Source organism: Sander vitreus, chromosome 2, assembly GCF_031162955.1.
Source record: "Sander vitreus isolate 19-12246 chromosome 2, sanVit1, whole genome shotgun sequence".
Lineage (NCBI taxonomy): Eukaryota > Metazoa > Chordata > Actinopteri > Perciformes > Percidae > Sander > Sander vitreus.
This window is the reverse complement of record NC_135856.1, coordinates 4,673,554-4,734,123: the sequence shown is the minus strand read 5'-3', so window position 1 is coordinate 4,734,123 and position 60,570 is coordinate 4,673,554. Positions and strand designations below refer to the sequence as shown.

Genomic DNA, 60,570 nt, shown 5'->3' with positions numbered 1-60,570 from the left:
TGTGATGACACCTGTTAGCCACATAACCACACTCCCTTTATGTGGTGTTATTTGTAATGACACTGTAGTATGTGTGCTCATACTGAAAAACATTATAAACCACAATAACCCAAATCTTTGCTTTCTGCCTGTTTTTTTTCTCCCCCAAAAACCCCTCCCTAGGCTGTATACTTTCTAAAATATCTATGTGTAGAAGGTTATGGTCACAAAACACTTTAATGGGCAGCAAAAACCATCAAATCATGAATTCAGTAACTTATTCATTGCATCTTTGTTCCCTTAAATAGCCATTGTAACCTCCATAGAGCTGCATAGATTAATTGATTAGTTGTCAACTACTGAGTTAGCAACTATTTTCTTAATCGAGTCATTTTTAAAATTCTCTGATTGCAGCTTCTTAAATGTGAATATTTTCTAGTCTCTCCTCTGTGACAGGAAACTGCATATCTTTGAGTTGGGGACAATACAAGACATTTGAGGACGTCATCTTGGGCTTTTTGGGGAAACACTGATCCACATTATTTTTTTACCATTTTCTGACATTTTATAGACCAAACAACTAATTGATTAATCAAATAGGAAAATAATTGGTAGTTGCAGCCGTATAACCTCATTACATTATACTAATACTACACTACATGTAGGACAATGCAAAGTGTGTAACATAAGACAAAGCTGCAGTGAAAAGCAGACACGGGAGAAGACACAAATAGTCGATGGCTTATTCATACGTTTTTGATTGGGGTGGTCCATTGACACCTGTCAGAGTAGAATTAATTTACCATTTCTGTCTCCACTACTCATATCTACTTTAATTACTAACTTTACAGTCTCCAGTTTGTTATATCCCTGTGTTTATAGGGACTGTATTCAGCATTAAAGCTGCAAACAGACATTAGCTTTAAATGATATAGTGGAGGATTGGCGTCTTGAGCAGAGAATGAGTTCAGGCTCCCATCTGAGGTTCTCTGTTCTTTGTTTTGATTGCCGGTCCGGCGTGCATGCATCGTAGTGCATGTGGCCGTGAAAAAAACAAACATTAAAGTGCTCATATTATGCTCCTTTTCAGGTTCATGATTGTATTAGAGGTTGTACCTAGAGGTCCTAGGTAAGGACTACTAGCCAGTCAGAAGCAGAGTATGAGGGTGTGCCACGCTAGTGCAGCCAGGCGAGCATTATAACGTATGTGTACATATATATATATATATATATATATATATATATATATATATATATATATATATATATATATATATATATATATGTATATATATATATATATATATATATATATATATATATATATATATATATATATATATATGTGTGTGTGTGTGTGTGTGTGTGTGTGTGTGTGTGTGTGTGTGTGTGTGTGTGTGTGTGTGTGTGTGTGTGTGTGTGTGTGTGTGTATGTGTGTGTGTGTGTGTGTGTGTGTGTGTGTGTGTGTGTGTGTGTGTGTGTGTGTGTATGTGTGTGTGTGTGTGTGTGTGTGTGTGTGTGTGTGTGTGTGTGTGTGTGTGTGTGTGTGTGTGTGTGTGTGTGTATGTGTGTGTGTGTGTGTATACACACACACACAAAATAAAGGAAAGGGGGAAAAGCGCAATATGAGCACTTTCAAATGAAATTGTACCTTCGAAAGAAGGCTACATACAAAACAATGTACATTCAGAAATAAAAGTCACAGCATAAGAGTATCAATGAAAAAAGAAACAAGCTGGATAATGAGGTTGCACTGGCTGTGGCCAATCAGATTATTTCTGGAAAACTGGTGAATTTTCATACACTTCAAGAGTCCTCTGCGGTGAAGAGGAAGGCATGGAGTTCATCCTCGTTAGGAGCGTTGTCCTCATCGCTGACTTTGACCTTCTGCCCCAGAGGGATGCATCTGGGCATGAGCCTTCTTCCAGTCTAAGAGATAAAAAGATGAGGTTTTAGCATCCTCCGGGGTTTATTTCTCTGACTGCTTCGACTACACGTTTGAGTCAAAAATAATCTGATCAGAGAGTGGACATTCTGCGAGTGAGCTAGGGCTGCACCATATGAGCAAAATGTGCGATATGCGATATACGTCTTTCGAATATCGTATATATACGTATATATGTGTGTATATGCATAGTATATATGTGTCTATGTGTGCGCATCTCAAACACTGTGTCTATATAGCTATGTGTGTGTGTATACACACACACGAAATGCAGCAAAGGCGCTGAGCACAAATCAAACAAATGTTACATTTCGAAGAACTACAAAAACACATATGCACATGCAGAAATAAAAGTCACAGCATAAGAGTATCAATGAAAAAGAAACAAGCTGGATAATGAGGTTGCACTGGCTGTGGCCAATCAGATTATTTCTGGAAAACTGGTGAATTTTCATACACTTCAAGAGTCCTCTGCGGTGAAGAGGAAGGCATGGAGTTCATCTCGTTAGGAGCGTTGTCCTCATCGCTGACTTTGACCTTCTGCCCCAGAGGGATGCATCTGGGCATGAGCCTTCTTCCAGTCTAAGAGATAAAAAAGATGAGGTTTTAGCATCCTCCGGGGTTTATTTCTCTGACTGCTTCGACTACACGTTTGAGTCAAAAATAATCTGATCAGAGAGTGGACATTCTGAAACAAATCTCGTAGTGCCTTTCGCGATATGTCGCAGTCTTTTGCGATGTGTTTATTGCGCCAGTTGATTTCCCGATGGCGATTAAAAAAAAAATCAATGTATTGTGCAGCCCAAGCGCGAGCCACGCGCCGAATTTCAGGCTTTACTCTGGAAATGTACGTCCGTCGACACACTATTCAAATGAATGTGTTACTGATCTCTTAATAATATCATTGATTGTGTTGTGTGATTAGAAAACTTAATACAAAATTCACATAATACCGTTGTTCATTTTGAAGTGAAAGACTCACTGTTTTCTTGCTGTCACCATGGCATTTTTCAAAGCACTTCTTCATCATCTCTAGCTTTCTCTCCATCTCCTGCCTCAGCTGCTCTTCACGTTGCCTGGAACATGATATAGCAAGCAGGAAGAGAAGTGGGTTTTCATGTAACAACAACGCTCTTTGGGGAAACATCTCTATCCAGAGCTCCTTACATTAGTTTGCAAGGTACATTGTCTTTCTATCATTGCGTTTGAAGATAGAAAAGCCAGTCTGGAATTTACTATTCTGCTCACAATTAACGCCCCACACTATTATTTTTACACTCATACTGTACATGATATACACAATATATAGAGTAGTCCTCCACCCCTGAAACGCTTTGAGTGTCTATGATAAAGCGCTATATAAATGTAATGAATTGCTATTATTATTATAATATTCAATCAATTCTTCAAAGAGAGAGAACATTCAATGATAAAAATACTATTTGCAGATGCATAAATAATACTTTGAGTAGTCTCGCTTTGCCAGACCTTCCTCCACAGCGCTGTGGAGGAAGGTCTGGCTAGTCCACCCAGCATTCCGGGATGGGAGAAAAACATGCTCTGGTTAATTGGCATTTCTTTAAACCAATAGTCACAGATTACCCTGCAGAGATCTGAGGAGCAGTTAACCATAGTCCTCATAAGGCCCTGACACACCAACCCGATAATCGGCCGTCGGAGAGTCTGGCGAGGTCAGTGACTCGAGTCTGTTCGGTGCGTTCCGTGCCGTCGTCCGTCAGAGGGGCCGTCGACTTTCATTTTGGCCGATTTGACATGTTGGGTCGGAGGGCGGGCAGTCAGACTCAATGACCCATCTGATTGGTGGAGTGCTAACCCGGAAATGAGGAGCGGGATGAGCGACGAACGCCTCTCAAAATCTGACGAAAATCTTTTAAACTGACCTTTGTCGATCTGAAATGAAGACAGATTCAGCAACTGCACGGCCTATTTCTCGCTAAAAATGTTTTCAGAAACACGTTTCAGTGAACTTTTTTCGTAAAATACGAGCTCGTATTCCGAACGAGCCGCCATTATGGTCGGCTGGAGAAGCCAGACCCACGTGACGCGTTTGTCATTTCCGGTTTTCATTTTTTGGGCGACAATACAGATTAGCGCCGCCTGCTGTTATGGAGATGTATTACGTCTCACGCACCCGCAGAACGTACGCTCAAGTCGCCGTCGCTTCGGTGTGTTCCGAGGCACTTTTTGGACCTCGGGGAGCCGACTGATCAGTCACAGTTGGTGTGTCAGGGGCTTTAAATCCACCGGAATTAAAATTCCAACACAAAGAAAGCAGACGGTAACGGACATCGGCGAAAAAGACATGCATCCGGTGGAATTGAGAGGAGCAATCCCTGAAGTGGAACGTCGAGGATATAGACTGTACTTTGAGGGACTCACCAGCTGACCTGCTGCATAATAATAAGCTCATTTGCCCATTTTTTTCTGTATTTTTCTTTAGTGGAAAGAAGCATAATAATAAACTAAGTTTGTCAAAAGAGAATCCTGTAAACTGCAGTGAACAAACGTCTGTTTAAGCCAATCTACAACTTCTAGAAAAAATGTGAATTCTTTGGAGCTGCAAACATTAATCTAAAAAAACTATTTCAACCTATTGCGATAACGGAGTACTCGTTTTGAGTCATTTTTCTTTTATGCTTTTATGATTCCAGCTTCTTAAATGTGAATATGTTCTAGTTTCTTCTCTCCTCTGTGACAGGAAACTGAATATCTTTGAGTTGTGGACAAAACGAGACATTTGAGGACGTCATCTTGGGCTTTGGGAAACTCTGATCCACATTTTTCTAACTAATTGATTTAAAAAAAGTTAAAAGTTAAATGGAATTCTTTGGTTCAAATTGTAAAAAACTAAGAATTATGAACCTGATCGCATTGGATGAAATATACCAAATATTCACTAATATGCCATGTCCTCTAAGCCAGGGGTCTTCAATGTTTTTTTAAACCAAGGACCCCTTAACTTAAAGAGAGACAGATCAGGGACCCCCTACTGCATATACTGTATAAAATGAAGTTGCATATTAAACTGGACCTACAATAACGTGTAGGGCGGCCTGAAGCCTTCATACATACCTTTTTAATGCATTGAATACTAAGATATTAAAATAGCCTACTAATTGTTGGCATGATTTTATAAATCATGTTTTAATGTAACACATACGTGTGGCAGAGTGAATTGTTAGGATTACCTGTATCTGTGGATGGCCTTAGTGACTAGCTTACCTATAGGCCAGTAAGCCTATCATCAGTGGGGGTTTATATTTGCTAATAATATGTTGGATTCATGTTAGGACTTTTAAATTTTTTGTTAAATGTTCAAAAATTAACAATAATTTGAAGGCCCCCCTGCACTGACTCTGAGGACCCCCTAGGGGTCCCGGACCCCCTGTTGAAGACCTCTGCTCTAAGCTACGTACATACATTAATGAATAATATACGTATCTAAACCTGAATGACTTAAAGACTACAGGCCTACTGTCCGGCCGCTCAGGGAGACTAACCTAGCCTTCCTCTCGTTTTCTTTGATCATCCTCAGTGTCTCCAGGTCCTCCTCTGGGATGTTCTCGATGAGCTCCAGCACCACGGTCATACGGTACTCCACGCTGGACAGCTTCTCCAAGGTGCTGAGGTTGGTCAGGCGGCTGTCCACGCAGTGGCGATGCACTTCTGTCACCTTGGCACCCAGAGCATCCAACATAATGTCCTGTAGGCACGGAGAGGAGGTGGGACAGATAAAAAGGGGAGGAGGATACGGAATACAATGAATATGTAATGTAATGTAAACATAATATTAACTTTTATTCATAAAGCACCTTTAAAAACAGAGATTACAAAATGCTTTGACAGACAAAGCAAGGCAGAAGAGTTAAATAAAACAGGCAGCTAAAGAGTGGGGCCAAACATTTGCAAGACAAAATTGGGTAAAAAAAAAAAAAAGACCGTCGTGAGAAGACAAAATAAGCATATAAATATAAGCAATCAAACAAAATTAAAAAATCAATAGCAATAACGACATCACATGAAAGCAAGTTCATAAAAATGGATTTTGAGAAGAGATTTAAAAAAGTTCACTGATTCTGCGAGCCTTATCTCCTCGGGCAGGACGTTCCAAAATCGTGTGTGTAGTTTAATGATGCCACTTTACAGTAGATCAGAGCTCTTCAACAGGGGGTCCGGGACCCCTAGGGGGTCCTCAGAGTCACTGCAGGGGGGGGCCTCCAAATTATTGTCTTAACATGAATCCAACATATTATTAGCATATATAAATCCCCACTGATGATAGGCTTACTGGCCTATAGGTAGTCACTAAGGCCATCCACAGATACAGTTCATCCTAAGGATTCACTCTGCCACATTTATGTTAAACATTAAAACATGATTTATAAAATCATGCCAAAAATCATTTTTATAGCTTAGTATTCTATGCAAAACAAATGATGTATAAAGGCTTTAGGCCGCCCTATACATTATTGTAGGCCTAGTTTTTATATGCAACTAAATGTTATACAATATATGTAGTAGGGGGTCCCTGCTCTGTCTCTCTCTCTCTCAGTTAAGGGGTCCTTGGTTTAAAAAAACATTGAAGACCCCTGCAGTAAATTATTTCTGGGCGTTTTTCCCCCAATGAATCCATTTTAAGTTGCCAAGTGCAGCTTTTAGATTTGAAAGAGGGGGATGTTGTCGCTTATGGAGCCCGTAAGGGGACATGACATGACTCTTGTGCGCACGAGAAACTTTCTGGTGCGCATGCAAAAGTATCTCGTGCTCACAAGAAACCAATCTAAGGCTAGCAAAATGATACTAACAAAGTACTGCTAACGTTTTGTGGCTAAAGTTAATATTTCAAATTCACAGCATGAAATCAGTTAACAGTTACCTTATCATCTTTAAGTTTGTTGATGACACTATCAGGTACATTTCTTTGCGTTTTCAGGAAGATGAATACCTCCTCCTCGGCAGCCATTCTCACTGCTACTCAGATTGGTTTCTCGTGCAAATTAGAAAGTTTCTTGTGTGCATCAGAAAATAAATAAATCCCACGGCCCTTTAGGGGCTCCGTAGTCACTAAACGTACAGCACGTCCTGCTTCCTTACCTGGTCCTGTGTTTTCAGGGAGTCATGGAGCCGAACCTTCCTTTTGTGCAAAGTAGCTCTCGCCATTTCGTTTCTGATTCTGTCCTCCATGTCATTCACCTGCAACGTTAACTTCTCGTCATCCTTTTTCCTAAAGACAGAGAGGAGTTGGCATCGGATGAGATTGTTGTTGTCACAAGTTTTGCCTTTTTGGATGATATGATGCTTACATTTTCTTCCAGGTTGCCTCGATGGTCTGCTTGAGCTCCTGCAGCGTCTCGTCCACCCGGGTAGAGTGCGGAATCAGGCACAGGTTCTGTTCCGTCAACTCGGCCATCAGATCCAGAAGCTGCTGGGGATCAGAGAAGTACAGCTCCAGCTTCTCCTGCAGGAAAGACACTGTGAGGGCTGCACATAAACACTCAAGATTACAAAAATAAAAGGCATTGCTGCGGGTAAACTGACCTCACATTTTGAGCTGTTGCAATCCAGTTGAGAATTTTGTGACCCCGCAATGCCAAAGAAAGAGAGGTGTGTAATGATATGTGTCTGACATTTGGTAGATTTCTTATAGCTTTATGAAACAGCAGCAACAAAAAGCATAATGATAAAACAATTCAACAGGGAGAAATTAATACTTTTAATATAATATATAATACTTTTTCCCGTTGAGCTTTTTGAATTCTCCTTCAGAACACAAGACAAAATAAGAGTTTACTTTCAAAATGTAATGTGCAAATAATCATTTTTACGATAACATTGTTTTTGTGGTTAGGAGCCAAAATCAAAATTGCGATACAAATTTGATTAATTGCACAGCCCCATATATATATATATATATATTCCACATAAAAAAACTAAGTAAGACCTACATGGAGCGTTGGAAGTCTTTAGAGGGTAAATTTAGTTTTAAAAGTATGTTTTTCTGTATACTGTGATGATTTTTGCCTTATACCGATAACTAAATGAAAGTCATAGTCTAGATCATTGACCTTATTATTTACTACTCCATCCGAATTTACGAGACAAATACTGGATGTGCGTCATCGTCATGGATGTGTGAGTGCGTTGGTGTTTCCTTACAGAGTGTCGTCGCGGGCAGAGGACAGCGTGGGCTCCCTGCTGGAGGGCACAACTGGACCCGGACTGGACCCTGAACCTGTGTGCATGTTATAGTTCATGTCACCATAGGCATTCAATTTTTTTGATGTTTTTGTCGCTTGTTTTAACTCACTATCTCAGATTTACTGTATGTCTAAGTGGCTAATGGGAACAAAAATCTTTGAAACTGGTCCAGTATTGATCGAGAACGCTGAGAGCGGCAGCCGCAAGCCGGGCTGCAATGTAATCCTATAGGATAAATGTTCACGGTCAATTTGCGTCCATTAAAAGTGCTGTTTTTGCCACCGACAGGTTCAGATTATTATTCTAAGTGTCTGACAACATTATGGAAAGGATCCCTACAGAGATAGACCTTTTTGTTAAAGAGTAAGATCCTTTTTGTTTAACCAGAAACAGCTCAGAAATCGCCAAACTCACCAAATGCCATTTAAATAAACACTACTTTTAGCGTGTAAAGAGCCAGCACATTTCCACATGTAAATGAGTTAATTCAGGGTTAATATATCAGCCAAACCAGAGTGGTGATTGTTGGAACAGTGGAAAAGACAAACTAAACTAAAACAGCTTTTTTTTCCTTTCATCTTTGAATGAAGTGTGTTTTACGATGATAAAATGATTGTTTTGTAAATGAAGTCTGGGTTTGGCGATAGCAATTTCGGGGCTGTTTCATGATCTTTAACGATAAAGTAGACCTGTGTATGAATCCTTTCTATAATGTTGTCAGAATAATAATCTGAGCCCGTCAGTGGCAAAACAAGCACTTTTAGTGGACACTGAAATTGAAGGTGCGCAGTTGCCAATTAACATGACATTGCAGCAGTCCTACTTAGCCCTTGTGTTGTCTTCCTGTCAACCATGAAGAAAACACTTTTGTTGTTTTTGTTGCTTTTTTCAAAGTTTTTTATGTTTTTGTATATTTTTTCCCATTGTTTTGGTCACTTTTTCAACATTTGTATCGCTTTTTCTTACGTTTTGTTGCGTTTTTCTCACGATTTTGTCACTTTTTCAATGTTTTGGGTGCTTTTTTCAACGTTTTCTTCTGGTGTTTTTGACTTATTTTTTTTCATTGTTTGTTGCCCTTCCAAACATTTTGTCATTTTTTTTTACATTTTTCACGCTTATTTTGACATCATATATTTTCTGATATGAACAAAACTTTACAACAGGTCAAATCTGCTCGAGGACAACATGAGGGTTAATACTGGACTAATTTCAAACACTGTTGTTCCCATCGGTCACTTAGACACATAACATAACCAAAGTTAACATTTAAGACATGGGGATTACCAAACATCACCCTGGCAGTTATGATCTATGACATATTAATTCCCTGGGTTTCAACACTTACCCTCCTGCCATTCCGGAGGCGAGAGCTTGAACAAAATGTTCTTGTACCTCTTATATTTAGTCAGGATATCCTCAGTATTGGCGAGTTCACTATCAAGAAGAAAGACAGTATTTTATCCATGTTCACTGCAGATTAATACTTGCTCACTTTTTATTTATAGATCTTTTCCTAGCACACACAGTATTGGTAAATCACTTTATGCAGGGTTCTCCCTGTCATTATACGAGCCGTTTTGGGAACCACCTCAGCTGAATGAATGTCACTAAAAGACTTTTCTTAGATCTAATGCTCGTAGTTGGACTTCTTTAGCTATAAGTTTTGTCTTTAGGCTTTTTTGAGTGTTATTTATTTCTGATCTGATCCAGCTTTTCCAACGTTTTAGACACAGGTATGGTGAGAACGGTCCTAAGTGATGATGATGATGATACCTTTTTAAGGTCCCTATGTCTTTAGTTAACTTCGCAGTTGTAGAATTTGCCTCTTCTCTCTTCTGGCTCTCTTTTTCAAAACTGACAACAGAGACAACATTACAATTATTATAATAAAATTTAAAAAAGGAATTCAGTTTTAAGTCACAATGGCAAGGAATCCGCTACTGCTTACAGTGTTCTGGCATCCTCAGCTTTCTTCTCAATCCTCTTGAGGCACTGTTCAGAGATTTTGTTCTCTATCCCAAGGCTCTGTTCAAGCTGTTTCATATGTGCCGTCTTTGTGATAATGGCCTTCTTCAGCTTCTTAATGTCTTTCCTGCTCTTCATCAGAGATGCCTGAGGATGGAGGGAAGAACGTAAGAGCAGTATTGCAGATAAGTAAGGAGACGGAGGTTAAGCCAGATATAAATTAGCAGTGGGGGGAAAAAAATAGACATTTGTTCAACATACTAAGTCTTGCTTGGAATTAACTGACAGGGCAGCAATATATATTAGGCTGATGTTGGCAGATTGTTATAATAAAAAAGAACTAAATATGTGCAGTGTTTCCCACAGGTTTTTGTGAGACTTAGAAAATGTTGTATATTTAAAGTTAAAGTAAAATCTGGTGCCATTTGAGAGCAAAATTAAGAAGCTAGATCTATGAAGAATCTGTGCTTTTGTAAACAACACAAAATATGTTATTATGTAATATGTGTCTTTATGTTCAAAGATAGTTTGACATTTTGGGAAATACCCTAATTTTCTTGTTGGATGAGAGGATTGATACAACTCTTATATGTGTACGTTATATGTGTACGTTAGAGACACCAAAAAAAACCCGCTCCCATAGGTTGTTTGTTCAAGCAGCAATTACGACTCATATTTCATTTATAGTGGCCTTTTCCTTATTTACGGGAACAAAGCAGGAAGTACCCAAGAGACCGGGGTTTGTGTTCTGTTTGAAAATAAAAGTAAACATGAGTTGTTGTTTTTTTACTTGATGGAACAAACAGAACACACAGGCAGACAGCTAGCCTGGCTCTGCAGGCTAGCTGTCTGCCTGTGTGTTCTGTGTGTTCTGTTTGTTCCATCAAGTAAAAAAACAACAACTCATGTTTTTTTAAATGGCTCTTAACATGCAGTGGTGGAATGTAACTAAGTACTGTACTTAAGTACACTTGTACTTTTACCTGAGTCTTCTTTTTTCATGCCACTTTCTACTTCTACTCTGCTACATTTCAGAGAGAAATATTGTACTTTTTACTCCACTACATTCATATGACAGCTTCAGTTACTACTTACTTTACAGAATAAGATTTTTTGCAAACAACACACATGTAGTTTATAAATATACGTTTTATTATATATTTACAATATATAGGTCTACAAGTTGATTGACAGAACTGTTTTGATCGTTTCTAGTTTCTAAAATGTGAGGATTTTTCTGCATTGAGTACTTTTACTTTTAATACTTTAAAGCTATAGTGCGTAGTTTCTGTCTCCCCCATGAGGAATTCTAAGTAATGACAACAAAACTGTCGGCGTGTCCACATCATACAAGCCTTCCGTGATCACGTACCACCGCCACCCCTCCTCCACGTAGTTGCTAGTAGCCAAGGAGGACACGGACGACAATCGACAATCTTCTGAACATAGTCATACTGAGAAATACAGAGAGAGTTGTGTGGAGCTCATAGTCTTAATTAGCTTTGTAGAAACACATTTGGCAGTAGCTTGAATGTAACGGACGTTCATTAATCAGAAAGTTACCCACTAAAGCTTTAAGTACATTTTCCTGATGATACATACTTTTACCTTGTAACATTTTCAATGCAGGACTTTTACTGTATTTTTACAGTGTGTTTTAGGATCTGAATACTTCTTCCACCACTGCTAACATGACCTGACTCGGTTGGTTTGTGGTTGTGTATGGGACGTGAGAGTCACTGACATACTGATGCACAATTATGCCTTATTTGTCGCTGCCAGTTACCACTGTATTAATGTTGTTGTGAAATTCAAATAAAAAGAGTTGGGGGAAAAAGGGCCCTCTTAGTCATTTACCTCCAGCTGTGCTCTCTTCCGTTCAATGTCACATTGCCTGTCTCTCTTCATCTCTATAGAAGACAGATACATGTTAACACTAAAGTAAGGAATCCTTGTAAGCCAAACGTTGCAACATGCTTTGTGAGTCTCCACTCTTCCACCCACCTTGTTTCATCAGGATCATCTTCTGGTCAGGACTGTCTTGCTTTTGTTTAGGGAGAGCCAAGTTATTTTTGGGTTCAGTCTCGTCCTCGACACACATAGCCAATAAATTACGCAGCTCCTGACCATGGACAAGAACAGCACAGCAGTACAATCTCAAACACTATATACATATTTTTTTTTTTTTACTTGTTACAGACACTGTGTAGCCCTACTAATATGCAGTAGACATAAAACAATGTATGATGTGTACATGCACAGTCAAGGGCGTGGGTTTAGTTTCAACATTGGAGGGGACACATTATAACCATGGGTTCTGGGGGTCGTCCCCCAGGGAAGTTTGAGAGTGAAAAACTTAATTTTCTTGCACTCTAAGAAATAAATCTGTAAAATAACAGAAACAGTCCTGCTAGCTTATTACCCAGTTTGCTGATATTAAATATATAAAAAGATATATAAAAACTGATATTATGGGTGTAACTTAGCGACAGTAAAAAATACACAACCTTTTCTGTTATTTAAAATATCCCCCCTAATCTACACCTATGTGCACAGTTGTGCTTAAACACACACCAACCTTTTTTCTGCGCTCTGTAGACTGGCTATTACTGCCTGGCACTTTGACCTGGATCAGTCCTGTCTCCATTTCTCTCAAGTCTACTCAGAATCAATGAAGAAAATGTTTTGTTTTTTTTGTACAAAACAAACAAACTTTAAATTGATTGCACTAGTTGTCTATAGCTGTATAGTTTCCTCTCTGCTTTGTTTTCCAAATCTTATCAGTGGGATTTCTCAAAAACAAGACAGCCAGAAAAAACACATCTGGTCCTGCTGTTGAAATTTTAATGTTAATTGTTTATGAAGCATGCTGTGGTGATGAAATGTCTGAGATTGCTTGTGGCATCTGCTGCTGCTGCTGGCTCTGTACAAGCTGCACAAACAATTTAAACTTATTTGTGGCCGACAAAAAAATAGTTGTACTGTTTCTCTAGCTACATTCTCTCTATATAGTGACCCAATTCCCATAAAACAGAGAAATGGAGTGCCTTCAAAATCTCAACTAGAGATTTTCCGAGTTGACTGGTTAAAATCAAGGCAAAAGGGTCCACTATCGGTTCCCACATTAAGGTAGCTTCTCTAACATTATTATTAAAACACATGGCTGCATATTTCAAAACAGCTAAATGTTTAGTCTAACCAAATTGGCAAACTATTGACAAAAAAATAATTTAAGGTTGATAACGTTAACGTTAGTTCTGCGCTAACGTTTAACTTAGCTAGCTAGCTACCTAGCTACAGGTTTCTGATACAAGTAACGTTAGCTAACTTCACGTTAATGGTTGTTTTTATTTAATTTCAACATTCCTGTAGCGTAACAGCTAGCTAGCGTTATAGGTTAGACTAAATTAAACAGTTTTCATTTGATATTGATTAAGAACTCAACCTACTTACTAACTCTCAGAACTTTATCACAACCGGACCGAGACAAACTAGCTAGCTAGGACCTGAAAGTGGGCTGTTTACGTTTAACTTAGCTGCCGCTTGTCGACTTTAGTCATGGCAACTGCCTTAAGAAACAAGGGCACGTTCAACGTGTGCACCGTTTTGCTGCGGTTTCCTGGTTGAAGGACTTGTTTTCCTAGAGACGGTGTGAAACGGTGTGCAACCATGGATGTATTAAGGAACTGCTTTGATATATGTTTTCTCTAGTTTGGTGGGTATGTCTCTAGTTTATTAACTGTGTCACAGGTGATACCCAATCAGCAGAGACGTGTCTGTAAACAACTCGCGGTAGGCAGAGTGCTTGCGCACACAACAGGGTGTTTACAGCAGAGCCATCACTCTGGTTTACACTAACGCACCACCGTTTTCAGTAAAAAAAAATAGGTGTTGCTACGTTTTGTCGGGGATGAACGTGGTCCAGGTGCCAAGTAGAGGTATTCATGGGTCTACCCGAACCCCGAGACCCAACTGCGTATACGGTCAACTGGGTCCGGGTCGGGTCCACAGACTGTAACGTTATATAAAACTGGTCGGGTCTCGTTCTATTACCGCGGTTTCCCAAGACTGTATGGCTGCTGCCTGGAGCCTCCCGTCTCATGCCCTCCCGGAGGCAATGGACGGGAGGTCTCCAGGATGCAGCCATACCCTACTACGGTTTCCGGGTCTTTTCAGGGATGTTTTAAGTGACCACAAGGTGGTACCAAATAATTTCGGCTTTGGTGGTACCAAAGGACCAGTGCCGCTGCCATGGCCGCTGCTCAGGAGGGAAAGATAGAGAGCAGAGACCAGGCAGCAAATTAGCGATGCTAACGTTAGCAACGGTGGCAACGAGCAATCGTAATTTTAAATTAAAATGGCCAACAGCCGAAGTTATCTTTATTATGCTAGGTGCAACAAAACTGTAAAGCTGATTCTAAATAAGCCGTGTTTGTCATCCGTCACCGTGACAGTAAGTGGATTTTTAAACTGAAATAAGGAGTGGATTGTTTCAATCAGCAAAACAGAAAACCTGGATGTATTTTACCAACTTTCTTGGCTAGGAGGATGGATTATATCAACATGGTCAGGCACAGGGGAGAAGGCTACTAATGTTACGTCAGGTAAGACACAAAGTTTTGTTTTGACAAAATGTAAATTAAGGTTAACTTGTTAATAGTAATAATCAGCTGTCAAATCGCCGATTAGAGCTGGGCAATATCGGAGAAAATCTAATATCCCGATATTTTTGACCAAATACCTCAATATCGATATTGTGGCGATATTGTAGGGTTGACAATTGGTGCTTTCACAAAATATGCACACAATGAGATTTTTGATAAATAATCATCAATTATGTTGATATAATAACTATGTGGGTAAAGGCAAATAATAGAACAGTTACAACAGTCTGGTAAGTTCAGAAAAGTACATCACTTTACTGTAATGCAGCCTTTAAAACTAGGAAAAGACATATCAGGATATTACGATATCCAACATTTAAGACGATATCTAGCCTCATATATCGATATCGATATAATATCGATATATTGCCCAGCCCTAGTGCCGATCCAGTCTGTGTCTCCAGGGTTCGGTCCGGCTCGAGTCTGACATTTCTCGATTCTGCAAAGGTTTGGGGTCGGGGAACTACATTTTCGGATCGTTTTGGGTTCGGGCATGAACTTTTGGACCCGTGAAAACCTAGCTAATCAACTCAATATATACCATCGCAGTTTTAAACATTGTGTCCCAGTTTGTTTATTTCTGATTGAATCAGCTGACAGGAAGTAGCATGACCCAATCCGTTGCGTAGTCCATTAAATAAATAAATAAATATAAATGAGTCAATAGTTCAATAAACAAATTAAACAATATGAATACTGCTGCTTGCTCTGATGCCATTGCTATTGTTGTATTGTTAGCCTATATGATTTTATATTTACAGGGCTCAGCATAAGTGAATACACCCATGCTAAAGTTGACTAAAAAGAGGAATATAAAAATCACCTTTTGGAACTTGAACTTCATGCCTTAATTAAAAAAATGAGGAAAAATCCAACCTTTAAGGACACCAGTTTTCTTTGTGAATGAATAATGTATCGTAAATAAATAAATGTTCTTCCTTAAAATACAGGGGGCATAAGTCAGTACACCCCTATGTTAAATTCCCATAGAGGCAGGCAGACTTTTATTTTTAAAGGCCAGTTATTTCATGGATCCAGGATACTATGCATCATGATGAAGTTTTAAATTAAAAATACCCCCACATCATCACATCCCCTTCACCATACCTAGAGATTGGCATGGTTTTATTTCAGTTAGCCTAATAGCTGGTTTGATTTGCATTGAGAGATGATTTTTTGGAAAGTACCCCATGCCAATCTCTAGGTATGGTGAAGGGGATGTGATGATGTGGGGGTATGGTGAAGGGGATGTGATGATGTGGGGGTATGGTGAAGGGGATGTGATGATGTGGGGGTATGGTGAAGGGGATGTGATGATGTGGGGGGTATGGTGAAGGGGATGTGATGATGTGGGGCTATTTTAATTCCAAAGGCCAAGGGACTTCATCATGATGCATAGTATCCTGGATCATGAAATAACTGGCCTTTAAAAATAAAAAACCTGCCTGCCTCTATGGGAATTTAACATAGGGGTGTACTGACTTATGCCCCCTGTATTTTAAGGAAGAACATTTATTTATTCACAATACATTATTCATTCACAACGAAAACTGGTGTCCTTAAAGGTTGGATTTTAATTAAGGCATTGAGATCAATTTCCAAACGATGATTTTTTTTTATTCCTCTTTTTAGTCAAATTTAGCATGCTGAGCACTGTATATTTGTTGCCTACCTTCCTATACTTCTTGCCAATCCTTCTGCGGCCACTGTGGAGTTATACAACAGTACAGTACATATGTACTGCAGCAGTTTGTCCTTCTCTCTATCAATTTGATTATATCTGGAGTACCTTCAGTTAGCGGCTTTCGCAATTTGAAGTAAGTTTTTTCCTGGGAATTGACAGTAAGAAAAATACAGAATCATAGAATATCACCAGACTTATTTTCAAATGTAAACTGAAGACCAGAGACTGTTTTATATGTGTTGTGGATCTTTATATTTCTGTTGATTTTGATGCAAAATACCATCACATAGTTTCTTTCTACTTTACAACTTTCTAGTTGTCATACTCTTTCCCAAAAACACTTCATCCATACATGTCTTCCACACAGGTCTTTCCATTACAAATCACTGAAAAACAGAGCCGCAAACAATACACATTTCTACCAAGCATATTATATTGGCTCATAGCAGAAATGGTGAAAATACAAAACGGATCCCAGACTCTTTGAGAACAAATCCTCATGCCCAAAGCTCAAATGGATCTGCAGCAGGGAAAACGTATCCGTCAAACCTCCAATCTAATCAACAAAAACCCTGCAGCACAATCAGAATAATGTCTGTCGTTGACCTTAAAGGATGATGCTGATTGGCTGTGGTCGGCGATCCAATGCCGCAAAGTGACTCAGCAGGTTTGACACATTGCACCCAGGAGGGATGATTCCCCTCTCTAAACCCCCCCCCCCCACACCCCCTCCCTCCCTCCGCCTGTTACATTAGCCAGTGAGCTGAGTTAGAAAGCATCCCTCCATCTTTTTAATTCTCCCCACCGTGCGATGGATCTATCTAGTGTTTGAAAGCCAGTACTACTGCAATCATAGCAATACTTTTTGCCAATATTTAGGATCTTTAAAATGTGATTGTCCTTAAAAAAATGCATTCCAACTGTTTCCCAAGGAACCTTTTCTCTTTGTAAGATGAAAAAAACCACAAAAACTATTCAGAGATGTTGAGACCTTTTTGAAACCCCCAATAAAACAAACACTGTAGGTGACCCGCCAAAATATTTTTTTTTACAAGCAATGCAGCAAGTTATCTCGGGCAGGAACCAACATTGTATTGATTATTCTAAATGTGTTTTCATTGAAAGACCAATTACAGCTCCTGTATCGGTCAGACCTGAGACTTTAGACCTCTATCTGCTTTTCCCTTTTCTCCCATCCTTCCCAGCATTCACAGCATCCCCCCCCCCCCTTCCCTCCTCCTCTTCTGTGCTGCAGTGCCACAAATCTGATCCTGCGAACTCAGTCAGACGGAGCCACGCCCATCCGTCTTGTCCCGTCCCCAAGCAGAGGAACACAAAAAAAGTCCAAAGCACTGCAGGTTCAGGGACACAGTCAGAACGCTATGCACAGACAGGGAGAGAAGTGAAGGATTGTGGGTTGCAAGAAGCCAATGCTCAGAGGTCTCATTTCATTAACATCCAGTAATCCAACTGTAGCTGCAACCAGAACCTCCAAACCGTTAAAGGCTAACTACCGTTTTTTTTTCAACCTGGACCCTATTTTTGTGTGTAAGTAACTGTTAGGAACAACAATCTTTGACATTGGTCCAGTATTAAGCATGAACGCTGTAACCGGCAGCCACAGACCGGGCTCCAATGTAACCCTACGGGGCAAATGTGCATCGTCAATTTGGTCCACTAAAAGTGCTTTTTTTTTGCCACTGACAGGCTCAGATTAATATTCTAAGTGTTTGACAACATTATTTAACCAGAAACAGCTCTGAAGTCACTAGCTCTAAACCCACCAGACTCCATTTAAAAAAGCAATACTTTTAGCGTGTATAGAGCCAACATATTTTCACATGTAAATCGGTAAACTGTGTGTGTATTTCAACTAAAACTAGAGTTGTGATGGTTGGAAAAGTGGAAAGACGACCCAAAACGGTTTTTCATCGTTATATTTTGTTTCTGTCGACTTTGAATGAACTGTATTTTACGATGCTAAAGTTACTGTTTATTGACATGTAGTCTGGTGGCTTTAGCGAATGCAGTTTCGCGGATCTTACTCTTTAACAGAAAGTTCGACCTCCTTAGAAATCCTTTCCATAATGTTGTCAGACACTTTAATATTAATTAATATTAATCTGAGCCTGTCAGTGGCAAATCAAGCACTTTTGTGAAGGTAAATACAAGCTGGACAATCGCCCTATTAACTTAGATTGTAGCTTGTTTCTCCGCTGCCGACTGCAGCGATCTCACTTAATACTGGACCAATGTCAGAGATTGTTGTTCCCATCAGTCACGTAGACACAAACACATAGGAACATAGGGTCCAGGACTCCAGGTTTACTGTAGTTACCCTTTAAGTTTGAATAATTTTTTTGGGACAAGGAGCCTGAAATGATATCGTATCTGATCAGTGTGATAAATGATAACACATAAATAGGGTTGGGTATCTATGGGTTTTTTCCAATACCGGTGCAAAAACGATACTTTTAAAACGGTGCCGGTGCCTGAACCGAAATATATATATATATAATGCATATAATATAAACTATAAAAAAGGAGCACAAAATGACAGTTGGCGACATTAAAGAACGGCTTGTTTATTGCTAAGGCCATATGGTCAAAATTAAATGATTGATTAATAATGTAATAACAATAACTTATAACAATGACTCATTTCACCAGCAAATTGCTGGTAAACAACAAAAACAAGCACCAGATGGGAAAAGGGTATTTTACAATAACTTAAAATGCACCACAAGGCTGGCGAGTTTCAAGTGAACGCACCGTCTGTGTTTTCCGACAACAACAGCTGCAGACTGTGTTACGTCCCGGTGTTGGAATCCTCTACAGTGAAATACAGTCACACTTTACACCGCTTAACATAAACTGTCAGCATTTTAACCATTGTGTTTAATCCAGCTGCTAGCTAATGGTAATTTAGCGTCCCGTGCAGCGATGCACCGAAATATTCGTTCTTATTCGGTCTCGTTACTACCGTTTACACACATACACCGTTTACACATAAATCACCAAGCTAACATCTTACAGGGATTATCAAAGTTCCAAATACATTTCTTTAGATTGTTAGAATTTTAGCTCATGTAGACTGAGGCATTAAATCCACAAAACCAAGACTTGTATCAGCTTAAGGTTGCCATCTCCATGCAGTAAATCCTGTAAGAATTTAGAAAGCAACACATTTATTATGTTAATAACATAACAGCCACTAATATAAAATAATTCATTAAGAATATACATTTATAATAATAACTTATATGGATAACGTATCCATATAAGTTAATCCATTTGGATACAATAGATAATACACACAGAAACATTTCAACCAGTCTAAATATATATTGAGCTCAGTATGTTTCCTTTTTCCAACAGAAAATGAGAAATCTTCAGCCAAATGGAGCTTTTTCACAGCAGACATTTTGACTTGTCAAGTGTCCCAGTTACCTGGATTCTCCACTGGGCGCGTCTGTGCTGCGTTCCGGCCACACGGGGAGCGTCTCGACTACCAGATTACAGTCTCTGAACTTACCAGACTGTTGTAACTGTTCTATTATTTGCCTTTACCCACTTAGTCATTATATCCACATTATTGATGATTATTTATCACAAATCTCATTGTAAAATAATATAAATATTTTGTGAAAGCACCAATAGTCAACACTACAATATCGATGTGGTATCGATATCGAGGTATTTGGTCAAAAATATCGTGATATTTGATTTTCTTCATATCGCCCAGCCCTACCGGGCGCGTATCTTTAGCGGAGCGGAATATCAAGCGTTGACTTGAATGTCCACGATTGCTCGCGGGGGTTGCAGCGCCTCCGGAACGCATGCGCAGACGCGCCCGGTGGAAAATAGGGGTAAGCCCCGACAGTGAGTCAGCATTCACCGTACCAGGACCCTGAAATTGAAGCAGCTGAATGGAATTCAGCCATCATTCATTTTATTTACACCTGTGCTTTTTTTGCTGTGACGCGTCAGAAATGTCTTCGGTGAAAATGACCCCCGTCTGATGAATTACTCGAAATTTTAGTCCCGATTACGACTTTGGCTCCTAGTGATCATAAAAACAGATTCATAAAAAAAGAAAATGATTATTTTGCACATAACGTTTAGCAAGTAAACTCTTATTTGGCTTATGTTCTGAATGAGGGAAAAAAAATTCAAACAGCAAAAGTATGAAGGTACATTTCACACTTCTAGGTGTTTTCATTGTTGATTTGTTTTAGATCAGTAATTGCAACATCTTTCCAAAAGACAATGAGTAATCTATTAAATAATCGTGATTTCAATATTTATCAGATTATAATTTTTTTTCCATAGTTGAGCAGCCCTAATTTAAAGCACTACCACTCTCTACATGACTAATCATAGCATCAAATCATGCTAGAGAAGGCTCTGCAGTTAAGGCTTAGTTTGGATTCAGAATGTAAACCCATCAAATAACCATTAAATTCACATTAAAATCCATGCACCAGGGAGGCAAAGCAAATATGTATTTGAAAGAACATTCAGTGATTCTGGATACATTCTTCATCTCAAATATTGCGTTACGTTTCAGAAAACCCGTTTTTTGTTGCCAATGTAGAGATAAAAAAAAGCTGAAATTAAAGCTTTAGTGCGTAACTTTTGTATATTAATGAACGTCCGTTACATTCAAGCCGTTGCCAAATGAGTTGCTCCAAAGCTAATTAAGACTATCAGCTCCACACAACTCTCTCTGTATTTCTCAGTGTGACTATGTTCAGAAGATTGTGGCGTCCGGCGACTTTCACGCGCAGAAACTCGAGTGAAGATAACGACCTCTTCTGAAGAGTCCATCGTGTTTTGTTAATCCTCCGTGTCCTTCTCGGCTACTAGCAACTGCGTGGAGGAGGGGTGGGGCTGGTGCGCGATCACAGAAGGCTTGTATCATGTGGACGCGCGTTGTCATTACTTAGGATTCCTCATGGGGGCGACAGAAACTACGCACTATAGCTTTAAACATGATTTGACTGAAAACACACAGCAAAGAAAGGAATTATTTCTGAAAAAAAAATCCAATCCAGTGACATTTAAAGTAAAGATGAAAAGTCAAGTTGTGTCAAGCTAGTTGTTAATATTTACATGTTGATTGGTTGAGAATTGATTGAGACACTGATGAGTGAAGGCGTACATCTGAGTCTACAATAGAGCCTTATGGAGGTATGTGTTTCCAGTGTAGATAATATGGAAGGTGTTGACTTCTAAACCCAATAATATATTTAATCTTGGCATCCTATATGACACCAGGGGATACAACCATCATATGTTGTGGGGAACAACAGCAGTTTCAGCCATTTTGTAGACACTTTCATTTCCCCCTCCAATAAAGAAAAGCTAGAGAAGATTCATTTATAATTGAAATGGATCTAATGAAAAGGGCTCAGCACGAGCTGATTATTTAAAGAGGTTCAGTGGTCACACATCGTGTCATGAATACAACTGAACAGAAATGAAACATTTCCAAAAAAATCTATATGCAGATAGGCGGCTCCAATCTGTCTTTTATCCATGTCTGAGCCAGAGTCTAACAGCGCTCTAAGGTTCAGAAGAAAAAAAACCAAATTATTTTTTTATGAGCTATAAAAATGCGACTCACGTCACATATCTTCAAAGGGAAACTTTTGGCTCAGATAATGAAAAAGAAGAGCTCAAAACAAACAAGGATGAGGGTAATTTCTGGATAAGCGGGGGCGTTATAGCGATGAGTTTCACCACAAAGCAGAATAAGCAACATAACAATTGAACAACCATACAAATCCAATCTGACTATTGTTAACAAGGTGCACAATCAATCAGCTACTTCAGAGTCAGCCTGCTGTTTGAACATACAGCTGCGATGATGCAGAGCGGGTGTTTTTCAGCCATTTGTTTTTTTACCACCTGACACCAACATACAAAAACTATTGATGCAAAGTTACACTTATGTCTAAAATTCATTGTATGCTGTTGCATTAAGACTTCAGTTCATTGTAAGTAGGCGTCCCAAACCAGAAAAACAGGGGTGTCCACATACTTTTGGCCACATTATGTACTTGCTTAAGGCCTTTACACATTGGGAGCGTTACGAATAAACAACACGAAAATGCGAAACCCTCACCTGAAAATATTTATACTGGCAGGAAGGGTTCAAAATTAATTTTTTTGTCCACCAGCCAAATGGCTAGTTAATGTTACAATTTGACCAGACACTCAATAGATTACCATTGTTTTTTTGGCTGGCGAGTGACGCAAATCTACCAGCCACTACCAGCATATTTTACCAGCATTTGGCTGGTGGCTGGTGCTAATTTTGGACCCTGCCGGCAGGTAAACAGTTACGCCATCTACGACTTTTATTGTGAAGGGTAATTAAAAGAAGTGAATATGATATGCGCTGCCTTTGTCAAGGTTGAAAGCAATAAAAGTTTGTCTCCTCGGGCGGCTCTGTGTTCGGGCTACGTGCCCCCGCGTTGTTGTTTAATGCAACAGAAGCTCAGAAAAATCAACATTGTTTTGAAAAAAAGAGTGTCGCTTTGTCATTGCGTCATATTTTTGGTCTTTGTGAAAGAACTCGTGACAACAACAAAAAATATGCGCGGAAACATATATTGACATGCAAATTAATCACAAGAAGACAAAAAAAAAAACGCCCCCGGTTTGTAAAGACCTTATTAGACGTGTGTGCCAATCTGCATTTTGGAAAAGGGAAGGAAATGTTTTAAAACAGACACAATCTGGATATAAAATACTTGTTCGTACATAAATAGAAGACAAAAAGAATAATATTTGTTTGTTCGTTCGTGTTCGACTATAGATCTAATTAGCAGGTAAACAAGCAATATTAATCAAGCGACCTTTCAAACCAAAAGCCTGAGCACAAAGCAGCCAGTTGACTTCTGTTCTGTTGAGATGTCCCCCGCAATTCGTGGCAGTATAAAAACAGCAACATCTTTGGTGTCTTCCATCCAATTTCTGTGTACTGTTATTCCCTTCAGCTCCATTGGAGAAGTGATCATATATATATATATATATATATATACTGTATATATATCTATATATATAGATATATATATCTATATATCTATATATAGTATAAAACTATTATTTTCTACAAACCTTTAACATTCACAGTCATTCCTTTACAAGCATCAGCATGAAAAACCTGTGAAGTTCCAGTATAATGCATATTGCAAAGCTGCGACCCCCATTTATTTTTATTTTTATAAACTGGTGTCTTCCATCCAAGTGTTCAGTACATATCTGTGGATGGGTCCACTTCATAAACTCCTACAGTGGGGGGGGTGGTGTTGGAGTGTGTTGTTTTCAGATAAAACTCTGATAGCTGTAGTTCACCAACCACATCGTCTTCACAAACAACTTAAAGAACCATCAGATGATGGAATGTTCGGGTCCGTTGCACGCACGCACGCACGCACGCACGCACGCACGCACGCACGCACGCCCGCTAGGTTTTCACCAGCGGCTGTTCTGAAATGTCCTCTGGTGTTCTCTCTCCTTCGCGGGATTTTTTCCTCTTCTTGTGGCCTGTGGAGTCAACACATGTTGTCAGACAAGGAACAGTTCAATTCAAATGCTGTTATTTTTCAAATTGGAACTCAACCTCGTAATTGTGTCTCTTCTGGCTATGGGTCATGCTAACTTTCCACGTCCGTTGTAAAGATTCGGGAAACGGAGTCTGGCTACATTTCCATTGCAACGTTTCGATTTAAAAACGAGTACCTTTTGCTACGTTTACGCCTCTCATTCACGATGCTCTGGCGTGTCACAGCCTCTAAAACATCTGACCCCGTTTTGGTGTGGAATCTCCGGGGTTGTGTTGCCGTCTCAGTGGCCGCAAACGGAGACACCAATACTGACGCCAATGTTTCGCCGCCTGATTAGGTGATGACGTCTCGATCTCTGAGACTAAGCTACTAACGTTACCATGGCAACTACCAGCAACGAGCAGAGTATATATGCTGCCCGGTATCCAAGAATGTTGATTAGATATGCGATTTGGACGTGTTAGTTTAAACAGAGATTAGTTAGTTTAAACAGAGATTAGTTCTTCTACTGCTAACTAGCTAGCTAAAATAACTTGTGTGCACGGAGATCGCTTTTGGCTCAAAACTCCGCTTTAAAGTGTTCATATTCTGCTTTTTGGCTTTTCCTCTTTCCTTTATTGTGTTATATATCTTTTTTTGTGCATGATATAGGTTTACAAAGTGAAAAAGCCCAAAGTCCCCCCCAAAGGGACTTACCATCTCCAACAGAAAACTCTGTTCACAAACTGCTCCAAACAGCTCTGTTGTAGTCCAGCCTTTACTTCAGAGACAAACGTGGTCACTTTGGAACACACGTTATAATGCTCGCCTAGCTGCTAGCGTGGCACGCCCTCATACTCTGCTTCTGACTGGCTAGTAGTCCTTACCTAGGTACTGTCAGGGCACGCCCTCATACTCTGCTTCTGACTGGCTAGTAGTCCTTACCTAGCTACTGCGCATGTGCGACTCCAAACAAAGATGGAACAGAAGTGTGTTGCCTCACTCTGTAGCTAAAACAGAGAGCTCAACTTTTTTATTAAACCATGTACACCTATTCTGATATAACCTGAATACATTTATGAACCTGAAAATGAGCATAATATGAGCATGTTAAAACCAAAACGCAGCAATGTAAATGTAGCCTTTGGCATGTGCAGATATATGCAGCTAGCTTGGTTTGCTGGCTGCAGTTAGCTACAATAGCTAATCCAGGGGGCTAATTTCTGTTTACTTTCGGATGTTGAACCCCTCGACCATTGGTCTGACGCCTGTTTAGTCTCTGACAACAACGGCCAATATTTCAGGTGATTCTGGTGTAGCCAGCAGATATCTGTATAACAGATATCTGGGCCAAGACTTCCTCCTCCGTACGCCGGTCATTGTTCGGAGTCCAATTAGCAACTTGAGACCCGAGGATGGAGTTGGAGTAGAGAGACAACGTCTCTAAAAAGATATCTGCATTGGGTCTTGTTTATTGCTGTATGTAGTTTATCGCTTATAAGCTATAAGAAAAAGAAATAGAGCCCTGTACGAAACTTCATGAGAATACAAAGTAGGAAAGTCCAAATCACTAATGTATGTTTAAGAAAGAGGTGTGTGTGTGTGTGTGTTACTCAAAGCAGGGAGAGAGAGAGAGAGAGAGAAAGAAAGGCATAGAAAAGGTTTTGTAAGACTGACTGAGTTTGAGCAGGAGTTTCTTGCCCAGTGTGTCCTCTGAGCCGCTCAGGGACAGGCTGCTGATGAAAGGGGACGTGTCCGTTTCTATGGGAACAGAGGCCATGTCTGAGAGAGGGAAGAGAGACGTAGTCATGCCTCTTTCAATGATGAATAGTTTTTGGTCTCTGTCGGAGGACACATTTAAAGTCCTGTGTGACTCTTCAGATAAGTTTGTGTGTAAGTGTGAAACCAAAGACGACGTGTCAACTGACAGCTCTGGAAACTTTTAAAGCTGGCCAAGACAAGGTTTTCGCACGGCAGTAAACATGATCGGTCCACGTACTGTAAAGGCAATAAGTCTGTGTTACCATATTTGACAGAAATCTATGCATTTTCCTGTTATTTCTGACAATTTGATAAACAAAATGTGTATAAAATGTGTATATATGCTTGAGTAAATAAATCACCAAATCGCTATTTTCATTCTCAATACTTTACATTTTGGTGCTGGTGATTTTTCTTTGGGGCTGGCTAAAACCTCTAAAATTCCTCTATGCAGGAAAAACCCTTAAAATGGCGTTAGAGTCTTTCCGACCAATCAGATTGCACGTCTAAACATAGCAGTCAACAGTAAGAGCTCGTACCAGTGTGTGCGTCGGCCTCAGATCTGTCCTCCCTGATGTACGGGATCTCATCCATCCTGAGAAACACTGAATCGCTGGGACTCTTCTGGCCGTCAGACTTGCTGCCTGCAGCAGATACACATGAACACATGCACACATCAAAATACACATGAGGCCTTTCCAGTGGTGTAGTCTAATGTATTGTAGTGGGTATACTGTACCACTATTTTTTTTCCCTGGCTCAGAATGGGCCTTTTTGGGGGGGGGGGGCATATTAAAGTGTGGGGTCTGGGTGTCCTCCCCCAGGGTTATTTTGAGTGTCAAAGACTAATTTCCTGCATTCTGATACACTTTTTATGCACCAATTTATGGTGGGAATACCTTTATTTAGCCTATGAGAAGGAAAACACAGATGACATTCAAAATTATATAAAAAATATAATAGAATATAAAGCAGTAAGGGGGCTTTCACATCAGGGACCTAAGCCTGGATCCCAAAAGTTGACCCCAAAGAGGACAAAATAAAATAGGCTACTTATATTTGTCTTAAATGTGCGGTGAAGGGAGGATGCTGGCGTTAGTGTAGGCGGAGCATTTGGGCCCGGTCGCTACGCACACGCTACGCACATGCGCTCAGTGAGGAGCGGGTCGGTGAAAGATGAGAAAAGTCAAACTGCATGTTCAGCAGTGTTAGTTTAGTTTGCTGTCACATTACTCAACCACGTATTTGTGAATACAAAAATGATGTTGTTGCGTATCATTGCACATTTTCAAGTGGGTATATGGAAATCCTGGAGATTTCTTAGTGGGTCTACTGCGTATACCTGCGTATCACGTAGACTACACCACTGGGCCTTTCCCTTTCTGTAATTAAAAACCCAAGTTGACAGCCAACAAAAGTCTAATACTCCAACTGCTTCTCATAGGATCCACTAACGAGCACAAACAAAAAGACTGAGAATCTGCAGCCTCGTGTATTTTCTTTACTTTCATGTTTTCATCTCATTTATATTGAGTCATTTCTCTGTCTGTCAGCCTGTTTATCTCTCCTCAGACTCTGCCTTTTGAAAACATCTCTTTGCAATTTGGATGAGGTTATTAAACTCTATTCATTGTGAATATTTTGCCCTAATGAATTCAGAGAAACTCATTGGAGGGAGCCATCATTGTTTGTCTGCCTCTGCTGGCTCACATCATCTCTTATTGTCTGAACTGTGAACCTGCTCCAGGACTGTCTCAGGAGTCGGGGACACTTACGGACGATGCGGTTCTTCTCGTTCAGCAGCGAGGTGCTGTGCGGGACGCTGGACTGCTGTCCTCGGGTTCGGGCCGAGCTGGGCCGGCCGTGCTCCCTGGGTGGGGGCATGAGGGTGGTGGTGGTGGTGCTGCTACTGCTGCTGTGCCCCGGGGGCATCAGCGTGGCCCCGTGCTCCGCGGCCGGGGCCTCCGGGGTCGGGGTGTTGCCTTCTGCCAGACGGCCGTCTGCATCCGGCGTCAGAGGAGAGTTGTCCATCCGGGTGGCTGTCACAGCGTTCTGGTAGTGGCTCCGGGTGATCTGACACACAGGAGCAGAGGATTTTGGGTAGTGTTAAGGGTTGGAAGGATGCTATTTTACAGCGGCTCCGTGCGGAGCTTAGCGCCGGCCCATGACGATTGTGATTGGTTTAAAGAATTGCCAATGGACCTTTTTCACAGCAGACATTTTGACTTGTCATAGTAGGAAAAGCACAGCTGAAATTGATAACATTAACGATGGCTTCCATCAAGTGTCCCAGTGAGCTATTTCAGTGAGTCAGCATGCACAACACCAGGGCCTCTCCTAAGTGGAATGCAGCCATCATTAATGGTTTGGAATACACCTGTGCTTTTCCTACTATGACATGTCAACATGTCTGCCGTGAAAAAGGTCTATAGACCAGAGCACATTTTTCTTCCATCCCGGAATGCTATGTTAACTAGCCAGACGCTCCTCCGCTTTGCAGCGTGTGGATAGTAAAAGCGAGACTAGGCAGAGCCTTAAAGGACAATTCCGCCGCAAAATGAACCTAGGGGTTAATAACACATGTGTACCGAGTCGACCGTTCTCTGGGTCGACTCAGTACACGTGTTATTAACCCCTAGGTTCATTTTGCGCCGGATTTGTCCTTTAAGTCTGATAAATGGTTCTGCGGAGGCTCCACTCAGAGCTTTCGCCATAGCCTACGTAAGTGGCCTGAAGTTTATACTTGTGCGTTGGTGTTGGTGTCTGTGTCGTAGCGTATCTCTTTAAGAGAATAGCAGGGCCGGCATGTGTGTGTGCACACTAGGGGAGTGTATACTGTATGATAAAAGGCCGAAATTGAAAACGCAGTGTTCCCTGAGGTGGTGCGACATTCAGGTGTTACCTTGATGATCTGCAGTTGTGTGAGCTGTCTGACAGAGTAGTCTGGCAGGTAGACGTTCCCCCCACCGTTCAGTTGGCTCATGCTGCCTCCGTACAGCATGGACTCAGAGCGGTCCAAACCGCTACTGCGAGAGGGGGATCTGTGGACTGCAGGAGATCAAGAAACCAATCAATCTTTTATGAAGCACTTTCACAGAAACGGATGAGACTCGATCAAATCACGAGCGAGCTCAGAGCTTCATTTTTCATTTTCCCTTCTTGATATGAGGCGGGCTCCGCCATTGTAGCTGAAAGCTTCCATTCATTCAGTCACTTCGCTGCTGTGAATGCTGCATTTATGTTCTGGCAGTTGACTCGGAAAGCTGTTCAGAGAAATTTAAATGCCGTGGCCGAAGATTTGTGGAGCGTTTGAGTGCTGCTGATCAGGTTCTTCACTCCAAGTAAAGTGCACATTCACAAGCAATGATTTATTTTTGACAAAATGTAGATTCTTTCAGTTTTCTGATTAAGATTGTTTCATTTCTTCTGTTTCCTTGGTAAATACATCTAGTGTGTAGGCCTATCTGTGCATATGTAGTGTGTGTGTATATATATATATATATATATATATATATATATACTATGAGCTTAAAAAACAAGCAAATGTTTGGTCCGTCACAAACGGTAGGAAGCAGTTTTTTAACAGTTTCTAATAAGAATATAAACACAGCTGTGTGTGTGTGTGTGTGTGTGTGTGTGTGTGTTTCTACCTGCTGGCATGATGGAAGGAACCCCAAAGTAAGAAAAAGCTCCATTCTCAAACTTCAGCGCCTCCTTACCAAACTCCACCTCAACTCGACCCTGAAGGAGCACAGAAACACGGCGTGAGCCGACCAGCTTCTGTCCGTCTACTTGCAGTATTTCTGGCAGTATTAAAAGCTGGTATACCTGCAGGACCAGCACGAAGTAGTCCACGGGTTTGTTGCGCTGGAACAGGAAGTGCTGCGACGCTCGCTTGTTCTTCTCGTCGAAGTTGAGGTCCTGAACCACGCTGGGGTGTTTGATCAGCCTCAGCAAGATCTTCTCTGAGATGTGAGCGGGTTTGAAGGGCTCCACCTCTGACAGAGGGAGGAGAGAATGGCCCAATCAGGAGGACTGGCCATCCCACTCAGGACTCTGGCTGGTATTCATATTAAAAAATGGGCATGACCAGGATGTAGGGTTGCCAACTTTGTCGCTGAATTAAGGGACAAAAGGTGGCCTGCCACAGCAGTGTGGGTACGGTTTTGTGTGAATGTACAGTGTATTGTTTTAAGCCATTTGTCATAATGATAACTTAGATCTCTTAATTTCATATTAATACATAGGCTAACTCTCATGCCTTGGCAACATACAGTAGGTTTAATAATAGTTTGTTAATGTGTGCATTTCCTTGGAAGCATGTTGGGTCAAGTCATGGCCAAATGAAAATTCCTTTCGACAAAGTACAGAAGGCTTCCGTTGAGTCAACGCTTAAGGGCTTTACCCACTTCTTTTTTTTTTACTTCCCATGGTTTATTGTAGCCTTTTCTTTTTTAAAGGGTCTCCCTGTCTCAACCTGAAATGCTGAATCCTTTTCTGTTTTTAAATTTAGACCCATCTTTAAAGCCCATCTTTTTCATTCACATAGTTTTTGCTTGTTTTCATGTAGAATCCCCAAACAGCAAGAGATATGAAGCGTGGATTTGTTTTTCAGGTCTTGTAGGATGTAAACTGAACCAGCTCGAGATTTCCACGAGACTTGTGAGGATGCATCAGCCATGTGGGACCATCACTTTTCCCATACCTCAACTCTCTTAAATCCCATTAAACTCAGGCCTTGCGCTTTACCTTAACTTAATCTCAATCCTATTCTAAACCAAAGGCCCAACATTCTCTGTCCCTTAAAGAACTGAGCCTGGAGGAAGTATCCTGAGTTTGGATGATATCCCTCGTCTCTCCTTCCCTGTGAGGATGTTTGTTTGTTCCACAGTGTAGAGATACAAGAACACAGACACGCAGCAGCGAGCTGATTGGCTGTTACCTGTGGACAGGAAGCGGTGTGTTGCCAGGAGAAGCTGAGGAGAGATATTGACTTTCATCTCGTTCTCTGACAGTTTGAAGATGGAGAAGTCCTGCTGCTTCCGCTCGTGGTGAGAAACGCGGCGCTTCGTGCGATTATCAGCTGATCGGGCAGACACACACCGACACACAGAATGAGTAAATCACACAGCTCTTAATGCACCCGTGTCAAACTTAAGGCCCGCGGGCCAAATCCGGCCAACATATCAATTTATGTGCACAATACATTTTGGCCCGTCTAGTTTTGTCACTTTTTACAAAGTTTTTGGAGCTTTTTTCAACGGTTTTGACGCATTTTTGCAGCTTTTTTCTGTGCTTTTTTTCCAACGTTTTTGGCATTTTCTTTGACATTTTTGTCGACCAAATTGTAGGTGAGAAGACTATATGAGACATGCAATAATACAGTCAAAGATATTTGACTTTTTCGATGACATAAAAGCAATAAACTCTACATGTCTGGCCCTTGATATGATTCTTATTTTCTAGTGTGGCCCTTAGGGAAGTTGAGTTTGACACCCCTGTCTTAATGCATGCGATAACATTCATATTTTGAGTGAGTGCGTGTCTGTGCGCATGCATACATACTGTAGAGGTCCGTCTCGTCGAGGATCTCTGACTTGATGATTTCCTCGATGACGTCCTCCAGGGTGACGATGCCCATCACCTCATAGAAAGGGTCACCCTCGCCCTCGTTGTTCACCCGCTGCACGATGGCCAGGTGGGACTTCCCTGGACGAAAAGGTTGACTCAGGCATCACTTTTAACCCAGATTGCATTTAGATACTTTACAGGGCAAAGTATACAGTACTTAAGCAGTATTTATGAGGAACGCATTACAAACAAAGCTGAGAAAATTAGTAGTGACCCCTCCCATACACAGCGAATTTGAACTTCTACCCTCAGGGAGGCGTTTCAGAGTACCAACAGCAATTAGAAACATCTTTAAGAAATCCTTCATCCCCAATGCTGTGAAGATGCTAAATAACACTGGGAACCGTACTTAAGGATGGAGGCAGACCGAGGCAGACTTCCGGGCTGCGGGTTTTATGCACAGCAAACATTTTAGTAGGCTATATTTATCTATTTATTTACTTCTTTTACTTTTGTAAATGTAACCTTTGTAAAGTCTTTTTATGAAATGTATTGTCTGTTTTGTCCGTCTTGGCTATGTACTGTTTGAACATTTTTCACATCTGTGGACAATGAAGTTTTTCGTATTCGTATTCGCAAAACATTTGGACAAAGCAAAATGCAACTGCAGTGTTTTCTTGTTTGTTGAAGACTTAGGTGCACGTATTTGGCGGGGGGGGTGTACAGGTCCTCCCTCAAGAATTTCTTTACATTTTTTCATTTAAAAAAAAAAAAATGCAATTTCACAACATTTTGGACCTTTTTCAATTTCCATTTTTCAAAACCATTATTTGGTCTCTAAAACTAGAGCAGATAATAAATATAACACTCAAAGAGCTTAAAGACTACACTTGCTAAAGACGTCCACTGGGGACCGACTACAATCATTAGATCTGAGAAAAGTCATTTAGTTAGTTTTGATGCATTGATTTTACATTTATTTGGCTTAGATGCTGCCCAACACGGCTTGGGTGCTGCACCTAACCCTTATCAGAATCAGAATCAGATTTATTGGCCAAGTATACTTACATAAACAAGGAATTTGACTTCAGTAGGTGTTAACTCTCTATACATTCAACAATAGACATGTAGTAGTAACATACTGTACAATAGAGACAACAATATACATATAGGCACATATCAACATAATATACAAAAATACAAATATACAAATAAGACATAATAACAAGACAAGTACACATGGAGTGGGATGTAAAGTGCAAAAAGTAAAAGTGAAAAGTAGTGTGCAAGATGCATATTGGAATGACAAGTATGTAATGTGTAGAGATGTGGGTCTGGTTGTTTTTGTGCGCAGGGGTCTGTAGCGCCTGCCAGAGGGGAGGAGGTTATAATGGTAGGGAAAACCCTATACTGTCAGTAAAACATCATAAACAAAAACAAAGCTATGACACAGGGGGGAAAGTGATGTATTATGTGTCAGCATAACAGGAAACTAGCCAGATCTGACTATCATTAGTGGTGTCCCAAACTAAATTTCAATCTCAGCTTTGAGTCCACTGAAGTAACGTTGCTTTGCCTCCCAGTAAAGAGAAATTAAACCTTTTAATCCCAAACCAATAAATCTGAGATTCCTGATTGGAAGGCCGACCAGCCTACGTTCGCTGTCTTAAACACATGATCATCACAGTGGGATAACAAGCCACTTTAAAAAGTTGAACTGAAGTGTTCGGTCTCCTATGTACTTCCGCTCAATTTTAATTTTCTTTCAGTACTCCGTCTGGGTTTGCGGTATATTCTTGGGGTTTCTCCGGCTAAATCTTTACCGGTCCAATCAGGGAACGGAGGGAGTGGCTGAGAACGATGACGTTGAGGATTGTGCGCTAATTTGAGTTGTAGTTCCGTAATGGCGGCGGAGAAAGATGCGAGCGAAGCCATTCGGTCCATTGTGGCAACGCTGCCGAATATCCAGAAGTTAAAGCCCGAGCAAGAACAATCTTTGCTGAGTTTTGTTGGTGGCCGTGATGTTGTGGCCCTCCTCCCCACGGGGTTCGGAAAAAGTTTGATTTCCCAGCTCGCTCCGTTAGTGGTGAAGGAGTTGGCTAAGGCTAACGCTAGCGATGCTAAGCTGACGTCACGACCAAACGTTAGCGATTGGTTATGGCAGATCCAGAGTGGCTCTGGGGAGATCCAATAGTTTTAAACTTCAACAGAGTACCCGCCTTCAAGGAAGTTAACACTTGTCAATGGAGAGTGGCCGGACTCTCTGGACAAATGAAATGTACCAGAGTCTGGTAGGACCAGGCTATAAAAGTTTGGGATTCATTCAGTTCTTCAGAAATATTAAAAAAACGTGAACGTAAAATGTGCTGTAAATAGCTGCTGTAAAGTCTTTTGCTGAAGGTACTGATGTCTTGGCAGTAGTAAATGGTTAGTTAATCTAGTTAATTATCTCAGAAATAAATCACTGAACAAGATGTGTTTCCTCTGATTCAGGAGATGAGATAATATTGTCAAATAAATAAGATTTTGGCTGGGTCCGAAATTCCATACTAACATGCTATTATTTAGTACCCTTAAACAGTATGTGAGATTTTGTAATATGTCCAAAATCTTACAATGAAATATTACATTATGCAAACATTGGACACTACACCGGCATAAGTATCCCACAACGCAATGCGGTAGTAACGACAACGTTCGAAGCAGAAAAACGGACAGCAACCAAGGAGCTCTTTAACGTCAAAAACGCTTTACATTTCTACATATAAAAATTTGGGATTTTGTCACCTGTGACTGTCGGTCTAGTTGCTTTCCTTTTTCAGTAATCTAAGCATTATCTGGAGATGCCGCTAGCGGGGGTCGGCAGGGGTTCTCTTGGTTACGCGCCTCCAGATGCAAGGAGGCTCTCAGGAAGTGACGTTAAAAAATGACAGCTTGGTGCGTCCGCAAAGATACACACTACTGTTTATTTACACAAAAGTACGTAGGACGATAGTATACATATTGACTGTGGTGCAGAGTATGCGATTTCGGATGCAACCTTTGTACTTTATATTTTGTAATGGAAAAATTACATAGACCATGATTTTCTTAACAATGATTGTTCATCTATTGAGTAATTTTTAATTATAAGTAGATCCTTAAAATATGCCTCTGAAACATGTGTCTCCTAAAGATATTTCCTGAAAGTAAGTCCTCCAGTGTTGAAGATAGCTGAAAATGTTATGACCCTGTAATTCTCCACTGTAAGCAAATGGTAACAAAACACAGGTGCCTCCAGAGATATGCAAAGGTCAGTTTGCCTGAACTTAAGGTTGGAGCCTGAACCAATCTGTAGACGAGATAAATTATTGAAGGACTTTTTACGCACTAGACAGATGTACAGGGACAGCTTTAGACAGCAGTGTTCAAGATTAGAATGTTTTCCAAACATGGTCGTGTTTCTGCTGGGAAAATGGGATATAAGGAGATGGCATATGTTACGCGAGGCACAGAACTGTTGTCACTTTGTAACTCTGTTCATTGTGAATTGCTGTTCTTGTCATTTTTGATTGTTCTCTCGAGAAAATAATTAAACCCTTCCACCGAATACCTAAACTTTTAATCCAGTTTGCAGCCTGTCTTTATTTTGTTTCAACAAGGTCTCTTCTTCACCCAAATTCCTCCCTCGCTGAACAGAAACTTCCACCACAGACTTGGCGTTGTCGGCAGGATTTCAAGGAGGGATCAGATCGGGACTCCCCGGGCGACTGATGACAGTGCACTCCAGGGATCTGATGATCACCTGCCTCTAAACCTCGCCAAAACATCTTTGAGAGACAGAGGGTCAGAAACCACGGAGTGCTCGCTGATTCCACTCTGAAATCCAAACGAAAAGGAAGAAATTTCAACCAGCGGGGGTAAGTTGAAGTTTCAACTATTAACAAGGTGAATTGGATAGTGAGACAGTCTGTGAGACAGAGATATTGACCGTGGCTTCACTGAGGGTATTCGCTGAAAGTCTATCTTTGCTTTGGGAACATTTTGGGTTGTGTACAAAACAGGAAAAGAGAGTTTTCTTTGGCACCCAGGTTGTTTAGTATAACAGATAAGAGCGCCAGTTGTCATCATTTCATCCAATCTGGACTAGAACGGGGTGACGGATAGATTTTAAAATCATACGGATAAACATCATCGTAGCTGTTCGTCAGGATTTAAGTGTTTTATGAATCTATCACAGATAAACAGTCATCGTAGCTGTTCGTCAGGATTTAAGTGTTTTATGAATCTATCACAGATAAAAGGTCATCGTAGCTTAAATTAAGTTGCAGCTGTTTACAGGTTTTCCCGCAAAGTTTACCGTGAACTAAACTGGGCCGTATAGTGACGATTATACGTGAAGAAGTACTTCGGCTGGTTGTTATCTATTTTTGGAAAATGGGTAACAGGAGCACAGCGTCACACGTTCCTTCAGGGCCGGTGGTGGATGAGATGATGAAAAAATTTGGGCCGAAATCTTTAGAATGTCTGAATTATTGGACAACAAAACACGGGTTTCCTGAAAATGGTTCTTTAAGCACAGCTAAACTCAGAATGCTGAAAACAGGATTTAGAAGAAGAAGAAAAAATATTGAAAGGGGGAAAAATGATTAGCAACCAAGATCTGATTCAAATAGACAAAAACAAGGAATGTTTTAATCAGTGGATGAAGGAAGCCACAGGCAGGGAAAGAAAGCAGATGAAAAAACTGGTATCTAAGGGAGAAACTGATAATGTTGTTGAAACACAGAAACTAGAAAAACCAGAAACTGCCACTGACACGTTTGCATTTTCTCTGTATCCGAGCATGAAACGGGTGGATCCGCTGCTCGACCTCCCGCCCTACCCTCCTCCACACGTCGCTGCTCCTCATCACGTCGTGACGCTGAAGGAAGACGACACGCCTTCCACCGTCACATCCCGCCCTTCTCCCACAGTGCCCACGTTCACGTTCACGTTCACCTACACCTCCACACCATGGGGTTATGGGAATCCCATCTAAAGAACGCTTTCCTGAATGGGCTGCTGCCAGAGATCCGAGCTGGACTACTGAAATCGTGTATTGGCTGGGACGAAGCCAGACTGACAGAAATCGTCAGACACACAAAACATGCAGAGCAGCTGGAGCAAGAGTCAACTCGTCAGGCTGAAAAGAAAACAAAGAAGAAGGCCGAAGATGCCCAGCTGACACTGTTTCATACAGTAAATCAACTCGCTGGGAAAGAAGGAAAGAAAAAGGGGAAGGCAGAGGCAGAGGGCGCGGCGGACAGCAGGCGCCTGATTCAGTATGTTTCAACTGTGGCGGCAAGGGCCAACAAATGTCCTTCTCCAAGACAACAAAAGGGGGAACCAGTTGGGGACCGCGGCTACAGCCAGGAGCAAGCAGATTGACAGGTGGTGGAAGGGGACGGTGACGGAGAGTGTGAGCCAGCGAGATCTGCCCAGCCAAAGGAAAGTAAAAATGCAAACTCACAAACACAAATTTCTGCACCCATTACAGACCATAAACATCACACTGTTTCCCCACTTGATGAGAAAAACATTCTAGACGCAATTTCTTACCTAGAGCAAAAGCAACACATAGAAAGTATTCCTACTTATGCAATGTTGTCATCTGAGGTTTATAAGAAATTACCAACAACTATTTTGAATGTACAGGGGAAAGATGTGGAGTTTTTGGTAGATTCGGGTGCAACTAATTCTGTACTTCAGAGGTCCTTGTTCCCGAATCAAAAGCTTTCTGGTAGAATTGTTCTGTGCAGAAGTGCAAGTGGAGCAATTGTCCCAGAAAGGTTTTCATATCCTATGATGTGTGTACACAGTGACCTAAGTGATTCAGAGCCAGAGAGGAGGGCAAAATGTTCATTTCTGCTCTCTCCTCTGTGTCCGGTGAATCTGTTAGGGAGAGATCTCATGTTACGTTTTGGTGTAGGAGTAATCCCAACGGCAACAGGCCTGAAAGTTGTGAGATTAGACGTCACTACCCAGAATGACTCGTTCTTTTCACAGAGCACACACGGGTCCCAGCTCATATTTCAGTGGGCCATTCTTCAGGCTCATGCTGCAGGCTTGCTGCATGAGGCCAGAAAATTGGTCTCCCCTTTTTCTGAGTTTAGGGAAGAACATAACTTACATTGCACTTGTTTTGTCTCTTCAGAACGTGATGACATGTTTGTTGAAGAATTTTTTAAAGAAGAAACAGATGAGCTTGAGTGTACTTACATATACTGGCATGAAAACAAATGTGCAGCAGCAGTAGCCTTGACTGATAAACAGAGAATGTTTTTCAGAATTCTACACTCCCATGCTCATATCTCCTTATCCAAATCTTCCACAGATCAGTGGAGAAACTTGGGACAATTTGTCCTGGACTGTGACCGACTGACTGACTGGACTAAAACCGTGGACGGGAACGTGCACACCTCCCCCTCCACGGGAGTTTATCGGAAACTCCTGTCACACCGTGTGACCGCCGCGCGCAGTGTGTTCCAGCGGAAAGAAGCTGAAACACACACACACACACATTTCTGAGTAATGCTGTGAATGTCTCTCCCACAGAAATCTCACCGTTGCTGTCCCAAGTGCCAACTCACCTGTGGGCAGCGCATAAATATGATGTGGGTCTCATCAAAAATTGTCAGCCTGTTGTCATCACACCGCGCTCAGACTTCAGGCCCAAAAAGCATCAGTACCCACTGAAACAGGAAGCGATCGATGGAATCAGACCGGTCTTTAACTCTCTATTGAAAGCAGGAGTTATTGTTCCAGGTGTTGATTCACCTGTTCGCACGCCTATTTTCCCTGTCAAGAAAATTTGTGATAAGGGAAAACCGGACGAATGGCGTTTTGTTCAGGACCTCAAAGCAGTAAATGCAGCGGTTCACGCACGTGCACCCAACGTACCAAACCCGTACACGATTCTTCAGGGAATTCCTGGGGGGGCACAGTATTTCTCTGTTGTTGATTTGTCTAACGCTTTTTTCAGTGTTCCAGTGGACAAAAACAGCCAGTTCTGGTTTGCGTTCCTGTTTGACGGTAAGGCCTACACTTTCACACGTTTAGGACAAGGGTTTGTCGAGAGCCCAACCATCTACAACGAAGCACTGAGAGAGAGCCTGGAAAGCTTAACCCTTTCCCCAGGCTCGGCTCTCCTTCAATATGTTGATCACTGTCTGATTGCAAGTCCAACAAAAGCGCAGTGTGAACAGGACACTATTGCATTATTGTGTCACCTAGGAAAAGAGGGGCACAAAGCTAGTTTAGCTAAATTGCAATTTGTGAAAGAGGAAGTGCATTTTTTGGGTCCTGACATTTCAGCGTCAGGGAAAACGTTGTCTCCATCTCGGATTGAGGCAATAGTTTCCCTCCCAAAACCTGCAACAAAAACAAATGATGTCATTTCTAGGAATGTGTTCCTATTGTCGAGTTTTCATCCCAAATTATGCTCAGTTAGTTCAACCTTTAGCTGACATAATACATGGTAACAACTTGTCTGCACACGATCGCGTCACGTGGACGACGGAGGCGGGTCAGGCGTTTGTAAATCTTAAAAAAGCTTTTCAAAACCCTCCCACTTTAGGTTTGCCAAACTCTAAGCTTCCATTCACTCAAACAGTGGATGAACGTTTGGGCTGTATGACGTCTGTTCTCTTGCAGCCACACGGTGACAGGCTCCGGCCTGTGGCCTATTTCTCTGCAAAACTTGATCCTGTGGCAGCAGGTTTGCCCATATGTCTCCGAGCCGTTGCTGCGGCTGAAAAAGCTCTGTCAGCATCAAGAGACATAGTGGGCTATGCTCCATTAACATTGCTAGTACTGATCCTATTGGAGCAAAAATCTTCTCATTTGTCTGCAGCGCGGTATTTGAGGTATCACACATGTCTGCTTGATATGCCTAATGTCACTGTTAAACGATGTACAGTACTTAACCCTGCTTCTCTTATGCCTACGCCAGGTGAGGGTGAGCCGCACGACTGTTTGGCTGAGTTGCAACACACCTGTGCTCCGCGCCCAGATTTGACTGACACACCGGTGCCAAATTCAGATCTGGTTTTGTATGTGGATGGGTCAGCCTCACGCTGCCCTGACACTGGCCAGGGACAGGTAGGGTTTGCTGTAGTATCAGATGCAGTAACCTTAATTGCTAAATCTCTTCCCAAACACTTCTCTGCGCAGGCTGCTGAACTCATTGCTCTCACTGAAGCATGCAAACTGGCTGAAGGGTCGTCTGTTACGATCTATACGGACTCCAGGTACGCCTTTGGGGTTGTACATGATTTTGGGGGCATTGTGGAAACACCGGAACTTCCTCAAATCCGATGGTAAGCCTATCTTGCATCACCAACTGATAAATGACCTTCTGACGGCCATCTTGCTCCCATCACAGATAGGCATATGCAAATGTTCCGCACACACTGGGGGCGACTGACGAGGTCTCCAGGGGGAAATGCTCGTGCTGACATGGCTGCAAAAGCTGCTGCACGCCTTCCCGTGCCACTGGATGACGCGTTAGCTTTGCTCCACCACAGATTTTTCACTTCCAGATTCAGTGGCAGCTATGCAGACACATGCTACATCACAAGAAAAAAACACAGTGGAAAAGTGCAGGGTGCACCTTTAAAGAAGGTGTCTGGCTGGGGCCAGATTCAAAACACTGCCTTCCGCGCCATTTCTTTACACATTTTGCAAAGTTGACACATGGAAGGGATCATGTGTCAAAGGGTGGGCATGCTGTCTCTGTTAACACAGACATGGTTCACAAAGGGCTTCACAACATTTGCAGAAAAATTTTGTAAAGCTTGCATGACATGTGCACAACACAATGTAGGCAGACCAGTGACTGTAACACAGCAGGCAGGACATCCACCACCGACACAAGCATTTGAACATGTGATGATGGATTTTGTTGAGCTCACACCGTCGGAGGGGAAAAAAGTGTTGTTTGGTGATGGTTGATATGTTTTCAAAATGGGTGGAGGTGTTTCCCGCTTCAAAACAAACTGCTTCAGTGGTAGCAAAGGCTCTAATGGCAGAAATTATTCCCAGATGGGGAATACCAAGTCGATTGTCAAGTGATAACGGCACACATTTTGTCAATGAAGCAATAACCCAGTTAAGTCTGTACATCGGCATAGACCTCAGAAGGCATTGCAGTTACCATCCCCAGAGCGCCGGGTCCGTCGAAAGAGAAAAACGGCACTCTGAAAACCAAACTGGCTAAATGCTGCGAGGACACGGGTCTTCCTTGGACAAAGGCGTTACCAATAGTACTAATGTACATGCGAATGAGGGTAAGAACGCGCAGTAACCTCAGTCCTTTTGAGATTCTTTTCGGCAGACCACCCAGTGTGGGGGTGGAGGCTCCTAAAGCACCCCTTCCCTCCACAGCTCTGTGTGAGCATATGTTGCAATATTGTGTACAACTGTCTTCTGCTCTCTCTGTCATGAGAATCCAGGTTTCTGCTGCCCTGCCCCACCCAGCCGAAGGACCGCTCCACACTCTGCAGCCAGGAGATTTTGTGGTCGTAAGAAACTTCAGGAGGAAAAACTGGCAATCCCAACGCTGGCAAGGTCCTTTCCAGGTTCTTCTGGTCACCCACACAGCAGTGAAGGTTGCTGAGCGGGCTCCGTGGATCCATGCATTACACTGCAAGAGGGTCCCAGCGCCAGAAGACGAGGCAGTCCCGCCAGACGCCCGGAAATCCGTGACCTGACAGACGGCGTTCTGTGTCACCAACGGTGCAACACACACACACCAGAAACGAGGCAGTGGTAAAGACTGACTCCAACGGAGTGTTACGTGCTAGGGGACGAACCTCTGACACCAGAAGAAATCAACGACACCAGAAGCAAGACAGTCCTGATCTACAGCCCGGTACTGCATCGCTCAGCCAGCCACCCACACACACCACATCCCTGAAGGGCATCAATCACGATAATGCAACCTTTTGAGCCCGTTTCGCATCGTTATTCTCGTCCTACAGCTCCTTCTGACAGCACCATCAGAGCTAAGCGCAAAATGACAGGGACCGGTTCCAAAATTCTCTCCGGTTTCCTTCCGTGGTGGGGGTGTAGTAAATAACGCACATAATATTGATAGCATACATGAAAGTTTGGAAAATCTGACCGCCGTCATGGTTGCGGGGTTCAGCGACCTCCCTCCTGCCATGCGAGCTATGCGTAACACGATACTTCAACACCAGATGGGTTTAGATTTACTGTTAGCAGCTCAGGGGGGCCTCTGTCATGTTTTAGGTGATCAATGCTGCACATTCATCCCAGACATTGAAGGTAACCTCACAGACACTGTCCATCAGCTAAAACAACTCGCCACTAGTCTCAAGGCTCAAGATGTCCCTCACACAGATTCTGGGTGGGACTGGGGAGCCTGGTTGCTCGGGGAGGGTTGGAAAGCCTGGATGGGGGAAAATTGTGATCCCAGTGATGTCTGTAATGATTTTCTGTCTGATTGCTATTTGCTGCATTATTCCTTTAACTAAGAAAATGATTTCATCTCTGTTTGCTCTTGAGAGGGTCCAATACCAGGCATTGCAAGTAAATGATGATAATTCTGATCTGTTTAATTTGCCCTCCTACAAAGAGGACGGATTCGATTCAGACTCTGCCTCCGAAATCCCGTAGGATTAAGACAGCTAAAATCCATTTGAATTGTCATGTTTTCTTTGAGTGTTTGTAGGGGTAGCTTGAACCCAGAGGTTTTAGATCCCTCACAGAAATGTTTTTTTTCCTGCATGTCTCCTTTAGTAATTTTTTATATGTAATGATTAAGGTTGTAATCAAAAGTAGGGAATGTAATGGAAAAATTACATTGACCATGATTTTCTTAACAATGATTGTTCATCTATTGAGTATTTTTAATTATAAGTAGATCCTTAAAATATGCCTCTGAAACATGTGTCTCCTAAAGATATTTCCTGACAAACAGTACTCCAGTGTTGAAGATAGCTGAAAATGTTATGACCCTGTAATTCTCCACTGTAAGCAAATGGTAACAAAACACAGGTGCCTCCAGAGATATGCAAAGGTCAGTTTGCCCGAACTTAAGGTTGGAGCCTGAACCAATCTGTAGACGAGATAAATTATTGAAGGACTTTTTAACGCACTAGACAGATGTACAGGGACAGCTTTAGACAGCAGTGTTCAAGATTGGAATGTTTTCCAAACATGGTCGTGTTTCTGCTGGGAAAATGGTTCATAAGGAGATGGCATATGTTACGCGAGGCACAGAACTGTTGTCACTTTGTAACTCTGTTCATTGTGAATTGCTGTTCTTGTCATTTTTGATTATTCTCTCGAGAAAATAATTAAACCCTTCCACCGGATACCTAAACTTTTAATCCAGTTTGCAGCCTGTCTTTATTTTGTTACAACAAGGTCTCTTCTTCACCCAAATTCCTCCCTCGCTGAACAGAAACTTCCACCACAATTTGTATTCCGGATTAGATTTGAGTAGTGCCGTCTCTTCTCGCATACTGAACTCACACTGAGTGGGAGCTCTGCAGCCTGATGCTCAGCAAGTGGAGCAGCAGGAGCTGAATGCAGTGGGTGTAACAGCGAGGGAGGATTCAATACAAAACACAAGAACACAATCCATCACATGGACACACTCTCCAGAGTCTGCTGTGCCTCTGCTGTGTATCCAGGAGGATGAGTGTGTGTGTTTCTGGAGGTAAAATCTTGGGGCGTTTCCAAAGACAAATGGAGTAATTAATAATCTGTGCACTGCTGGGGGAAAATTTGTTCCGCAGAAGGAAATAAAACATAAAAGGCAGGCAGGATCTTAAATGGGATTCAGTTTAATTAATTTAAACGAAGCGGAAAGAACAAGAAGAAAGGGTTGTGTGTGTGTGTGTGTGTGTGGCTAACGAGACACTGCACTGCAGACAGCAGCAGGTTGTGTGTTACGTCACTCATCCATCCCTCCGTTACATAATTCACAAGTTCACTGTCAGACAGACACACGCACTCCCTGCACACACACAAACACAGACAGAAAACAGAGTGAATCCTTGTTTGCAGCTCCTCCTCAACCGGCTGGCTCCAAATCAACTTCCTCACTCATGATGACATTCTCTCTCTGCTTCTGCACTCATGCCTGCCAAATACTACCGAGCACACACACACACACACACACACACACACACACGAACACACACACACAATCAATTCTGGCAGAGCTGCATTCAGCTAAATAGGTCAGCCTTACATACAAAATAGCTTGGAAGAGGAGAGAGGAGAGAGTATTTTCAGTCAGTCTTATATGTTCTTTCTCTCTGTGTCCTGCAGATTTTTCTTATTTGTTTCTGCATTTTCCTTCTAGTATTTCTTTGACCTCCCAACCTTGTTTAATTTCCTTGATTTCCTCTTAAAGGGACAGTTCCGATGTTTTGTTATTTTAAATGTTAGTTTAGATTCACCAAAGTTGCACAATAACACTAACAAACTAACCGATTGAGGCAGCAGTAGACCAGCAACTCCCGTGTTCTGCGAGGTAAAATGACTGTTTTTGTCAAAGGAGTCTGGTGGCTTTGAAGATAGCATCGATGGTTGATATTATTTCAGAATGGAGCTTTACAAGAGCTTAGTCAGAGAGGCTAATTTATACAGCACTCCCTCTAAGGAATGCATCCTTTGTTCCTGTCCGTTCATGCTGTGTCCCATGTGAGGAACCACCTCTTTCATATGGCAAGACCTGCAAATGTGTGGCCTTCAGAAGGCTAGTAGGTAGTCTATATCCACAACGTTCCGCTTCCGTGATTGGTCCGTTGCCGCTGGAGTTTCCGCCGGATGTCGCTGTTTTCGGCCAGATGTCCGTGACCTTCCTCTTTCTTTGTGTTGGAATTTTAAGAGGACTATGGTTAACTGCTCCTCAGATCTCTGCAGGGTAAATCCAGACAGCTAGCTAGACTATCTGTCCAATCTGAGTTTTCTGTGGCACGCCTAAAACAACCTTTGAACGTACACACGTTCCACCAAAACAAGTTCCTTCCTGAGACTATTTTGCAGAGGTGCCGGGGCTCCGTCTAGCGCTTAGCGCCGCCCATGACGATTGTGACTGGTTTGAAGAAATGCCAATAAACCAGAGCACGTTTTTCTCCCATCCAGGAATGCTGTGTGGACTAGCCAGACCCTCCTCCGCAGCGCTGTGGAGGAAGGTGTGGCAATGTGTGACTAGCTAGTAAGCTAAACTCAGCAAATTCACTTCATCAAGTGTCACTGCAGGGTCCCATGTCCAAAACGTAACACATGACCAGAGAGCAATAGATTTAGATGAATTTTAAAGTGATTTTGTTCAGCTGATCAGGATAAGGGCTGATCAGCTGAAACATGTACTGTGAAAATATAATGAATACAGAGAACAGATGGCAGGGAGACAAACTGTAAATACAGCACACTGAATATTTTATACTCTGCCTCCTGGGACACGGTACAGTAACAAGAACAGAGAGAGAGGGGGGAAAGGATTTAGAGGGAGAAAATAAAGGACTGTGGGAGGGGTGGATATGGCCGTAAAAGGGCAGTAGTGTCTCATGTAAATCAATCAGTGTCAACAGAGGAACAGGATAAATAAAGTCCCACCAGAGGGTTTGATTTAACGTCATTATTGGCACAACAGGGGTGCAATTATATAACAACGGTTACCAACAAAATAAAAGTTATAATATGATGTATTCATATTGTGGGGCATTTTGCTCTCAAAATGAAAAAGCAACAGAGGATTTCTAGGCCCTCCCTGTTTAGTCAGCAAGCCAACTTAAGCTAACATTAGCTTTGATCCTTAGATCCTTTTTTTAAACATAAAGACATCCACGAAATTGCGTTCGCTAAAGCCACCAGACTCCATGTAAATAAACAGTAATTTTAGCGTCGTAAAATACACTTCACTTCCACATTCAAAGTCAACAGAAACAAAATAAAACTAAGAACCATTTTTCCAACCCTCACAGCTCTAGTTTTGGTTGAAATAAACACATAGTTTACTGATTTACATGTGAAAATATGTTGGATCTATACACGCTAAAAGTATTGCTTATTTAAATGGAGTCTGGTGGGTTTAGAGCTAGTGACTTCAGAGCTGTTTCTGTTTAAACAGAAAGGCCTCAAAGAGGTTTTAAAGGTCTCTCTCTGAAGGGATCCTTTCCATAATGTTGTCAGACACTTAGAATATTAATCTGAGCCTGTCAGCGGCAAAATGAGCCCTTTTGTGAAGGTAAATACAAGCTGGACAATCGCCCTATTAACTTACATTGCAGCTTGTTTCGCTGCTGCCGACTGCAGCGATCTCGCCTAATACTGGACCAATGTCAGAGATTGTTGTTCCCATCAGTCACTACGTCCACCAAATTTAGCTATAGCAGCTATTCTTTCCATAGCGACATGCCACCGGCACAGCTAAACTATACTATACTTGTTTAACCCAGTGAATCATTTTTATATAAATATGTCAGTTTTTTGTGTGTCCCACTATTTTCTTTTAAATTATTTTCATTAATATAAATCTTTCAAAAATCTTTTTTTTTTTAATTCAACCCTGTAATGTTGACACGGAAATGGAGAAGTAATATTTAAAGTGATAAGCCTGGTGTGCTCTGGGCGTACTATCATTTTGATTTGAGCACGTTCCAAATGTCTAGTCGACCAATCAGATTGCCTGGTCGGATCTACTTGTTGTATAATACACCACACATACATCTCCCCTTTATAAAGGATAATAGCGAATCATAACTTGATTTTTTTTTTTTAAATGAAAATATATCACGTAGGCTATTTTTCTTACTTTGTCAATATTTACTACAGCTGGTATCTTGTTTAGACTCTGAGATGGAAACATATTTGCTGGCTATTCTTCTTCGGAAACTTTCTCAGGCGGACAGAAAGTTTTGAGGTTTGACCACAAATTAAAGTCAGAGCCATTACTTGGCCACACAGACTTTTCTCATCTTCATTTTGAAGCTAATGTTGTTCTCGTGGTCTGTTTTGGTATCATCGTTGAAAGACAAACTTCTCTAGTTTTCTGGCAGAGGAATGCAGACTCTCTTCCAGGATGTGTGTGTAAAATGTTCACCGTTCAGCCTTCCATCTGTCTAACCAAGCTTCCCCTGGCATTGGCAAGGCTTTTTGTACCTGCATTGTTCACAGCGGGAGGAGGTGTTACTTGGCCGGTTTCATTTGTGCCAGACACGCTGCTTAGCATTCAGGCCAAAAGAAACCAGACCGGCAGAGTCTCTGCTACACCTCTGCAGTGTCTTTAAATGTGCTGAAATTAGTGTTTATTCTAACTCTTGGCAGGCAAAGGTGTGCCTTATTTTCCAGACACTGCTTCTTCCATGCAACTTCTAATATACTGCAGCTAATAAGCTCTCGCTGCAATAATGGCATTGACGGTGTTGCTTTTTAGATTTCTAGGGTACAGACTTTATTTCAATTTGAAGTTATGATCTGCTTCACGCCGAAAAATACTAATGTTAATGCAGTTGAAACAATGGTTGTATGTAACAGAGTTATAACAAAAGTTGTCTTTATCTTTTGTGTAGGACCATTTTATTATAGCTGAAAACTGTAGACTTAGCAACTTTTCAGACCTTCTCAGCGACTTTGTTTCTATAAAGCGACTAGCAACAGATTTAGCGACTTCAGACCATCAGGGGAAAAGCGAGATATATTATATTGTAATTCATTTCCATGCATGCTGCTCAGAGTAATCGCAGTCCACGGCTCTTCTGCCAACAGTACAGGGCCTTTCTCCCCATCTCCTCTAGCGCCGGGAGCAGCCGGCAGTCAGCCGGCAGTCAGCCAACACAACCACCATCATTTAGCGACTTTTAGCGACTTCTGGAGCGAGTGCTAGCTCCTTTCATTAGAAAAGAGTTGGAAAAACTGGTGCAGACTGGGAAAGTCGCCACAGACACCAGACACCATAAAGCTCCACGGAGAGCTTTCGCCGTAGCCTACGTAAGTGGCCTGAAGTTTATACTTGCGCGTTGGTGTGTGCGTCGATCTAATAGCAGGGCCGGCATTTGTGTGTGTGCGGTGTGGTAGAGCGAGTGAGAGAGTGACGGCGATTAGCTTCGGAGGGAGTAGCAACTCTAGAGTCATAGTGGGAGAAACAAAGTGTCTCATCTGTGCTTAACCCTGTTCGGCCGAGCGACGTGCTTCGCTGCGACATATAGTTGCATTGTTCGAGAGGTACATGTCAGGCTACGGCGTAGGGTCCGGCGTAGGATCTGTGTCTCCGTGTACCTAGGTACGTAGCCACGGCGTAGATTTTACGCAGAACCATTAATGTAACGTACCTTCATTTAAGTTCCACACTCTAGCTTTTACTTGTTGTACTTGACGTATAGCACTTAAAGGTGCACTATGAGTTCCTGCATGACGTCACTTCTGTTGACGTTCCAAGTAAATACCAAACAAAACAGAGCAAGCTCGCCCCTCCCCCCATGTTTGTTTTTCGACCGCCAAAGCACCAGCTCCGAACCAGTAAAAGTGGTTCTGAAGTAGCACCAAATCATTGCTGGGCCAGAAGTAAGAACCGCTTACGTCAGCGGCTGGGGGCGGGGTTACCGTGACCAACAAGACGAACAGAAACTTGTGACCGCCATTTTTGAATTAGCAGATGAACGCGATGGACGCGATTAAACAAAAACAGCAGTGGTCAGAGGAGGAAACAAGCTGCCTTTCTTGCACTATAAAGGCGAGCCGCGCGAACACGTTGGATCCGCCGAGTTTGGATGCCGATGTAGGTCCGCAAAGCCATGAACATCAATAGCAAAGCAACGTCCGCCATTGTTGATGGTGTGTTTGTGTTTGGCGCCGCCACGCTAACGTTGCTGGGAAAGATGAGACGTATACAGTGACGTAAGACCTGGCTCTGTGCTGGCTCTTTAGCCTGTGGAAAAGCAAACCGGTCCTTTTGGAGGCTCGTCAGTCGAACCAACTCCGAACCGGCACTAGCTCTAGCGCTGAACCAGCACCTGGTTCTTGTTGGTGGAAAAGGGGTAATAGTGCACCTTTTAAGACTCGATAGTCAAGACTTGAGACTCACAGTGCTTGTGCCTTGCAAAACAACGACTTTGTCCCACTTTTGCCTTTTACCCTTTGGTAGCATGTTAGAGTAGACAAATCAAATGTGTTAGTAAGACAGAATTACAGTGAGCAAGCTGACCAGTTGACATATACAGTACAAATCATCAATCAGCTCTCAGTCAGAAACAGATCAGAGAATAATAGCAGATAAACTGATCTTTAGAAACATGCCACACTTGGCCAAGGAGCTGAGTGCCACCGGTCTCAACTGTGTATGATGCACTCATACCCACAGCAGTGATACGCTAAAAACAACAGGCTGCGCAATTGTGGGTGTGTTGCTACGGGGAACAGGTAGAAGAAGAAATACAAACTAGGGAGTTAGCAAAACGCTAAGACGCTACACAGACGTTTGCACATAGATATAAAATATTGTTTTATTTCTACGTGTTTGCACTTATTTGTATGTTTTTTTCGTCCAGAGCTCTCAGTGGCAGCATCCACTGCTGCAGGGGTCCCATTGAAATGAACTGCGCTTTTCTGCCGCAGTGCCTGAAGGTGTTGTTACACATGAGAGAGAGAGAGAGAGAGAGAGAGAGAGAGAGAGAGAGAGAGAGAGAGATATCACTGATCCTTTTGTGGAACAGTGACGCATGTTTGTGTTCATCACAAAACTCTGATGGCATCTGGCTTCGTACAAAATACTACACACACACACACACACACACACACACACACACACACACACACACACACACACACACACACAGGGAAGACATTTCAATGTGTTTCCTAATATGCATAGTATTCAAAGCTCAAAACAAAAGCTTATCTTTAAAACATGACGTTTACATGATGCCAGATTTTCCCTCAGTGCTTACAAAATAAGCATAACTGTAAATGTATGAGCTGTCACTTGTCTTCTGTAAACAGAAGCAGCTATGGTCAAGGTGTCCTTCTCTGTTTACCTCCGTCTCTTCCTGTCTTCAGCACACACCCAGCAGCAGAAAAGAAAACAGAAAACGCTGACCTTGCTGGGTCTCTGAACATGCAGGAAAGGCAGAGAGCGCAGCGAGGCCTGTGATTGGCTGCTGAGCACCCCACCCATTTTATACTCTACAATAAAGCAGGAGCGCAGCTGACTCCATACAGCAGAAACAGTGCCCTGCTGCAGCAGCAGCTCTGCAAAATGGGGTTCATCAACTCTCTTTTTTTTTTAATGCAGGGGAGGGCATTGCAGACAGAGGGCCCTATTTTAACAATCTGAAACGCAAGTATCAAACGCCAAACGCAAGTAGCTTTGTGGGTGGCTCTCGGGGTGCCCGACGCAAATCTAAAATGGGTTGGTCTGAAGTAGCTACATTACTCATAGGTGTGGTTTGGGCGTAACGTGCAATAAACCAATCAGAGCGTTATCTCACATTCCCTTTAAAAGCAGGCGGCTCGTTCCATGCAAGGGGGTAAGCTTCGCTTCAGAGCTCGAACCTCCTATGGCGCCATTTTGATGCTACCAAACCATCGACGTTAGCATTCCATTGACTGCCATTCATTTTGACGTCACTTTGACAGCGAATAACTTTACATCTGAGGCGTTTAAAGACTCTATTTGTCCATTGTTTATTTCTAAAGAAACATGATAATGTATAAAAGGCTCCATTACCTTGTATCTCACGTTATGGCTCCGTAGCAGACATTTTTGTAAAAATAGGCTAACGATTGTGTCATAACCACGAGACTTGCTGTCACATAGTCGAGGAATTACCGTATAGTACAGGAGAAGCTCTCAGGCAGTTTCGACTTACATTAGCTGTTTTAAGTTTAATTACTAATGTTAACTATCATTTTAGTAATTTTTTTTAATAATTTTAGCAATAATTAGCCTGTGCCTATGTTATCTCCTTACATCTACGCTCTCCGTCTCTGCAATATTCGGAATGATTGAGATTTCTCTTGGCACAGCTACCAGAAGACTTACAACTTTCAGACAGCTTGCTCACGTCACATTTACGTTGTCTCTCTCAGTTAGAAGCTGCGCAGTAACGCTCAGCGTTCAACGGAAAAGTGCTTCTAATATCCTTCACTGGTCTCCCTCCAGAGCAACGGGATCTGTTGGTCCATTCTATACTGTCTATGGTTCCATGGCAGATTGCTATTATAATGGTGGATTTGCTAGGCGCACGCTCTTAATACATCCATGGGCGCACGCCAGGAGCGGTTCACAGCCGAGGAGACCGACGTTTGCTATTGATTTTTCTTTTTGACAAAATGTAAATAAAGAAATGTCACAAAAACATACTTTCCGATGTTTTGGGCTCACTCTCACTGAATCACGAGGTTATGATTGCATGGTGATATTTTTGCAATGTAGTCTAACATTAGACCGAGATGACCTCACTATAGACGATGCAGCTCTTCTGTCTCTCCTCTCCCGTGCTGCTGCTGGGGCATTTGGGTTAAGTGGCATCGGCACACGCAGTTCAACATCACATCTCCTTAAGTCCTCTAATATTTACTCATTTATGTCATCAACACATCCATGATTCATGGAAATGTTGTGTAAGACAAGGTCATATTTTTCCTGGTATTTATGTTTGCAAAAATGGGAACTGCTGAGTCAGTGAGATGAGAGAAGCAAGGTGCACACTCTACATTACGGCCAAGCATGCGCCCTTAAAATAGCATCTGAATAACACGCCACTGACTTTAGACTAGGTTTTTCCTGGTCTGTGGCGGAATTGTTTTCTGAAACTGCAAAATAGCACTAGGGAGCGTTTGCGCTGGAACACGCCTCCTCTTTTTGCTGAACCGCCCCTGGGAGCGCAAGTTCATTCCCTAATTTACCGACGTGAGTCTGTTGAGGGAACAGTCCGCTGTGCGTCGGGTGCAAAATAGGAATGATACATGCGTCGGTGTACAAAGTCAATTGCGCTGGGTGCAAATAGGGCCCTAAAGCTCTCAGATACACATTCACAATACTTAAAGGAGCAGTTACAGGGTAAAGAAGGTTGCTCAAGGGCAGCTCAGCTGTCAGTTTTGACTTTTACAGCAAGTCCAGGGACTCAAACCAGCAACTTTTAGGTCACATCCTCCTATAATTTTCACAAGTTGCCTGCCAAAATGTAGGTCTGGTTTTCTGTAAACAGGGTACAAACACATGTTCAGTGTCTACACAACAAGTGTTTTTTTCCCCCCCAAATTGAGCATACATACATAAAGTCAAAGAAAATCTATTTCATGTTACTACACGGTCTGATTATGAATGTTTTTTTTTAATCTCAGGTCTCCTTTTGAAAAACCGATCTTGATCTTGATGAGACTGCCTGATAAAATGAAGTTAAGTGTATGATCCGTACATGTAAGTCAGTGTTTTCCCTAGATTTGTCAAAGACGTAGCAGGAAGTATTTGGCATGGGGTTAAGAGGTCCTTCCTCAAGAAAATGTTATGTTTTTCATCTCTTCATACACTGTATGTGTACAGTATGACTTTGGATTGGTTGGTTTTATAATAACAATATGAATACTATCACAAATGAATAATCATATAAGATAACTAGCAGCTACTGTATATTAGTGTTTCTCTAATAAAATATATTTTCAAAGTGGCTGCAATTTCATACATTGTATTTATATCTTCTGAGACTGCACTTCATTTGACCAATTCTTTTTATTTATTTATTTTTGACAGGACAGCTTAGTCATGAAAGGGGAGAGAGAGGGGGAATGGCAGGTCGGAACCGAACCCACGGCCACTGCGTCGAGGACTAAGCCTCTGTATATGTGCACACGCTCTACCAGGTGAGCTGCCCATTTGACCACAAAATACACACACACACACACACACACACACACACACACACACACACACACACACACACACACACACACACACACACACACACACACACACACACACACACACACACAGCGCACTCACACTCACCTTTCTTGAACTCTTCCAGCATGGCGTCCAGTTTGGTGTCGTTGAACACGAAGTGCAGCGGGTGTTTGTAAAACTGGGTGATGGTCTTCAGCGGGGTGCAGTCGTCCGGGTCCACGAACGCGAGGTCCTTGACGAACAGGATGTCCACGATGTTGGAGCGCTCGTTCTCGAACACCGGTATCCTCGTGTATCCGCTCTGCATCATGTCCGACATGGTGTTGAAGTCCAGCACCACGTCCGAGGCCAGCATGAAGCAGTCGCTCAGCGGCGTCAGCACGTCCTCCACGGTCTTGGTCCGCAGCTCCAGCGCTCCCTGGATGATGTTGAGCTCCTCTTTGACCAGGTCGTGGTACGGGTCGGACACGCGCAGCATCTCCAGGAGTTTCTCCCTGGTGTAGAAGTTTGAGATCTCCTGGTTGAGGATGAGGTCCAGCAGTTTGCTGATGGGGTAGGAGATGGGGAAGGAGATCACCATGAGCAGCCGCGTCACCCAGATGGTTTTGGAGGCGATGGCGAGGCCGTGTCGCGACGCCACCGAGTGCGGGAGAATCTCCCCGATGAAGAAGATGCCGAAGGCGCAGATGACCGTGGAGAGCCAGGTCATGCCCAGGATCTGGCACATCCACACGGCGAGCGAGGCGTTGATGATCGCGGTGCCCAGCAGCAGAGTGCAGAGCACGTAGTTGCCGTGCCGACGCACCGACTCGATTTTCCGCGCGTAGTTCTGCTCCTTGTCGGTGCCGCTGTTCTGGAGGACCTGCAGCTCCACCGGGTCCAGCGCCAGCAGACTCAGGTTCAGCCCGCTGAACAGCGCCGAGAGCCCGAGCAGCAGCACGGACACCAGCACCTGCAGCCAGAGCTCCGGGACAGCCGAGCGCTCCACCACGGCCACCCAGAAATCCCGTGTCCGGTAGTGTTCCCATTTGGATCCGTCAAAGGCGCACATGGAGTAGTATTTCATCTTCTCCCCCCTCCGCAGGTCTTTGGCCAGCAGCTCCACCAGCACCGAGTTTTGACTGGAAGCAGACTTAAAAGAGCCCAAAACCTCGATGTCGGACGTCCTGGCGTTCTTGTCCATGCACATGTTCCGCTTCGGGTGAGCTTGTCCCTCTCGCCCGGGAGTCGGCTCCTCGATGAAGGCGACCCAGGGCGCGGCGTTGTTGGCGCGAGTCGCCGCGGTGCGGTTTAGCCTCTGCGGGGAGGTGGAGTAATAAACCCGCAGCATGAAGCGGGTCCCCTCGGTGGCTTTCAGCACCCCGTCCGCCACGGACAGCTCCGCTCCGGTCTCCTCCGGCCGAAAGCCGAGCAAGCCGAGCGCCGGGGCGGGGAGCAGGGAGCACGCGGCCAGGGAGAGCAGCAGCAGGCGGGAAGGAGAGAGCGGAGCCCCGCGGGAGAGCAGGGCTCCGGTTCGGGACCGCGCGGCCGCATCCTCCGCAGCCATGATGCGGTGTGAGAGGCTCGTTCAGTCCAGAGCTCCGGTGTCACGTGGCGCTGCGTGGTTCCGGTCCATGCGGGAGAGGGAGGGACCAGCTGCAGCTCAATAACCGCGGTGATAACGATGTTCTGTTGGAGAGAGAGAGAGAGAGAGAGAGAGAGAGAGAGAGAGAGAGAGACGCGCGCTCATCTGTGCATTGACGTAACTTTCTAATAATAGCATCAAGCTCACTGTCGTGAAAAAAATGACTGTTTACATTTTTTTATTGGGTTAAATTAGTTATTTGCGAATTCATTGTTTTATGATAATTATGAAAACACATGATCATGACAATAATAACAATTCTATTTCTAAGACACTATCCTAATACTTAAGTGTATTGATGACACTCGTTCACTAATTGTGCTTTAAAGCATTTTTGAAATCCAGTTTTCCATCTACATTATTCCTCCCTTATTCCCAAAGTAAAGGCTGTCAACATAGATGTTTGTGACTGCCATAAGGCACACTTCTAAATGAGGCGTTTATAAGTTGTAAGTAATGGTTTCGTCACTAATAAATAAATGATGTATGCTTTATAGATCAGTTAGACGGTCAGTCAATAATAAAGAGACCTTCTGGTTTGCCAGGTTGTTTATCATCCTCCAGCATGTCACTTGCTTTAATCAGGTCAACCCTCCAACTGACTGTTTAACCAAATGCAAGTGCTTTTCAGACCAAAAGCCATTTATTAATAATTTATTTGCATTTACTGCTGACTTTGTTGTATATTAAAAGTAAACTTTCAATAATGACTTAGTACTGCTAGCCTAGTTAGCACAGATCCTGGAGGGAACCGGTTCCAACTAGCATGTTGATTAGCGTAACATCTGAAAAGCCCCGTTGTTACTCTCTGCTCCTCACCACAGGGCTTCTCAGGTGCTGCGAGCAAATCACTCCGCCCAAGTAGCAGAAGTAGCAGTGCTTCGCCTTCTGAGAATATAGTTCCCAGCATGTATACGGTTAGAAGATGGCTGTGTCTCATGTGACCTTATTATTTGTACACGCTGTGACTACACAAATCACAACATGTAATAGGAACATGTTGGCGTTATTTTCAAATCAAGCTTTATTTGTCATTTCATGAATACAGTGTATTAAAACAACAAAATTCAAAGTGCCGCTCCAGATCAGTGCTTTTAAATAGATAAATAATTAGTAAAATATCTAAAATATGTAACAAACAAACACCCCCCATCGCCTACATACATTTCACTCTCTCTTTTCTCTCTCCCACACACACTCACCCACCCACAATTGACTGACACCCTCCCATCCCTCCCAGACAACACACACCCTCCCACACATACAGTGGTGTGAAAAAGTGTTTGCCCCCTTCCTCATTTCCTGTTCCTTTGCATGTTTGTCACACTTAAGTGTTTCGGAACATCAAACCAATTTAAACAATAGTCAAGGACAACACAAGTAAACACAAAATGCAATTTGTAAATGAAGGTGTTAATTATTAAAGGTGAAAAAAAATCCAAACCATCATGGCCCTGTGTGAAAAAAGTGATTGCCCCCTAAACCTAATAACTGGTTGGGCCACCCTTAGCAGCAACAACTGCAACCAAGCGTTTGCGATAACGTGCAATGAGGCTTTTACAGCGTCCCTGGAGGAATTTTGGCCCACTCATCTTTGCAGAATTGTCCTAATTCAGTTACATTAGAGGGTTTTCGAGCATGAGCGGCCTTTTTAAGGTCATACCACAACATCTCAATAGGATTCAGGTCAGGACTTTGGCTAGGCCACTCCAAAGTCTTCATTTAGTTTTTCTTCAGCCATTCGGTGGTGGACTTGCTGGTGTGTTTAGGATCATTGTCCTGCTGCAGAACCCAAGTTCGTTTCAGCTTGAGTACACGAACAGATGGTCGGGACATTCTCCTTCAGGATCTCTTGGTAGACAGCAGAATTCATAGTTCCTTTTATCACGGCAAGTCTTCCAGGTCCTGAAGCAGCAAAACAGCCCCAGACCATCACACTACCACCACCATATTTTACAGTTGGTATAATGTTCTTTTTATGAAATGCAGTGTTCCTTCTACGCCAGATATACTTGGACACACACCTTCCAAAGAGTTCCACTTTTGTCTCATCGGTCCACAGAATGTTGTCCCAAAAGTCTTGGGGATCATCAAGATGTGTTCTGGAGAAATTGAGACAAGCTTTGATGTTCTTTTTGCTCAGCAGTGGTTTTCTCCTTGGAACTCTGCCATGCAGGCCATTTTTGCCCAGTCTTTTCCTGATGGTGGAGGCATGAGCGCTGACCTTAACTGAGGCAAGTGAGGCCTGCAGTTCTTTGGACGTTGTTGTGGGGGTCTTTTGTGACCTCTTGGATGAGTCGTCGCTGCGCTCTTGGGAGTAATTTTGGGCGGCCCGGCCACTCCTGGGAAGGTTCACCACTGTTCCATGTCTTCGCCATTTGTGGATAATGGCTCTCACTGTGGTTCGCTGGATTCCCAAAGCTTTGGAAATGGCTTTATAACCCTTTCCAGACTGATAGATCTCAATTACTTTCTTTCTCAATTGTTCCTGAATTTCTTTGGGTCTCGGCATGATGTGTAGCTTTTAAGGATCTTCTGGTGGACCTTACTGTGTCAAGCAGCTCCTATTTAAGTGATGCCTTGATTGTGAACAGGTGTGGCAATAATCAGGCCTGGGTGTGGCTAGAGAAATTGAACTCAGGTGTGGACAACCACAGTTATAGTATGTTTTAACAAGGGGGCAATCACTTTTTTCACACAGGGCCATGATGGTTTGGATTTTTTTTCTCCTTTAATAATAAACACCTTCATTTACAAATTGCATTTTGTGTTTACTTGTGTTGTCCTTGACTTTTGTTTAAATTGGTTTGATGTTCGAAACACTTAAGTGTGACAAACATGCAAAGGAACAGGAAATGAGGAAGGGGGCAAACACTTTTTCACACCACTGTATGCATAAGATAGCAGCAGGTTTCAGCATAAGAAGAGAAGAAAGGTTCGCAGATGAGGTGATGTCCAGACGTAGTGTGGTTGGTCATGACAGGGGATGGGAGATGGGTTGGGGTGGGAAATGGCCATTATTGCACAGGGTTATTGTTTGTTGTTTGTCACTTATTTGGAGCAGTAGGCTAAATGGAGCCGGTTACCTCCAGTATCTGGGCTAAACTAGGCTAGCCGTGGGGGCGTCAGACAGAGTTATGACACACACGGAGATGAGAAGGGTATGTATGGACTTATCTAACTCTGGGGGATACAAAGTCCCAATAAGTCGACGTGTTCCTTTAAACAAGGCCATGAGCATTTATGAATGGAATGCATATACTGCCAAACAGAAAAGCTTAACAGCCCAAATAACTTTTCACAGCCTGCCAACCCACAAGTTTTTCTTTTTATTGGCTTCTAACTGATCTAAAAGGCATTGCTACATGCTTTATTAACATGAGTAAAGCCGTTAGTTACAACAAGAAAGAATTGCAGTTATTGTTCCTGTTGTTTTGTGAACATTATTTTTCTGCGGTAAACTATCATTTTTGTGATTTGCTTTGGCCGTAAAATATGATATACTGTCATATAACAGTATAGGACAGTGGTTCTTAAACTTTTAGGCTTGTGACCCCTTCAAATAGTTTGTTTGTGAGCCCCTCTGTGCTTGGAGTGCAGAGTTGAATAACAACCAAAGAGTGATTCTTCTGTCTGAGATGGTTTCAGTAGAAGGTTTTTAAGGACCTTTTGAGAGGTGCTCCAGTTTTCAGTATCTCACGAGGAAAATCACACAAAGTAAACAAAATCATTGCTCCTACATGAAGATGATGTCTTTTTTTAAATGAAAGAATAAATAAGCACTGAGATGAGAAACATAGTGCCAAAACTTTTGCTATTAGCAGTAAGCTGTTTGAGCTTCCCACGTGTCTTCTTTAATCTGAAGTTAAGATGTTATTATGGCTAAACCCTCAGGTCTGATAACAGCTGCTCATCACATCCTGATGTTATTGTGTCTGTTGCCTGAACACACAAAGTCTGACCTAAACATCAGAATGTGATGAGAAAGATGAGCGAAAGAATGTAGATCCTTCTCATCCTTTTATACTGTTATTGTTATTAGTAGGAGTGGGCATCGAGAACCGTCTCCAACTCAGAATCGTTTGGAAAATTTGGTTTCAAATCCGATCATCGGTTCCAAATTTAACACGCGCAAGGTTTGATTTCCGTAGCGGCCGCCGTACTTCCAGGCGCTCTAAAGTCCTCTTATCTGTGAAATAAGCATGTGACTCGTTTCAACTCCTCCCCTCAGAGAAACAGACTCAACACACAGTACAAAGACATAACAACATACAGATTGGCGACAGGACAAACATAAGAAATACAAGGGTTGGAGGAGGTGGGGGATTACAGTGTTTAGATTATTTCATGCCCGCGTTTCCATCTGACACAAACTTGACCACGGGAACACATACATGGAGGTGGTTTGACATCAATGCATACACACATACATTGTTCCGATGCAGACACATTCTTCTTTCTAAGTAGAATATTCTTAAACGTAAAGGGATATACTGATTTGTCATTTTGAAAATAGAAAAAGTGGGGCCTCCAATAAGCTGGAACAACACTGTTTTAACTGGAACTAAGGGGCCAAGCCAAAAACCATGAAAAACAGCTTCAGACAAATATAGTTGTTAGAATAATTACATTATCAAATAATAGACAGGACCACTGAAGATATATTAAAGTTCATTTTACTTGAGAACCCAACAAGGAGGCAGTCTCCGCACTACAGAATAGTACAGACAATGACCTCACCAAAAGCTCTCTACAGCTGCGTTTTATAATACCAATTGAAATGCAATAAATCATGATACGGAGTAGATGTCGTCAACTGTTATCTTGACAGAGTCGATGACGTCTCCCCTATCTGGTCTGGGAGGGCATGTGTGCCCTCAGGAACACACCGTGCTTAGACAGGGACAAGACAGTGGCTCCCATGTTATCTTGTGAGTTCGAGCAGTGTTTTGGTTTCTTAACAATATCAACACACATCCACTATTAATTTAACAGAGAGAGAGATTATAATATTATTCTATGCAAACAGTTTAATAAATAACAAGAGGGAAAGTATGTATCATAATTTCCCCAACAATAGTACACAAAAGTACTTGCAGAGGTGTTCACATACATTGATGCCACACATGATGTACTTATAAGGACATAGATCTCATTCTCTCAATCATCAGATCTTAACCCAATTAAGCACCTATGGGAGATTTAGAACTGATGTGTCAGACAGTATGTGTTTACCTTCTGGTAGCTTTGTATTACATTTGCATCAATCAAAGCTTAATGGCACAAACTGCAAACTGCTGAGGTTGTTTACTGATTTGTACAATGTCAATGCACTTAAATGATTCTCCACATGGTGGTGGTAGTATAAAGGCTATCAGAGGCTGCGGAGGACATCGCATCCACAAACTGTCTGTCACATTATTAGACACTAACACTTCATTTTTCTGTTCAGTGTTGTTGATGTAACTTCTTTAAGAGCCAGAAAACCATAGTTTCATAATTCCCATGACTGCAGCATCCGAGTAGTTTCTACTTTTAGGAGCTGTAACCCTTGTGTTGTCTTCCCCATCGACCAACATGCAACTTTTTGTTTTTCTGGGTCAAAATGTTAAAAAAAAATTCCAACGTTTTTGTTGTCTTTTTCAACACCTTTGTCACTTTTTTCGAAGTATCTGTCAATATTTTTCCGCGTTAAGCTTTTCCCATGTTTATGTCACTTTTCCTGATGTTTTTACCTATGTTTTTGTCACTTGTTTCGAAGTTTTTGTCACCTTTCCTGGCGTTTTTGAAGATTTTTCCGACATTTTTGTCACTTTTTCAGATGTTTTTGTCACTTTTTTTCGGTGCTTTTTGGACATTTTTTTCCTACGTTTCTCAACGTTCTATAATCAATTTTCCTTTACATGCTATAAAATTGAATAAAACACCCAAATTCAATGAAATAGTGAACTGATCATTTATTTAACTTATGAAGAGCGTCGTATGGAACCATCCACGTTATTTTGTTTTAAAATTAGGTTGAAATAAACTGCACATTTCTGATATAGAAACTTTCTGAAAATGGGGCAAATTTGACCTGAGGACAATAGGAGGGTTTAATGAGTTCCAGATTATTGTAATATAGATATGATGAATATCTGATAGCCTACCTGTAAATGTTTAAAAAAAAAAAAAAAAAAAAAAGTATCAAGTATCAACATTTCAGTCAGGGAAATCAGTTGCATATCTGGAAAACAGTGTTTGGAAACCATCCCAGTTTCTAATCCAGTCAAATTTTGATCAGGACCTTAACAAAATGCTTGGGTGAAAATGGCTTTCTGTAAGAAATGTTGTGTATTTGGTCACTCAGTTGTTTGATTTATAATGCTACTGAAAATGGGAATCCCACCTTGAAAAATCTTCATCTTAAATAGCCTATATGATAAAGGCTGCAGTTTTTACAAAGTCACATATCTTTGTAAAAGGAGAAACCATTTGTAAGTGGTGCATTTTTGACAGCTATCACCTCAACTGTCTATATTTGTATATATTTATTCATTTTATAATCCTATTTGGTCCTGCAGCATGAATACCAGACATACATATACATACACACATATATATATATATATATATACACACATATATATACATACACACACACATATATATATATATATATACACACACATATATATATATATACACACACATATATATATA

The 60,570-nt window shown here is 42.1% G+C and overlaps 2 protein-coding genes across 5 annotated transcripts; both read right to left on the bottom strand.

Moving 5' to 3' along the window:
* Positions 1–1,786: 1,786 nt before the first annotated feature.
* LOC144529147 (cilia- and flagella-associated protein 100-like) lies at positions 1,787–12,756 on the bottom strand. The gene is made up of 13 exons (XM_078268117.1): positions 12,688–12,756; positions 12,114–12,231; positions 11,967–12,019; positions 10,093–10,256; positions 9,918–9,998; positions 9,490–9,578; positions 8,103–8,178; positions 7,485–7,497; positions 7,250–7,404; positions 7,041–7,170; positions 5,447–5,649; positions 2,908–3,001; positions 1,787–1,909 (listed from the first exon to the last, which is right to left on the bottom strand). Exons 1-13 carry the CDS (start codon positions 12,754–12,756, stop codon positions 1,787–1,789), a joined length of 1,368 nt encoding a protein of 455 aa, XP_078124243.1.
* A 10,748-nt stretch (positions 12,757–23,504) lies between these two features.
* LOC144532947 (metal transporter CNNM1-like) lies at positions 23,505–53,908 on the bottom strand. Of its 4 annotated transcripts, none has more exons than XM_078273932.1 (10): positions 52,350–53,908; positions 31,340–31,483; positions 30,717–30,857; positions 29,603–29,772; positions 29,425–29,515; positions 28,677–28,822; positions 27,550–27,847; positions 26,314–26,418; positions 25,691–25,795; positions 23,505–24,014 (listed from the first exon to the last, which is right to left on the bottom strand). In XM_078273932.1, exons 1-10 carry the CDS (start codon positions 53,788–53,790, stop codon positions 23,935–23,937), a joined length of 2,721 nt encoding a protein of 906 aa, XP_078130058.1. In that variant the 5' UTR covers positions 53,791–53,908; the 3' UTR covers positions 23,505–23,934. The 4 variants fall into 4 exon arrangements, with proteins under 4 accessions (XP_078130058.1, XP_078130059.1, XP_078130076.1 ...); XM_078273950.1 differs by lacking the exon at positions 23,505–24,014 and adding an exon at positions 25,942–26,011 and having other exon boundaries at positions 25,687–25,774; XM_078273941.1 differs by lacking the exon at positions 23,505–24,014 and adding an exon at positions 25,942–26,011 and having other exon boundaries at positions 25,712–25,795.
* Between the last annotated feature and the right edge of the window lie 6,662 nt (positions 53,909–60,570).

What these genes read in the sequence shown, in the direction of transcription:
- LOC144529147 (XM_078268117.1), bottom strand. Translation starts at nt 12,756, where the DNA reads ATGGAGACAGGACTGATCCAGGTCAAAGTGCCAGGCAGTAATAGCCAG. An exon ending in GATGATCCTGATGAAACAAG is followed by an intron (nt 12,020 to 12,113) that starts GTGGGTGGAAGA and finishes TGTCTTCTATAG; the next exon opens with AGATGAAGAGAGACAGGCAA. An exon ending in GAGGCAACCTGGAAGAAAAT is followed by an intron (nt 7,171 to 7,249) that starts GTAAGCATCATA and finishes CTCTGTCTTTAG; the next exon opens with GAAAAAGGATGACGAGAAGT.
- LOC144532947 (XM_078273932.1), bottom strand. Translation starts at nt 53,790, where the DNA reads ATGGCTGCGGAGGATGCGGCCGCGCGGTCCCGAACCGGAGCCCTGCTC. An exon ending in TCCTTCCATCATGCCAGCAG is followed by an intron (nt 28,823 to 29,424) that starts GTAGAAACACAC and finishes GATCTCCTGCAG; the next exon opens with TCCACAGATCCCCCTCTCGC. An exon ending in TGAGGCCGACGCACACACTG is followed by an intron (nt 25,796 to 26,313) that starts GTACGAGCTCTT and finishes TCCCTCTCTCAG; the next exon opens with ACATGGCCTCTGTTCCCATA.